Below are 72,089 nucleotides of genomic sequence, written 5' to 3'. Positions count from 1 at the left end.
ATTGCAGGAAGTAGGTCAGGTGAGGTAGATGCTCTTTTTTGTTTTACCTGATCCTCACTCTTTCCCTAACCATAAAAGAATTATTCAACATTTTAGGAAATATACTTATTCACCTTTTTGCCAAGAGTTATATGAGACAATTGATTCCACTCTCATGTGTGGAGAATGAGGCTTGAGCTTGGAAACGGTTAGCTTAGCTTAGCATAAACACTGGAAGCAGGAGGAAACAACTAGCCTGGTTCTCTCCAGAGTTCAAAAAAGTGCCCGCCAGCACCTTTAAAGCTCACTAATGAACATTCATTCTTGTTTGTTTAATCTGTACACAAACAGAAATATACAAACAATCATTTGTGATTATGTGTATGTATGTGTTAATCGAACACTGAACATAATTCTTGACAGAATTGTCCAGTATCAGTGTTCTTCCTGGACAGGGTTGACTGATAACAAATCAATTTTGCTAGCCTGCTGTTCAGAATGAATCTAATACAAGTTAATGTCGACAGCTACATTAACTTCATGGGTTTATGCAAATTAAACTACCTCAAACAAAGTAAATTGTATGGATAATAGTGACATACAACTATTGCAATAATTGATCATGGTGATTTTATTTCTTTTGGGTCTGTCTTTCCATCCATCAGCTGATTGTAGTATCAGCTGGACAAAGTAGTACCCAACAAAAAACTTATTGTAACCAAACTGTAATCAATCCTACACAAAAAAGCATGAGAAAATGATATTTTTACATGTGATATGTAATATTATATTTCCCATGGGATTATATTTTGCATCAAATATTATATTTCACATGTGAAAATATCCTAAAACTACATGTGCCTATAACATGATTTTTTTCACATTAAATAATTATTACATGTACATGTTTAACATGTATTATTACAAATGAACGTGACAATTTCACACTGAGTTTGTTTGTTTGAATGTGTAACTACAAAGATATTTGTGTTACAACAGATATTCAGTGAGTCCATCTGAGATCCTGGACCTGGAAAACCAACTTAAATTTCAGACTCATTAGCTGTTGCCTCTGCAGATCAGGAGACGCTTCCTGCAGGTTAAGAAAAGGTGCAAGATGATCCATGAGCAAACAGCTCAAAGCAAACAGAGGCTGTCCATTAATACCTGAACAATCTGAGTCGAGCTGAAACAGAGACAGACAGAGCAAACATCTGGTCATTGTTTAAAACTGTCCCTTTAGGAAGTGTTTGAGTCACTTAGGAAGCCAGTTAAGACCTCATTCTCTTTTCTATTATCTGCTTTGTCTTGCTCAATGATTCAGCAGTTTTCTGTCTGACAGACATCCAGCTTTAGTCACTTCTGCCTCAACCTTTTACTCCGTTTTGTCATAATGTAGAATATTTTCTGTCTTACTAGACTAACCTTCCATTCGAAGTCACCTCTGACGCACTGCTCTTTCTGTCCTGCAGGAACATGAGAGAACATAAATAATGAGATGATGTGGTCGACTGAAGATCAAAAGATTATCATCGGTGGCGTTTGACACATATCTTAAAAACTTCAAACACTTAGAGTCTGTATAGAGTCAGACAGGGTTACAAGTATGCTGTGAGGATAAGATCTGCGTCCGTGTTTTGCTATTTTTGTGACAACCATTTGAAGGACAGTTAATTTTAAGCCAAACATCTCCCGTGAAAGATGTACTAACCTCTTTGGTCCAATGACAAAACAAACACACCCTACCAATCAGTGAAATTTTTTACTTAAAAAAAAATTGTCTGAATCTGGCCAACTGCACCCTAACACTTATTGTGTAGTGGGGCCTGAAGCCAACATAACACTAGCAGGACTAAGTTACCAACAATTCAATAACTGCTAACAAGGCCAATCTAATGTCAAATTAGCTAACAAGTCACAAAGATAACATTAGTGAGACTAAATTGCTAACAATCCAGCACCTGGCTAAAACAAAACTAACACAGGGCTAAACTGTTGGACATTCAACATCAGCTAACAGGCAACCAGTACTAAACCGGTAATAACAGTATGGTAAATTCTTGGTTATCCAGCATGACAGGAGGCTAACGTAACATTAGCAGGACAAAGCTACAAGTAATCAATCAATCAATCAATCAATCAATTTTATTTGTCACATGTAATCATATAAGGCACAATCACAGTGAAATGTGCATTGAAAAGAGTTTAAATAAAATAGAAATAGTAATAAATATATGTGCATGATTGGAGGGAAAACAACAAAAACAAAACTCTTCTTCTTCAAGCCATCTTCTCATTTCTTACTTGATGTACTGTATCCATATCAGCTATAGGATTACATGCTGGATTGAGAGAAATATTTAGCCATATTTTGGTGGAAACATGAGTGTTTCAACATACTTAACTGAGCACACAGATAGACAGCAGTTTGATAGATTCATATGGACCAATTTGTTTCTTTTTCCACTGTGAAAACTAGTTACCATTGGAATCAATTGTAACTGACATAAAATAAAAAACTACTAACTAAATTTAGAAAGGTAAGTAAGCAAATAAAACTTTATTTATAAAGCACCTTTTTAAACACAGATTACAAAGTGCTTCACATCAATATTGGCACAGAAAGAAAAAGAGAACAAGAAACAATAAAGTAAGTGTTCACACAAAAGATAGATTTAGGGTGGATCACTTACAGGAATAAAGTCAGTGGAAGATCTTCAAAAGACAGGCACATGATGTGTGCCTAAGTATGATATATCGTTCATGATCACTGACATCATGTCTATAGCTATTAATTACAGTTGAATCTTGTATTGTTAACACCTGACACAGATTCGTGACTAAACGCTGTGTGGTTCTGTCTGACGCCTAGCTGCAGTCTTTGCCAGTGTACCATAACCTTGCACAAAGCCCATCCCTGGCTAATTACTGCACAATAACAACTGTCGTGTTGCAACCCTTTGAGCATCAGGTATCAATTATGACGGCTTAACTTGTCAAACAGAGACTATGCTTTTCTGAGTGCATGGAAGATGCGTTTGTCTTACAAACAAGAGCACTGCACTACTGCATTGCACCATGGTTGTGCTCTGTGGAAACTTTGACTTGTTGTAAATGCCAATAACACTACAGGGTTTCTACTTTTTAAAATCATTTTAAAGGACATTTTTAATGGTCTAGACACTGATACGTTTTATAGTTAAAGCTTTAATTTTTAGTGGGCATTCAGAGCGTTACAAATAGAGATGGGAAGGTCTATGGGGCTTTTTTCCTATCTTTATTCAAGAGCGTGGTCTTTCAAGTTGAGAGCATGATTTATTCACGTTCAGATTTTGTAATTCTTTCCCTCAAACCCTGCCCTTGCACTCAAATAGTCTCTGCTTGCACTTAGATTTGCTCTGCTTCTGCTCAAACTGTATGCTTGTACTCAGATATATTGTTGCTTGAACAGATTTCCTGCTCCAGCTTCAACCCTTCTCCTCGCACTCAGGCTGCTTGTAAAACGTCTGCTCTCAGATTTCTGCTCTGCTCTCAGATTATTTGTGCAACAACCCTGTCAAAATTCCCCAACCAATTGAAGGCCAGGCGCAGTGTTGACCAATGAAATGATCCCTGCTGCCTTGCCGGTATGTTCGCTTTACTTATTAGAGCGTCCCGTACAGGCGGTTACCCTTTATCATCCACTCACACCCTCCAGGGCTTTATTAAATGTCCTTCCCTTGCTTCCTTTACAACTTTTGGAATAAAAGGCCAGTTAAGATATATATCAATGTCGGTACATTTTCTTTTATTATAATATCTATATATAATAGTAGCCACATAGCACACTGATGGGAGGCCGGTGTAAAAGCTGTTACAAAACATTAGATCATTTTAAGGTAATTCAAAAATGAAAGGTAAATTTGATTACAGTACCTTGTTTGAGTTTTACTACTGTCACAGTGGAGAGCAACAGAATGAAAATGGCGTGACAAAGTTTAAAGGGCCAGAAAGACTTGGCAAGACATGCATAAACAGACATGTAATGTTCGTCTGATAACGGTGACGTTCTTACTCTGTACAAAAACACGAACACACAGAGTCAGATTAGAGATGGTTCCCACCGATCTCATCTCTTTATCTGAAAAAACCCAGCGCCTTTCGCCATCTGATAGCATCTCTAATGAATAGCTGCTTGTTCAGCAGGGCGCTGACAGACAGACGTAACAAAGCTGAGAGGGAGGATAGAGCTGGTTCACGTTGTATGAGCAATCACAAATACCATCTTAACTATCTGAATGTCTTCCACGCTGCCACACACCCTTTCAGCCATTCCATCTTTAACCACAAACACTCCCACAACATAGTTTACCGCTACCACCCAGGTTTTTGCCCGATAACACTTTCCTCTTGTCACACTCATCTTTGTGTTTTTGTGTTGCTGATGGCGGCTGGTGATAGCGCAACTTGAGATCACCATCAGAGGTTTGCCTGATGTCATGAAATTTTGTTAAGTGAGCATGATGGCTTTAGAATGAAAATAATCACATCCATGCACGGAAAGTGAGTAAAATATTTTTCTGCAGCAGGTAGGCAAAGACTGTTGTGACGTAAATCGAGAAATGAGTTTCTTCTTGCTAGCTTTTGTTCCACTAGCTTCTGCATGTTAGTATATTTTCTCAAAGAGCGTTTTCTTCCATCAGTCTTTCTGAAATTATTAAACATACTTTTGTTTTTCTGCTCATATTTTAATTAATAATTAATTAGAGAAAAGTGTGCAACATTTTAAGGGATACCTGCATACAGGACGACAAGTCTAGGCATCAGTACGTTTCAATCAAATGCTTGTCGGATCGTTGAAGAGTGTTTGAAAACCCCGAAGTTGGAACTGGGGCACTGAGTTCGGCAATTTTTGTAACTCTCCAAAACCAACAATCCAACAGGCATGCCCACTTCATGCAGAGATTGGTTTTAAATTCTCTTTTAAACTCTTTTCTCATTTTCTACACAATTACTTCTGCCATTTTTTGTGTGAACAACAAAAATTAAGAATGTCTTTTGAGGAGAGAATGTCTAAAAGTGTACACAGTTCTTCTGGTGTCAGGGTTTTTGCTCCATGTCGAGTGTATTGTAGACAGTGTCGCCTTACTTGCAAATTTGTGTATAACACCATAATGTATACAAAAGGTGTTCACTTTTGAAATCAAAGCGCTTTTGCCAAGAAATTTGTCCAGGGGATCCTGATGTGAGCACACCAAAGCAAAATCCTATAAACTATGATGAGATGGCATTGAGGTGTTGAAACTTGAATAGAGCAGAAAAAAATGTCAATTAATCGATTAGTTGATTGACAGAAAATGAATCACCAACTATTTTGATAATCAATGAATCATTTTGAGTCTTTTTTATTTAATACACAAATTCTCTTGTTCCACCTTTTAAAATGTGAATATTTTGTGGTTTATAATTTGTTGGTTTCGGGACAAAACAAGATGTTTTAGGTTCCTTGTTGGGCTTTGAGAAATAGTGATCATTTTTCACATTTTTTTGAAATTTTAAAGACCAAACCATTAATCAAATAATCAAGAAGATAATCAACAGATAAATAATAGTTGGTTGCAGCCCTAATCTTGAACCTGTTGAACCACTTATGTTAAAAATATACTCACGTGACTTTTAAAAATATACTCGACTACGACGACTTTTGAATGACATTTTGTTCAGTCTTAACAGATGCCTATACATGTTTTCTAGGCTGTGCTACACCTTTTGGTGTATGTGTTGGGTAGGAATGAATGGGTTCCATGTCTAGTTCCCATAATACATCCATCGTGTGTACATGCACAATTAATAAAATGTAATGGATGTTTACAAAGGACAGTTGGATAATAATTTTGAGAAAGCAATGAAATGGACACTTTGACATCCCAGGAAACTGTCACTTTCAGGTAAACTGTGAATCTTAAATGGTGACCTCAACCTGCTCTAGAAAGTGCAAACATACAATCTAATCAGTAAATCGGTCTTTTCAGTAATCCCATACTCTCTCTCCCCTTAAATTCTTGAATAATATTAAAGTTGTTTACTTTAAGGGTGTAAAGATGCCATTTTATTGAACCTTATACAGTAAGTTTTGTTAAATTAGGTGCTTGTTGACAACCTGTCTGAGCACATATTGGTGCCTTTTTGTTGTAGATGTTCGGCAGAGAACCAATCAAACATCCACAAAGCTCAGCAGTGAGCAATAGGTGTGTAAAATATTCTCATAACAGACAGTAATTATATACAAAACCAGGATGCAAAAAAAAGTTTTCCTGTAAAATGAACTTCGTGTCAAGACAGTGTTAAAAGAACCTGGACTGCCTATCATCAGATCTTTTACCTGTGCTGTTGATCTGTTAATCCCCCCTTTAGATCCACAGGAGGATCTGGGCTTAGACACATAAACAGAAACTCTCACAATATTTGACCTGAGCATTAACATCGAAAGGCTTTTAAAATAGTTGAGCAGAGGAGAGATGAAGGGGGAGGTGATGCCATTCTTCCGGCTAAGTGAAGGTCTCAGGTTTCACGGTAAAAAAGGTGACAGGCCTTTTCTCCCCGGCCCTGAAGGTACCACACTGCTGATATGTGATAAACTGTGACCTGTGGCCCTTCGAGCCTTCAGCATCTCACCTCATCATACAGTTACCAGGTATATAAAAAATATATCGAAAGAAATGTTGTTTCGCAAAAAAAAGTCCATTTGTAGCCATTGTCCCAGACTTTCAGTTGTTTCAACACAAGCAAAGACTTGAAAACTTTTTTCACCTGCACATCTTTCCTCTTTAAAGGCCCAGTGAAGCGTGCTGAGCCGCCGCTGTGCTCCGCTTCTCATCAGGCATGTTGCATCTGGTCAGGACAACATGACAAAGAGTGAAAGTAACTAATTCTTTTTACTCCTGTATGTATGCTTACTTGAAGCCTGTGGGCTTATTTTTATGTATTTACTTATTTTAGTGTTTTTATTTAAATGTGTTTTTTTTTTAAGCAGGGCACCTCAGTACAGTTGAAATCACAAACATTTCAAAGTTCAGTTGTTGTCAGCCTTTTGTAAGTGTCACAAATATATTTCGACTGTGAGTATGATCACAGCAAACAGTTAATAAGCAAAGAAGAGAGAGTTTCTTTGTGCATTAAAATATCTTCTATAATTTCTGATTTTCACACTTAAACCTATGGTATAGCTTAAAGGGCAACTCCAATATGACACAATAAAGTGTGTTTCCAGATGTTGGAGAGTACCTCTGCATATGTAAAAAAAAGAAAGCATAAAGCCTTTTGTGTCTCCAGAGGGAGCTGTGTGAAATCTGATAAATTGAATTGAGTGTGCTGGTGGTCATTTGACAGTTGGCTCTCCTGCTGCTCTCCCTGGCTCCAGGACTCCTACTGAGTTGGACAACTGTTACAACATTTCACTAAGTTTAATGTTATTTGATTACAATACCTGCCCTCTTAGTACAAGTTGGCTAAAGTAGCTAACGTTAACTCAAGTGTGCAGCACTCGGTATTCCCAGTAAGTAAGCCTTAGCTTTGGTCCAACACTTGGTGTGGTCCCACACTCCTTATTTGGAAGGTCCTGGCTTCAAAGGAGATCTTTATATATAGTCTATGAGTGAGATGCACACTTTTGCCTTCTGCATCAAGACAAATTACCAGAACATTGGATGGTTTTACCAACAATGTGGTGTGAGGCAAGAAGACATTTTTTCTCCATCATTGTTTTCCATTTATGTTAATGATTTAGCTCTTCAAATTAAGGCTTCTAGCTTGAGAGTTAAAGTTGATCAGATTGTAGGCATATTATTATACGCAGATGACATATGTAGTCTAACTGTCAAACATGAAAGAAATCTGCAGATTATGCTGAACATTGTTGCGGAATCGTGCTGGAAATGGAGACTAGTGGTAAATCAAGACAAAACACAAATAGTATATTTTAGACAAAAATAACTGGAGAGAAGTTCAGTTGTTTTGTTTTGTTTTTTAAATTTGAGTCCCATAGTGCTAGTCATATACTGATCAGTATATCTTGGCTTGACAGTGGATGAGCAGATGACATTTAAAGAAGCTGTCATTATTCTAGCTTAGTCAGCGGGTAGAGCACTGGGATCTGTACTGAACAAAATTAAACAATGTGGTAATATGGGACTCCATTCTTATACACAACTCTATGATTCATGTGTGTGTCCTGTGTCTGACTCTGCTTCTAGAGTTTGGAGTTTCTGTGAACATACAAATTGCAACACTGTGCATCACAGAGCTATTTGAACTGTATTTGGGAGTCTGTAAATGTACTTCAGTTTTGGCCATTAGTGGAGATATGGGATGAGAATCTCCAAACATCAGACATAAATGTCAAATGCTTCGGCTTTGGAAATGACTTATGGAGATGTCTGATCAGACTTACTAAAAAAGATATTTAATTGGGACATTTTGCATCGTCACCCCTAGGCTAATGAGTTGAAATCCTTATTTTATTTAACCAATTCGTCATTCATCATCCAGAACAGGTCATTTTGTGATATTTAGGAGATTTGGAGTAAAATGGTCTGTTGATATATGGTATAGACAAAAATTACGAACTTATTGTCTATATAGCTACAGTGTAGAACCTTATGTGAAGTATAATTTAAACAAAAGACAAAGATCCATATGTGCACAGTTACATTCAGGAACATTACCATTAGCCCTAGAGATCGGCAGGTTTAATGTCACCCCAGAGGAGGACAGACTCTATTTGTCGTGTGAGCAAGGTGAAATTGAGAATGAGGTTAATTTTTTGTTTTATTGTCCTGTCTACGAGGACGAAAGAGATGTACATTTTAGTAAAATGTTCTCCATTTATGTTGATTTCTTCTGGCTGGATGATTCTGAAAAACTTGAGTTGTACTTCAGGAACCTTTTTTGTAGCAGATTTTATTTGCCAAGCTTGGGAGAGAAGGCATAATATTTTGTTTGAGACCGAGCTGTATAATAATCTGTAATTTTGTAATGAACTGAAATGTTTGACCACTGCAACTGTACTTTTGGTGTCTTGTAAACGCATGAGGGTTGGGCACTTTGTGTGCATGACATGAAAATAAAAGAAAATCACAAATCACATTCAATGACTGTAGCTGAAAAACTGGCCAAAGATAGCATCAAAAATGGGGTTTAGTGCATTTAAAATCATAAAACTTGAAAAACGAATATACAAACATTGTCAAACCCCGCTTACTTCTGTCCTTTCCATCATTCTGATGTTGTGAGAAGAGAAAGCTGTCAGATGGCTGCTGACAGATCTGTGGTCAGATTGTGGTGGACTACAGATGTGGAGCTTCCTCCCGTCTCCACAGGACTGAAGGGACTGTTTGTATAAACCATGGGATCAAACTACAGTTATCAGAATGAGGGTCCATTGAAAACCTGCAGGGACTCAACACTTGGGTGGTGCAGAGAGAGAAAGCCAAAGCGCCACAGAATGAGCTGAAGAAGCAGCAGCCCGAGGAGCTTAAAGATGATATCATTTATTGATGCAGGCAGAGATTTGAGCTGAGCGTACAGATAATGTGGGCAGAGATATCCTGGCATCCTTAACAGTATTTCTGACACTTAATTCTCTGTTCAAACCTCATTTAAACTGACCTTGTTACGTGGGGGCGGAGCAAGTGAACCCAAGTGCAGACACACAGAGGCACAAAAAAAGTGACACGATAGGACAAGGTATTTATTAAAGCAGACCAGGAGAAAGTAGTAAAGTAGTATTAAAGTAGTAGTAGTGTTAGTTGGATACTGAGGTTCGGGTTGGTGACTGGGAGCCTGGGGCTGAGGCAGACTGGAGCAAGGGGAGCATGTCCTGAGTAGAATCCATGGAAGCTGGGTAGAGCAGGGTTCCAGGACAGGGAAGCAGGGCTGACAAGTTGAGGGACAGGAGACTGAGCAGACAGGACTGAGGGGAACAGGAGACCGTGTCAGGCTAGGGAAAACAGGCAACAACAAGATAACTGGTAAATGCAAGCAAAAATGGCTTGAAGCATAGACTGACTGATGCAGAGGACACGATCTAGCAGGGCTGAATATAAGCGGAGGTCTTGATTATGGAACAGGTTGCAGCTGGAGGGGCTTTGCTCTGACTCCAGCACACCTGTCTCCACTCACACAATCACACACACAGGGAGAGAGAGGGAGACAGACCCTGAGGAAGTGGCAACAGGTAGGGAGACAAAGAACTGAGGCAGAAATCGTGACAGACCTATTCAACAAGGAAATACGGCAGTTTAAAACTTTGGTGTAGTTTAAAAGTTTGAGGTCATAAGGTAGCTTTAAAACATTTTTCCAGCATTTGAAAAAGAAATTTCTCAACTTGTTTGTACAGATGTGGGACATTATTTCGTCAGTGTGTAGAGAGGCTCAAGGGGCTGATCATTCAGCAGAAACTGTAAACTTAATGATTTGTGTAAAGAGAGTTTCTTCTACCTCCAATGTTTGTTGCTCTGGAAGACGTTTCTTCTCTCAATCAATCAATCAATCAGTCTTTATTTGTATAGCACTTTTCATACAAATAATATGTGTTTTACTCAATAAAAACAATAGCCCCCCTCACCATCACCATACCTCAACCCCCATCCCATCCACACACAAAACAATAAATGACTATGTTATAAATAAAGGACTCAATAAAATCAGGAACTGAGGGAAAAAAATATCCAACATCCGACATCATAGCAGTATGTGAATAACAGAAAACCAGAAAAAGCATAATATGTCTCCTTTAATAGGAAAAACACTGACTACATATCTGCTGACTCTTTCTCAGTTTCTCGTGATAAGCTGGTGGTCAGAAATCCACAATATGAAGACACCAGGAGAACCCTCAACCTTTCACCCACATCTCCGCTCACACATCACATGTACGGACCACACAGGCAAGGGCATAAACATGGTATAGACATTATTACTATACATATGTGGGTGAATGATAAATCAGCTTCCCAGACCAACAGAGCAAAAACCAGCTGATTTAGTGGTCATTAAATGCAAATAATGAAAATGAAAAAATGGGCGTAATAAACAATATGTATATACACTGACTGACAGGTGATCTCTAGGGATGAAGAGCAGAAACAACTGAGCAACAGAGACAAAACAAAACAGATTACCACTTCAACAATTGAAATAAAGTCATTTTAAAAAGTAATAAAACATTTACAAACCTGTAAAAAGTAAATAAAAGATAAATTGCAGGTCTTTGTCCTCTGGTAGGTGGTAGTTAGTCTGCCATTGACCACTATTGGCAGGAACCCTCTGTATGACCTCTGCTGGTGTCCGTGACGCCGCTGTGACCTCCCAGAGGTCACCAGGGGAAGAAAACAGATGTCACAGGCCTTCTTTATGAGTTTCTTCATGTGCCGAGTCCCTCAGCTCCCGTTTAACATAGGCTGTTTGTTTTTGGAAGCTTTTTCAGAGCCGTTAAGACGTCAGCTGTGGAGAACTGGTGTGTTTGGGAGAGAAGTACAACATCCACAACATCTCAGTAAATCTGACCAAGACACTGAAAGTGATGAAAAGCCTCATCATCAGTCTGCTGTGTTAAAGTCTGACGTTTTATTGACTTTGTTGCTCTCTAACGTCACATGACTTCCTCCTTTGCCTCCAACTACAGTCATAATTTCTACAGTCACTAGAGGGCTTCTTTTGAAGGTAAACATGTAATTTTTGAGACATTTGCTGTTTTAATGACATTTGTTTTTCTTGAGAGAACAGTCTCACTCAGTGACATAGCTGCCCCTGTACTAAGCAAAAGTTTTCAGACCAAAACATCTCTCATTCCAACCACTTAAATGTGAATATTTTCTGTGTTCTTTCGTCTTCTATGATAGTAAACTGAATATATTTGACATTTTAGGTTGAATCTTTGGCTTTGGGAAACAGTGATTGACATTTTTCACCATTTTCTTTTTTTCTTTGTGAACAAATCTTTATTTGCGAATGACACAGAAGTGACATACAAATAATTAAAGCATTTTGCATACACATAAATCCCTGCCCCCCTTCCCTCGTCATCCCTCCCCATGGCAGCATCCTTCTTAATAGCCCCCCTCACAACCGACCCTGGGCTCTCCCACGGACTGCTCAACCGAGAGAGATGTAACATATAGTGTTCCTCTGTTCATGACCCAAAGAGCTTACTGTTATTTGCACTGCTGCATGTGCCCACATCTCCAAATTGGCGAATTTTGCTTTATTAATTCGGGCAGTAGACAGCTCAAGTAACACAATGCCATGAAAATATGTCAGCCATTTCCTGGTGCTAAGTGATGCGGCAGACATCTTTGGACTATAAATTTTTTGGCACCTGTTAGACTTCACAGCAACAACTTGTGCTGTCTTTTACTAAGTCCTAACTGTGAATCATTGCTGAGGAGCAGTAAAGTTGGATTGTGTATTATGGCCTTACCTATCAATTCAGACAGAACTTTGGATACCTGGTCCCAAAAGTCTTGAACAGAGGGACACTCCCACATCATGTGTTTATAGCATCCTAATGAGTTAGGTTGGCACATATTACAGTCTAGACTTTGTGCTTGTCTCATGCAAAACCTGCTGACAGACATATAATAAACTCAGTGACAGAACTTAGAGTGGATAAGTTGGTTGGGATTCTTAGAAGTGCAGAAGGTATTTTTCCACACATTGTCCCAAGATTTGTCTTCACCCTTTATCAAAGTCACTCCTCCATGCTCTGAGCATCGACAGGTCCTTCTGTTGTCCAGGTAGTTTTGAGTATATTACTGATACAAATTTGATAGTGGGGAGAAAGTTTATCCAGTTGATGAAAGGGTGAATGGGAAGCTGTGCCCCCAACGGCACACCATATGACTTAAGCGCTGACCTTACTCATAAGTAGAGAAAAAACATGAGCCAGACAAGCCAAAGAGGTGGCACAATTCTTGAAAACTGAGCATATCTTTGTCATTGTATCAATCACCAATTGTATTAATACCTTTTGAGGACCATGGTTTTAATTCCAGTGGGCCTATTTGCAATTGATATATTTATGTTATGTCATAGGGGGGTGTCATAGTGTCCTTTCAGGTTCCTCTCCAAGTTTTTCTCTACAACTCTGAAACTTCTAATTGTATGTTGGCAATAATAGGTCTATAATGTAGCATACAGTGTTTCTCCTTGATGAAATTGAGATTATTATCTAAATTACACTAAAGAGCATTTGTCAAGCCAAGCCATGACAGGACATAGTTGAAAGAATTGATGTTGATGAATTGAACTTGATGTTAAAGTTAGGGAGGGAAAGCCCACCCTGATCTTAAAATCTCTGCAGTACTGATAATTTCTGTTTAGGATGGCTGTTATTTCAAATATATTTACCTACTAGTTTATCAATCCTGTCCCACTAGTCCACTAGGGGAGAGAGCAGAATCATCATAATTAGAAAGTTAATGCGAGGCAGAACATTCATTTTTATTGCAGATATGCAAGTCTGTAAAGAAACAGGCAGCTTGTTCCAACTTGCAAGGTCATGTTCAACTTCCTTAAATTTTTTTTCATAATTACCCTTCACTTAATCTCTATAAACAGAAATCTGCATATGAATGCAGAATCTGTAGGCAACGGGACAAGATTTTGGTACCGGAAGCATTTTGGTTTCCTTTTGTAGTCCGAGTAGTATTGATCAATCACATTTGAGGGGGCTTTGGTTGCATGCAAGTAAACAGTCCATGTGGAGAGCAGAAGAGGTGGCAATCACAGAACCCATCAGCTATCGACTGATGATGATTTAGCTTTTTATTAGCTTTTTTTATTCATCTGCATTCATATGCATATATATCTGTTTACAGAGATTGGCTGAAATGTTTCCTGGACTGTCTCAAGTTGCTTATCGGACTGTAAACAATGACTGGCGCACAGAAGAGGAAGTCTTGGCCTGGATATCTGTTATCGGGATATCCACTTGCTATGCTGGAACCCCCAAAATATTGGCCATTGCCCCCAAAGGCTAAATCATCGTCAAACAGATAGCCGATAGGTTCCGAGATTGCCCCTTACTATGTTCTGGTGAGATGTGTGTGTGCGTGATTCCTAGGTATGTAATTTTGGTAATATGGGAATTGGGCTTGATATTTGAATATTTTTAGCTGCCTCATTTAACAGCTTCAGAGCATATCTGATGCTGAATATCATAATGTGATTCCTCAGAAAATCAGTAAACAATAACATTAAAATGTCGTAACTTTTGTGAGATTTGAGGTACTACTGTGTTGCTGACAGTACAGTTAATCTCCCTCTCAGGTGATCACTATTGTATTTTAACCACAATGAGAAAACCTCTCCTGTTCTCCTCTGTCTCTCCTCTGAAAATATTGTCACCTTGATCTAAAGTCTGGAAACACAATAAAAATTCCTCACCTGCAGCAAAGCGGTACATTGGCACTCATTAGCAGAAATAAAACAGATTCACGTGAGACTGTCACTTTAACATACAACTCTTTGTTCTCTACTACATTAACACTATTTCTGCTGATAGAAATCTACCTTTAGTCACCATAACAAGTGGAAATTGTGCTTGTTTAAAGAATATCCTGATGGTGAAGTGTCTTCATGGCTTTACAGGGTTAAATATTCTACTAATAGGACAAATGGTGTCTGTCATTTTATAAAATTACTCCTGGAAAGCATAAATGACTTGTAAACTGCTACGAATAACTGTAATCTAGAATATATTCAAGAAAATGGATGGAAACAGATTCTATACAGTACTTAGATATTTTACTTAAGTAAAAGTAGCAATGCCACAATCTAAATAAACTCAATTACAAGTAAAAGTCTTGCATTCAAAATACTTACTTTAGTAAAAGTTCTAAGTAAAAATACTAAAAGTACATAAGTATTGGCAGCAAAATGTACTTTAAGTAACCACTCATTATGCAAAATGGCCCCAATTAGTGTTATACTCATTAACCGATGATGTACATGTAAGCATCATTTTAATGTTGTCAAGTAAAAGCTAATTTTAACAACATATATTGTTTTTTAATCTTATCTATAACAATGCATATTTTATAAACTGATCATATGTTTCACATATAAAATATTCATCTGTGATATAAACTATTGCTGTGATATAAATGTAGTGGAGTAGAAGTACAAGGTAGCAAAAAATGGAAATATTCAAGTTAAGTACAATTAAAATTGTACTTAAGTACAGTACTTAAAGTAAAGTCTCAGAAATTGTACTTAGTTTCATTCCATCACTGCAATAAACTGATTAACATTTTGTTTTGAACACATTTCAAAGGTCAAAGACCATGATTTGAATTAACATTATATTATACATAAGTTTAGTCTCAGTTTAAATATAAATGTATAATTTGATTATAATATAATAATAATAATATATGTGATCATTTCACTGACATTATAGTTTAGTTTGAACCTGTTTACGACCAGCGTCCTGGTAAACCTGACCCCTCGAGGCTCTGCAGAGTGGAGAGCTGCAGTAAAAAGCAGCAGTAAAACTTTTGGTTCGACATTAAAAGAGCCGACTGATCAACAGCAGATGAGGATGGTGACACTCTGATCCGACGTTGCATGTCACTGGTTTTAAAAAGGCAAGTGAAGCCCAGAAATACGGCGCCGTTGATCTCATAAATCAGCAGGACAGTAACTAAACACTGGACCCAGGGTTTGATGTAATGGCCGTCTAATGTAATGTTTGTGCTGTAACCAGGAGGGGAACGTACAGAAAAATGGTCCCGTAACAAGAATCATGAAGCGTTCAAAGTTGTGGTGCAGTACATCAACCAAAACATCAAGAGCCAAGCATTGGCCGGTTTTCTAACAAAACAGGACGTTTAAAAATCATGCTGTGTTCAGGTGATGCTGGTTGATCATCGATATGAGGCTACAGCTTGGAAAGAAACATTCACGTCACAATCCATGTCGAATGTGGGTTTTACATTCTAGCTCTCATATTTTCCATTAATTTCCAAGTCAACTAGGGCTGAAAAATCTAATTCCTCACATTATGAATGTCATACTCACCCATCACAAATTTTTCACTATATTTTCTGAAGCAGATCTGAACCAATCAATCAGCCTGTAAGTCTAGTCCAGAAGGTATAAAGGAATACTAAACTCCATCTATGATCTGCTCATTAGCACAGGTAGTCTTGCTTTTAATTTGACAAGTTTACATTATTAATTTCTAATTGACATTGTGGTTGTATGTGATGTGCTGTTGTGTGTAGCTTTGTATTTTGTATGGTCTTGTATGTTTTGATTGTGGGGGACTGCGGATGCAAATTAGCTTTGAGCTAACTCCGGTGCAGTGCATCTGTAATGTTTAAAAACTGCACACTGTCCCAATCAATAAATCAATATTCAACTTCAACATTTTGGGAAATCCACTCTTTCCCTTCCTTGACGAGTGTTAGACTAGAAGATTCATAACACCCTTATATTTGTATGATAAAAATGAAATTAACTAAGCCAAAGTGTAAAATTGTCAACTTGCTAAAACGTTAGCATCTGCACATCACCTTTTTTTGTACTTCAACTTCTAACATAACACAGCTCTGGTCTGTCATGGCACATCACTTAAGCCTGAATCAGTTATAGACTATTTTCCTAGATTACTGCATTGAAAATAATGGGATCATCAGGGACATGAAGTTGTGGATGTAAAACGTACGATGAAAGATTCCCTCAAAACTTTGAATCTCCTTCTAGACTTTATTAATAGCCTTACTATCACCAGTGAGATGGATGATGTTGCTTGACTAGAGTATACTGAAGTGAGAGAGAAACCTTTATAACTCATAGATTCTCAACCCACTATCGGTTCTGCAACTTAAACAACTTGAAAGCCTCCACAGCCACGTCCCATCTTCTGTGTTTAAAATGTGTAGACAAAGCAAAGGAGACGTAGTTTAACAAGCAACCAGCCTACAGGTTGGAGGTATTTACTGACCATCAACAGCTAACTTAACATTAGCCGCAATGATGACATGAAGTCCCATCCTCTCAGTGAAGCTGCGTTGTTCTCACAGCCTCTGACTCTGAACTAAACCAGCCGGTTGAGTTAGCCAGCCAGCAAACAACATGTAAATACTTTGGAGTGAGTCACATTTTTCCTCGTTTTTGTCCCCACAACAAGCTATCACATCGGACCAGTGAACACACAGATGCCAAAATGATATCAACTAGTGCGTTTTGTTTTAAGGACCAGTGTGTAGGATTTAGTGCCATCTAGTGGTGAGGTTGCAGATTGCAATCAACTGAATACCTCTTCCCCTTCCAATCGGTAGAAAAACTTATGGTGGCTGCGAAACTTGGGAAAAATGCAAAAAAGGCCCTCTCAAGAGCCAGTGTTTAGTTTGTCTGTTCTGGGCTACTGTAGAAACATGGCGGTACACCTATGTAGATATAAAGGGTTAATTCTAAGGTGACAACAACACAACGATTCTTATTTTCAGGTGATTATACACTAATTAAAACATATTTATGAATATTATATTCCATTTGTTCCAATATTTCTGCCATTTCACCCCTGCCAATAGACCCCCTTATATCTTACACACTGGTCCTTTAAATACCTTTATTGTCTCCAGGTTGTTTCTTATTTCTGCTACTGTCATGATACAACATACATACAAGTTGGGCAATTTTTCTTTAAATACTGTAAAAAATAATACACACATAGCATCAACACACAGTAAGAAAAGTAAAGTAAAAGTAGATTTTAGAAGTTATCAGCTTTATGTAGCCTACAGCCTAATATTTTGGCAGGATAATTAAGCATAATTGCTTTTCTTCTATTCAATACCCGCACATCTTCTACTCAAAACCCACACATCCTGTGAAACAACACAGAAACAAATACTCTAACTTCCCAGCACTAATATCAACACTCCATCAAACTATCAGTAAGACACCAAACAAGTCGACCTCAAAACTGTTGAAGAAATGGAGTGTTACTCAAATTAGTAATAGCAATGTAATTGCATAACATCAAATTGTAATCTCTTACACTACTTGTTACTGGAAAAAAATAATCACATTGCTGTAAACATTATAAAGTAATCACTGCCCAACACTGCTGAGTGCTAATTAAACCACCTTGATTGCGTTTTTGTGATGATGAGTGTATCATACTGTAAAAACAACTAATCGAGGAATGGGGATGGACCACCCACCCCGCTGTTGTTGAAACAGGGTCCACAGAGGGCAGTTAGTGTTTCCACAGGTCAGTCATGTCCAACTTGTTAAATCTGTGAACCAGCAGGAGGATGGTGTGTGTGTATGAGTGTGTGTGTGCACTCAAACTGTATGGTTTACAGACTGTATTTGCTGTACAGGAGAGAAAAAAGGGTTAAATTTGCTGCTGATGCTTTCACACCCTTGTTAATTGTATTTTCATTGTATTTTGTCATTAATTGTATTTATATTTTATATTGCTTGTATTTTTTACTTATATTGCTTAGATTCTGTACTTTTTATTGCTAATATTTTATATTTCTTATCTCATTCCTGTCTTATTTATTCTTTGTAAATATGTGTGAAGTCTTAAACACTGATGCACCATTTGAGGTTGACGCAATTGCGATTTCATTGTTATTGCACAATGACAATAAAGTTCTTGAGTCTTGAAAATTCAGAGCTGGAATCAAACAAGCATCTTCTTGCATGTTCTTATAAAGAATTGAAGTTACAGCATGATGGTTGAATCTCAAAACTGAAGACTTAAGAACCGACAGCAGAGGCTCATAAATCTCCTCTGAGATGAGTTACTGCAGCTCGGGGACGCTCGGGTGTTTTGGACAGGGGGCTGGCATGTGAAAATAGCCCAGATAATCACGCCATCGTTCATGGAAAATCTCCAACCACACAAGGAAATAGTCCCACTGAGGATTTTCTGACATTCGCAGCCATGTGACGAGAGATTGAATTCATCAAGGAAGCAGTTTTTGTCCTGCAGACTAAAGGCTGCAATCTGTAGACAAAAGCACCCGAATTCAGGGGCGTTTTGAACTAGTATTTGTATTACTTGCATTAGTTGTGCTTTGTGTCTGTGTCTGAAGATGCACAGAAATGTCTCTGTCAAAGCTATTATGTGGCATGCAGAGGAGCCGACAGGCACAACTTCCAAATGTCAACAACGAGTCATGCAGACCTGTGCATCAAGTAAGTTGATTGGTTGATTAAGTTCCTTTCCCAGAGACAAAAACAAACATAAACATAGAAGCATGAGCTCCTTCAGTTAGGACTGAAAGAATTAGCCAATTACATTAATCAATTAGTTGATTGACAGAAAGTTAGCTGTCAACAAATTTGACAATATATAAATATATAAACAAAAATATCAAACCTTTTGCTATTTTATATTATTGAAAACTAATTATCTTTGGCTTTTTGGACTGTTGGTGGGGCAACGCCAAAAAGACATCTGGTGTGATGGGTTTTTTCCACTTTTGTTTGACATTTCATAGACTAAATAATTGATTAATCTAACAGCAGTCTTTTCCATTAAACTCAAAAACATTACAAATTTTGTTGTCCATACATTTCCCACTTTCCCCTCTGTCCCCATTCACAGCTTTTTCTGCTACCTGGCATACATCTTGATGCAGTGGTGGAAAGTAACTGAGTACATTTACTCAAGTAGAGTATTTAAGTACAATTTTGAGTTACTTGTACTTTACTTGAGTATTTCCATTTGACACTACTTTATACTTCCACTCCACTGCATTTCAGAGGGAAATATTGTACTTTCTACTCCACTACATTTATTTGACAGCTTCAGTCACTTTTCAGATGAAGATTTGACACAATGGATAATATAACAAGCTTTTAAAATACAACACATTGTTAAAGATGAAACCAGTGGTTTCCAACCTTTTTGGCTTTTGACGTCTTACAAAAAGCAGTGTGCAGTCAGGGTCACATTTCACATGTCTATGAGTTGTTAACAGCTCCACCAAATAGTGATTTTTCCCTCTAAACTTCTCACATGCTTTTATTTCAATAAATGTTCAAATGATCCAATATTTCAGCAAAAATCAAAGATTAGAGAAAAAGTCCAAAAACTGAAAACAGATTTGTGTATCAGAACTTTGTTTTTTCTTCTTTCCTCTCCCATTAATCATCTCACGACCCCTCAGATTTATGTGGTGTCCCTTTGGAGGGGCCCCACCCCTAGGTTGGGAACCACTGGACTAAACTAGCTAACTGTATATAAAGTAGTGTAAACTAGCTCCACCTCCAGCAGCTACAACAGTAACATGCTGCTCTAACACTGATGCTTCAGTATCAATAATATAATGATGTCATATATAATAATATAATAAATAAGGGACCAAACCACTACTTTTACTACAATACTTTAACTAAACCAAGCTCATAATACTTATGTTCTTTTACTTATGTAAGATTTTTTCATGCAGGACTTTCTTGTAATGGAGTATTTTTACATCGCTGTATTGGTTTCTGGGTAAAGATCTGAGTACTTCTTCCAACGTTGTCTTGATGCCATAAAGCTGCCCTGCTGTACATTTTTCCTCTGCATTGTGTTCTGAAGAATCATGTGTAGGCAGCCTAAAACAGACTGTGTGTCCAGTATACGTGCAGCCACTCAGCTGTACCGCCTTCATCACAGAGCAGATGGAGACAGAGAGGCTGTAAAAACAAGATGGCTGCCAAACTCGCCTTGAGCTCATTGCATCAGCGGTTGCGGTCCAGAGGTGAGGTGGGGGGGGTGGGTCAGATCAGAGACAGACAGAGTCAGATCTGAAGGAATGGGACTTCTTACCCTTCTGTTTTGTCTGCGGTCCTCTTCGTGTACAGTCACAGCGGACCGGACAGTCAGCGTTGACGTCGGGGGCGAGGGTGCGGTTACAGGCCTCAGAGACCGACGGTACGTTGTGTTGCAGAGATCAAAGGCGGCCGGTCGCCGGCTGCGCTGCTTTCATATACACAACAGACAGAAGTAATAACACACATGGGTGGAACTGACTTCATGACATCATGGTGGAATAACAGTGATGTGAGTTTCTTCTCTGCTGAAAAAACAATATACAGGCTTATAAAGAGGAGAGCAGAGTGGTGTTTGAATTTCACAGAGGCAGAAATAAGAGTTTAATCTTAAAACATAATACATTTTATGTAATTTTTTGTAAGGGCAGGGTTATACAACAAAGAACAAGTCCTCCAAATCAAATGGTTTGACTATGTGACTCCAGAACAACACATAAGAGTCTGGCGCCCCTATAGGCAGTAATCAGTAGGACAACATCATTTGTCTGTGCTTTCCAAAAAAGATGTTGTGATGTGGTTAAGGTCTGGTTAGGTTTAGGCACAAAAACCACTTGGTTAGGTTTAGGGAAAGATCATGGTTTGGGTTAAAACAATCACTTTGTTAAGGTAAGAGAAACATGTGGTGTGGGTTACAGTTACTACTTCCTTAAAGTTAGACCACATTCATTGTCATGGCTACAATAATAACCACAGGATTAAGGTTAGGGGACAATCGTAGTTACATTTTTTAAAAAACTGTCCCGACTCATGGTTGGAAATGTGACACTCACAGTCTCCTGTGGCAAATCCACTGTTGGATTAACGCCTCCATCCACCCCTCCTCCCCTGAATGAGGAAAGCTGTTCACATATATATACGTCATCTGAACTGCACCACTGCTCTGAGTCACAATTACTACGGCTGCTATATGGCATCTGTCACTCAAACATAATTATAGCTTGTTTTTGGACGACTGACATTACGACCTATTGTGTTGCTTTTCTTGGGTGGACAGTCTCACTGGAAAGGAACTGGTTCATACCACGTCAGAAATAAAATGCATTACTGTTCCAAACAGCCACACTCAAAGACGATGTGAAATGTTGTTGTAAAGGGGGGGGGGGGGGGCACGCGATATTGTTTAAATATCGAGATGATCATAGTGTTGCACTCAGTTGTTCACGTGAAAAGTGATGATTTGGACATTGGAAGAGTGAGGGGGGAGGTTTCCAAAGCTTTTCCACCTTTTCCATCTGAGAAGCAGTACTGATGTACTAGCAGCTTAAAGGAAAGGTTCACAATTTTTGAAGTGTGTCTTAAAACAGCAGTCAGGTGTCCATATGAACAATGAAAGAGGTTTTCCTTGCTGTAATCATTCCTCCTGTTCATACTGACCATAAAAGATCCCCTTCAAATGTGCTTTCAGTGTAAGTGATGGAGGCCAAAATCCACAGTGTGTCCACACAGTCATTTTGCACAAAAATGCATTTAAAAGTTGATGGGAAGTTTATGTGAGGCTTCAGCAGTCTGAGTTAGTCATATCAAGTGGATATCTGCCACATTTAGAGTCTTTTTAGTATCAAATTCCCTCTTTGTGTTTCCTCAGACAGTGTTTCCCTGTTGAGCTGTGGTGGAAGTATAGTAACAAAAAGAGGAACTTAAGAACTAAAAAGACTGTAACGTTGAAAGATATCTACTTGATTTGAGTCATTTGGATGACTGAAACTTCATATTAGCTTCAGATAAACTTTTAAATACATTTTTGCACAGAAGGAGGACTGTGGATTTTGTCCCCCACCACTTACATTGTAAGTGCATTATGAGGGGATCTTCTAATGGTCAGTATGAACAGAAGGAATAATTACAGCAAGAAAAACATGTTTCCATATTCATTTGGGCTCCTGACTGTTGTTTTAAGCAGACTTGAAAAATTGTGAACCTGTCCATTAATGTCACAACCTGTCAAATACTTCCTGATACTTGTTTTCTTCACTGTACGTCCATCATGTTAGTTAGGAACTTTATTGTGCACATTGTGGAAAATTATCTTTGATTTAACCACATAGTGTAAAAAAAGTCAATACAAACAAGACAGTTAGTGTTTCCCAATAGCCTGAATATTATTTCAAGAGGTGTCTTGCAAGACTAAACATCCCTGTTAGCAGCACCTACAGGCTGCCAATGTTAAATACATGAACAATGTTCTAATGAGCTCACTATTCATATCAGTAATGGGGTAAAAAGTTGACAGGAAAGGTCAAGGGGTCAGTAGAATCTAAAGGAGGGGACTCCAGGAACCCGCTCAGATGTGTTTCAACACAGCTCTGGGGTCTGATAAAACTACATACATTTTTATACAGTTTATTTCAAAATAGAGAACCATGTTATTACTTCAGAGGCATTTCTTTTAGTTCAACCTGATTTAACTTATCTGGTACTTACTTTTCTTGTGTGTGTGTGTGTGTGTGTGTGTGTGTGTGTTTTAATTGAGACAAAAATTACGAGGTAAACCCACTAAAAACACAATGGTTAGATAAAGAAAAGAAAGGAGGAAGGAAAAGTACAGATGGGTGACATATTACAGGATCAACCTGAATAAATGAGGGGAGAGTCATAATGAATGTGCAGTGCACGGCACAATTAAGCAATCAACATCCAGTCATGCTCTGAGACACGTATAAAAAATGCAGTAAATAGGGTCAAAAATTGGGGTCGACAGCGCACATTTGGTGAGGCCATGACGCTCGTGCATTAGTGCGATATGTAAAGAAACACAGAAAAGCAACTCTTCCTCAGGTGACTGAGAATGTCAATGCAGGACATGATCAAACTGTCAGCAAGAACAGTCCATCGACAATTACATAGAAAGGGATATTATAGCAGGGATGCAGTGCATAAACCCCTCATTACAAAGATGAATGCACATTTGAGAGTTCAGCGGTGCAAAAACCATAGGCACTGGTCTACAGAGATGTGGAAAAAAGTGATATGGTCAGATGAGTCATCCTTCAACATATTCTTGACAAGTGGGCAAGTGCATGTGTGGCGTACACCAAGAGAGCAGTACAGGTCTGAATGCCTTACCCCTACAGTGAGGGTATCTGGTGACTCTGTTATGCTGTGGGGGGCATTTTGCTGGTTTGGGTCCACTTGTCCCCTTAGAGGGAAGGGTCATTGCAAATCAATACAAAGTTTCTCTGAGTGGTCACCTTCATCCTATGATGAAACATTTCTATCCTGATGGGAGTGGTCTCTTCCAGGATGACAATGCCCTAATTCATAGGGCACGAGGGGTCACTGAATGGTTTGATGAATATGAAAATGATGTGAATCATATACTATGGCCTTCACAGTCACCAAATCTCACACCAATTGAACACCTATGGGAGATTTTGGACCGAAGTGTTAGCGTTCTCCACCACCATCATCAAAACACCAAATGAGGGAATATCTTTTGGAAGAATGGTGTTCATCTCTCCAGAAGAGTTCAGAGACTTGTAGAATCAATGCCAAGGTCCACAGAAGCTGTTCTGGTGACACGTGGTGGCCCAACACCTTACTAAGACACTTTATGCTGGTTCTCTCTTTAATTTGTCACCCGTCTGTATATTTATACACACAGAACCACAGTATTTAAAAGTGCATGATGTGAAAAATATTAAAGGGTGTATAATTACACACAGCAGGGGTGAAACTCTGTGGGGTTTTCCTCAGTATTTCCTGTGGAGTCACACAGTGTGAGGATCAGCTGCAGAGTGCTGCCCTCTAGTGACAAAACACACATTTACATGTGGTAAGAGCAACAAAGATGGAATTTCTGATAGTGTTTCTGAGAGAAATTACAGTGAAAATTAACAATATGGAAATTTCCATTCCTGAAATCCAGACTAAAAGAGAAATGGTGTCAAAATGTAAGTGCAGTAGCCCAGGTGAACAACCCACTGGCCTTTTTTTCTATACAACAAAATGCCAAATGCAATTAGGATGCTGAATGTATAGTCTGCCTGGGATTTCACAAAACCTCTCTTGCCCCTCTCCCAATGTTTTAACTGTAGTGTATTTTCTATGATGTCGTTTGTTGTTGCGGTGTCCCTGTCACCTGTCCTCCATCATTATCCTATATTGTCACTTAAACTGTATTGTATTGACTTTTTTTACACTGTGTGGTTAAATCAAAGATAATTTTCCACAATGTGCACAATAAAGTTCCTAACTAACATGATGGACGTACAGTGAAGAAAACGAGTATCAGGAAGTATTTGACAGGTTGTGACATTAATGGACAGGTTCACAATTTTTCAAGTCTGTCTTAAGATAACAGTCAGGAGCCCAAATGAACATTGAAACATGTTTTTCTTGCTGTAATTATTCCTCCTGTTCATACTGACCATTAGAAGATCCCTTCATAATGCACTTACAATGTAAGTGATGGAGGACAAAATCCACTGTCTGAGGAAACACAAAGAGGGAATTTGATACTAAAAAGACTCTAAATGTGGCAGATATCCACTTGATATGACTAACTCAGACTGCTGAAGCCTCACATAAACTTCCCATCAACTTTTAAATGCATTTTTGTGCAAAATGACTGTATGGACACACTGTGGATTTTGGCCTCCATCACTTACATTGAAAAAAATCTTTTATGAACAGGAGGAAACTGAAGATTATAACTGTCCAGTGAAAGTGAAGGTTGAAAGTAATGACAAATGAATAAGTGAAAAAGTGATTTCTTAACACAGAGCTATACTCAGCTGTCACACATAGCTTCACTAATTTTACTACACGTCTATTATAGTAATAATAATACAACTTTATTTATTAAGCACATTAAGCTCATTTTCATCATTTTTGTTTCTCATGTGCATTAGTAACAAATTGTTTGTACTCTGTATATTTGTACTGTTGTACTTATTATTGTCAGAATTATATTACACCACCCTGTACAAAAGGTGCTATGCAAATAACTATTTGATGATTGATTGGAAATGTCCAGAAACAACCCTGTGCAACTATTTTATGTGCATCATCAATATCTGCACATGAACAGTATGTGATCGTGTAAATCAGTTTGTACACTGAAGTGTTTAAATAGAAGTGTATGTTGGTCAGTGACAAGTAAGGAGGCAAACAGATTTCAAATGTAATTTTGAGTTGAACAGTATTTATTTTTTTGCTTCGTGAGTAGCAGCTGAGAACTGCAATATTGGTCCTTTGGTCAGTCTAACACTGCTGTTCAGAGCAAAATATCTCAACAACTACTCAGCAAGCTACTATGGGACACATAAAGTTATTTAAGTTATTTGGATAACTAAAAAAAAGGCCAAGTGGCTTGAAGAGAAGAAACAGTTTTACACAACTGATACTTTTTTCTTTTTTAAATATTTTTATTTGAATTTTGTTTTTACAGTAGAAATCAAATTAAAATTCAAAATGAATGAAAAAGGAGCATTTTAACTGTTCCATTTCTTCACAGTGAGACATTTCTCTCTCATTTCTTGGTATAATTAAAAAGAATATGATACGAAACATTTAACTTTGGTCTACTCACATTTAAGCCAAATTTAGCAAAAGCACCTGCAGGAGAAGTGAGCAAACATCTTGTGAGGGCCGAGCTTTGGATTTCCTTCACATTCAGCCGAAATGAGCCAATTGGGAGTCACATGAACGTCTTAAAAATAGTTGAAAAGTTCCCTCTGCAGTGGTCTTTGCTCCTCCTGGCTGGATCGTTCACAGCTGAAAACACTGACTGTGTTTATGTTCAGAGGTAATCTGTTTGACACACTTTGAGCCTGTTGTCGGGCTGATGGACCAAAGATAGACAGGGAGAGTCACTTTGGAAGCTTCTAATTTGACAATTCAGGCGTGTCTCCACACAGAAAGGTTATACTTTATATTCACTAGAAGCTGTAATGGACTCAAAATAAGGTGGAGGAAAGATAGAAGTGAGACAAAATGTTGTAGTTAAAGGGAAACTTTGGTATTTTTTAACCTTGACCCTGTTTTCCCATCTTTTTGTGTCTAAGTGACTAATGGGGACAACAGTTTTTGAAATTGGTCCAGTATTGAGCAGGAGTGCTGCAGCCAGCAGCTGTGAAACAGGCTGCAATGTAATCCTTTGGGGCAATTGCGCACCATCAAACTACATCCGCAACAGATGCACCAAGAGTGTCTGTGGGAGTGTGACTGTGTTTGGGTCGTGCCACATCTAAAAGTTGCTTCACATTCGGTCTGAACACATAGTTATGGAATAAATTCAGCTAATTTAAAGGTAGTATACATTATTAGTTTGTATGTGGTTTCTCTGGTTAGCAAACTGTTATAAGCAGGGTCTCATTTTATCATACAGGGTAAATAAGAGCTGTACCCTAACAGGACCTGTTAGTTCCTCATTGTATCTTTGAAGTCAATGTTTCTGAGAACTGAAGGGGAAGTGTTTTGGTGAGAATGTGGCTACAACAACAACAGAGCTCTGGAGGTTTTAGCCTCAACACACCACAACCACAAGAGGCTCACAGTAATAGACAGGCCAAACTTTATCAAGGCACCAGACAAAGAGTCTACTTTCATCTCTGAAAATTACTACTGACACCCCAGCAGTATGTTTCTGATGATTTTCCTCACAGCGTTAAAGTGTCTGAATTAACAAACAGTCAAATGTTCAGTGCCGGAAATAGACTTCTGCAGAATACTCTGCTTTAGTATCAGTTTTAGTCAGACTTTGGGTGGAATTATATTTAAATATGATGACGCATCACTCTGTGTAATGACCTCTCATCCAGCTGCTTTGCACTGTGCTTTCATTATTATGATTATTCTCTCATTTTCTCATATAGGGTAAATGATAGCTGCAAGTTTACTCTAAGGGTATGTAAGGTCTAGTCCTCAACTAAAATGGCCTTTTAAAATCTTGAGGAGCAAAAATCATCTTCTGAGTTGTGCATTAAAATAGTCCTTGACTTGAGATAATGTAGGTTAAAATAATCTGCTTTTAAAATGTGAAAACATTGTTTTCTCACGTACCGTGCACAGTTCCAGTATTTGCATTTAAAGACAAATGATTTCCCTTTAAATATTAGCCTATATTTTCTGTGCCACCCCATTGTTGGCCAAGAACATACCACATAACTGCAGTGTCCCATAAGTAAAAAGTAGTTTAAATGATCTTTTCAAACAGAATTAGGATTCTGTCATGACAGGATTCATGTTGATGTTTGACAGCACGCATGAACAGACAGGTGAAGAGTCAAACTTTGACTCTTGATGCTCATGATGCAACATGGTGATATTGCAGCAGCTGGGAAAGAACAGAGGAGATGATGTTTTAGTGGTCTGAGACCTGTTAGTTCCTCATTGTATATTTAAGGTCAGTTTTTCTGAGAACTGAACAGGACGTGTTTTGGTGAGAATGTGAGTACAACAGCAGCAGAGCTCTGGTGGTTTTAGCCTCTAATGATGACGCGATAAACACCACAACCACATGAAGCTCACAGTGACAGACAGGCCAAACTTTATCAAGGCCGCAGACAAAGAGACTACTTTCATCTCTGAAAATCATCACTGAGACCCCAGCAGTATGTTTCTGATGATTTTCCTCACAGCGTTAAAGTGTCTGAATTAACAAACAGTCAAATGTTCAGTGCCGGAAATAGACTTCTGCAGAATACTCTGCTTTAGTATCAGTTTTAGTCAGACTTTGGGTGGAATTATATTTAAATATGATGACGCATCACTCTGTGTAATGACCTCTCATCCAGCTGCTTTGCACTGTGCTTTCATTATTATGATTATTCTCTCATTTTCTCATATAGGGTAAATGATAGCTGCAAGTTTACTCTAAGGGTATGTAAGGTCTAGTCCTCAACTAAAATGGCCTTTTAAAATCTTGAGGAGCAAAAATCATCTTCTGAGTTGTGCATTAAAATAGTCCTTGACTTGAGATAATGTAGGTTAAAATAATCTGTTTTTAAAATGTGAAAACATTGTTTTCTCACGTACCGTGCACAGTTCCAGTACTTGCATTTAAAGACAAATGATTTCCCTTTAAATATTAGCCTATATTTTCTGTGCCACCCCATTGTTGGCCAAGAACATACCACATAACTGCAGTGTCCCATTAGTAAAAAGTAGTTTAAATGATCTTTTCAAACAGAATTAGGATTCTGTCATGACAGGATTCATGTTGATGTTTGACAGCACACATGAACAGACAGGTGAAGAGTCAAACTTTGACTCTTGATGCTCATGATGCAACATGGTGATATTGCAGCAGCTGGGAAAGAACAGAGGAGATGATGTTTTAGTGGTCTGAGACCTGTTAGTTCCTCATTGTATATTTAAGGTCAGTTTTTCTGAGAACTGAACAAGAAGTGTTTTGGTGAGAATGTGGGTACAACAGCAGCAGAGCTCTGGTGGTTTTAGCCTCTAATGATGACGTGATAAACACCACAACCACATAAAGCTCACAGTAACAGACAGGCCAAACTTTATCAAGACACCAGACAAAGAGACTACTTTCATCTCTGAAAATCATCACTGAGACCCCAACAGTACGTTTCTGATGATAACTGGTGTGCTTGCTGGTTTGTGCTTGTCCCAGAAGTGTATTCCTGAAGTGGTTACTTATTTTGTTTCCAGTAGGAGAGTAGTTCTGTGTAAGGCAGACGCCACTGAGCATGTGCAAGAACATGGTTTTGTTTACAAAGCTTCACTAGCTTGTTGTGCAACATATACTTGACTTTATACTAAAGTTATTTACATGTCAAGAGGTTGTGATATTCTAGCAAAGCACTGCAAACAGAACCTCGTTCCTGCACATGCTCAGTGGCCTTACACACATAACAAACAGCAACAAGAGTGTGTGATGTATGTGTATGTGCTTTAATCTTTAACTCCTTTTACTAGATCTACAACCTCTTTAGATTTCTAACAGTTTTCACTCATTCAGCTCTTTAAAATATGACTCTCAAGGGTGACATTTATTCAGTCCAAGTAAGGGATGTCACATGATCACATCCCACTTCTACTCAGTTTGACTTTTGACAGTTATGTTGAAGGTCTCAGGTCGTGACAAATGAAGGGAAATACACAAGGTTGTACTGAAAAAATCAATAATTTTATTAATTTTACTAATTTATTTTTAAGATATTGCAACAAAATATATTAATCAAATACTTGAAATGTTCAGTCAGTAGATCAGTGATGTTGGTGAGTGGATGTGTGAATGTGTAGTCTTGTATGGTGTGAACTAAAGAGAAGTGCAACAAAACCAAACAAGCAAAAGAAAACATGAAATGACAGAAGGAAGGAGTGAGGATGGCTGATCCTAAATACATCCTGGATGGACTGGTCAGGTGCACCCAGTTGCACAAATACAGTCTCTGACACACAGCAGCCGCAGGGCAAAACACAAACCTCAGGGCCATGGCAAAGCCAGAGAGCTGTCACAACACTGTTTTACTATAACAAGATAAACTGAACAGAGACATAAATTGTAACACTCTAAACATTATCAGATAAATGGTTAAAGAGAAAAAAATGATAAGAAGAAATAAAATAGCAGTGAGAATTAAGATTTTAACTTTCACTCAGCACTAGTACAACCATCAATAAGCTCAATAAAGAGCCTGATAGTGAGTTCATTAAGGATATCTGGACTTACTACATCCCTTTCTGGACAAAAAACTATTTACAGAAATACAACATAGAAGAGAAAAACTGTTAAAAATGATATCCAACAGGGAACCATAATACTGAAAAAAAAAAAGCAAAATGCTTTTTATGTTATTCCCCTCATGTGTCAAGCACAGTCTGTTCTGCACACTGTAAATAACTGATTACTAGGATAAAATCTCTATAAGGTTTGGACAGCATAGACAAAATCCTAACAGAAATACAGTCTCTATTATGAAGTAAAGGGTAATTGACTGATATTCTGGGAATAAAAACTGTTTTTCTAATCAGAACGCTTTAACTAATCAGTTATAAATTAAATGTAATGACATGAACACTGTGATCTGTTATTTGTTGGGTTAGTTGACAGTAGCATAGAGGTTGCTGGGATCAGTGGAGGCTCCAGCAGAGTGCTGTAGGTCACTGCATCACCTTCATCATCACCATCACCACCAACCTGGGAAACAAAAGGGAAACAGCATCACATATAAATTACACACAATGACATGAAAAAGCATAACAACATAACTCAACAGGAGCTGAGAGATCTGAAAGTCATCATTTTGCTTCTATTTAATAACTGAAATAAAATAAATATTCTTTTCTTTTCTCCTTCCTGACAAAACTTTTTCCTTCATTCAGCAACAACACCAGTGTAACCAAACACTCAGCTTACCCGCGCTTTACTGTTGGTCTTCTTGGTGAAGCTGATGGAGACGTAGGAAACACCATCTTCAGGATCAACCTACACAGTGAAGACAACATGATGGCTGCTCAGTAACATGTGGATTTATACTCACTCTCTCTTCTAATCTTATTTTATTCTCTCTCAAAGAAGGAAATTAGGCTAAAAGTCACCATGTCATATTTTGCAGAACAAATACGTACAAAACTGAGTATATACTGTTATAATGTCAGACGTCTATGTTAATATGTTAAACATAATCAAAATTCCAAAGCATGAGGTGAACGTATGTAGAAATACTCCCTAAAAGTCAAAAGTCAGCCTCAGTAACTCAGTCAGAGTTACTTCTACTTCCCCATCAAACTGACGTCACATCGTTTGAAAAATTGTACTTGAAAAGTTCACATTTTAAGTAAAAAACAAGAAAAAGATATGAAATCTGACCACTACTGTTTGTTTACATAGTGGAGCTGGAGGAGCTTTCCTGAAGCTGACCAATCAGAACAGAGTGGGCTCATCAAGAGGCGGGCCTTAAAGAGACAGGAGCTAAAACTGCCTGTTTCAGACAGAGGCTGAACTGAGGGGCTGCATAAAGATAAATAAGGAGTTTTTAACAGTAAATCATGCAAAGATATTCCAGTAGAGCCCCAGAATATAAATATAGACCTGAAAATGTGCTGACTATGTCTCCTTTAAAACAAAATACTACAACCACTGTTTTTCTCTGAAAAGTCATAACTGTATAAACATTTAATAATTCAGTTTGTGAAATTTTCATCCATCTGTGTTTTCTTCCCTGAAAAGACAAAAGAATCGACTTTAGCTTCCACAGTGAAAATCCAGGTTTATCAAAACATCTTGTTTATGAAAGTTTCATCTGTCAGTGTTCTCACCTTTAGTTTTCTTCCATCTGATGATCACCAAAACAATTATTAAGAGTGATGCTAAACCCACAGCCACAATGATGAACTTTGCCCAATCTGGAAAATCTGAAAATATTAAAATCATTTTGACTGCATAGTTCAGTTCTGATCAAAATCCTGATCAGAAGAGAGAAAGAGAGAGATACAAGTTATTAAGTCTCTACCTTGTTGTCTTGTTGAAGTATCATTGGTTGTCGGAGCTGTTTGGTTCATCGTTGCCTTTGTGCTCTTTTCCATTGTTGCTGTTGTTGATTTCATTGTTTGTGTTGGTGTAGTTGTTGGTGATTTTGTTATTGGTGTTGATTTCCTTGTTGGTGTTGATGTAGTTTTTGGTAAATTTGTTGTTGTTGATTTTATTGATGTTGATTTTGTTTTTGTTAATTTTGTTGTTGTTGTTGATGATGATGATGATGATGTTTTCATTGGTGTTGATTTTGTTGCTGCGGCTCTTTTAGTGTCCTCACCTGGACATATGAAAAAAGAACAAGAGACAGAGAGATGAACTGGAAGACAAAAGAAGTGTGTTGTATTTTCATGCAGCTGCTGTTGCTTTTCTCATTTATTCTTATTGGTGTTGATGTTGTGTATTTTGCTGCTGTTTTTGCATTCTCAACTGGACAAATGAAATCCCAAAAACCCAACAAAATGTGGTGATAAAATACCCCATAATAACCATCTACAAACAAAAAAGAGAAACTAAATGAGGAAGATTTCTCACCTGAAGACTGAGGGCTGAAGGCAAACAGCTGCACTTTTCTAGGGTTTTTATCTGTCACGCTACACTTGAATAACTCAGGATACTTTGACGTCTCAGCAAGATGGGAAGTTGTAAAGTTCACAGTGGCAAAGCAAGAAGACTGTGACTCCTTCATGTGATGAGTGTTCACATCCCAATCATTACCCTCATACACCCACTTCACTGTCTGTCTACTCTCTCCATATGTCGACACAGAGCAGTTTAACGTCACCTTATCAGTGTCCTTATATTCAGTCACTGGTGAAGATGGAGATATTGTGAGAGAAAGACAACAAGAGTAAAATTAACTTCATCACTGTAATCATAATTATTGTAATGTTTCAGTATATCAGTTTGAGCTGAAAACATTATGATGTAAATACTCACTGGTAACAACAGACAGATAAACCTTAGAGTCTTGACCTTGTTGTTTGTCTGATTTGAACTTTCTGCAGGTGTAATAACCAACATCCTTGACTGTGACCTTCTTTATAACCAGAGAACAGTTCGCTGTAACACTCAGTCTGTCTGATTTAGCTTTGACATTTTTACCAATCTGCCCAAGTTTAATGGGCTTTACTTTTGCTCTCCTTGTATGACTAAAGAACCAGGTACTGTCACATTTATCCTGATCAGTCATCACATTTCCACAAGACAAAGTGACTTCATCTCCATCTCTGACAGTGATGTAGAGGGAAGTTTGTCCAGTTACTGCTGTTGAGAATTTGAGAGAGAAATGTGATAAATGAACTGAAATAAGAATATGACTGTAGTGTGAATGTTAAAAACAAACAGCATATTTGACTGTCTCAGTAAAATGAAAGTGATTCAATAAAGTACAATTGGTAATAATGCAGATTTTTGTATCTTACCTGTAAACTGAAGCCCCAGTATCAGAAATAAAGACATTTTAATCCATCTGAGTTCAACCATCGTGCTTCTCTGTCTTTCTCTCTGTCTTCTTCTCTCGCTCTTAGCTCTCAAAATGTCTCATACAGAGAAATACACTGTCTACTTCCTGTCATGAGTAAAGTGTCTCTTCCTCATTGTTGTGGTTTCAGTCTATTTTTCTCACTCACAACTTTTTGTAGGCAGAGCATATTAGCCTCTCTTATCTTTAAATTTGAAAGTTTTTGCATTTTATGAGCAAGCTGGCGTTCACATCTGCAGTATCTTATATAATTAGAAATCTATAAAATATCTTATATTATAAACAGCCAAGAGTAAATACATAAAGGATTAGATATTGTAGGAGTTAAGGCTGAACTTCTCCACCCAGCACTAAGACCACAACACACTTCCTGTATTTCAAAGTTTATAATCATGACCTCATCATATAATGCTTTTAAAATGTAAAGACATTGTTTTCTCACATCCTGTGCACAGGACCAGTATTTGCATTCAAAGACAAATGATTTCCCTTTAATAATTAGCCAACAGCACCCCAATAGTGGTTAAGAACATACCACATAACTGCAATGTCCAATACGTAAAAAGTTGTATAAAGGATGTTTTCAAACTGAATTAGGATTCTGTCGTGACAGGATTCATGTTGAAGATTGACAGCACACATGAACAGACAGGTAAAGAGTCAAACTTTGACTCTTGATGCTCAACATGGCGCAACATGGTGATACTGCAGCAGCTGGGAAAGAACAGATAAGATGATGTTAAGATAGTGGTCTGAGACCTGTTAGTTCCTCTTTGTATCTTTGAAGTAAATGTTCGTGAGAACTGAGGGGGAAGTGTTTTGGTGAGAATGTGGCTACAACAGCAGCAGAGCTCTGGAGGTTTTAGCCTCAACACACCACAACCACACGAGTTTCACAGTAACAGACAGGCCAAACTTTATCAAGGCACCAGACAAAGAGACTACTTTCATCTCTGAACATCATCACTGAGACCCCAGCAGTACATTTCTGATGATAACTGGTGTGCTTGCTGGTTTGTGCTTGTCCCAGAAGTGTGTATGTAAATCAGTCGTCACTAATAACCTACTTAGTGGTTACTTATTTTGTTTCCAGTAGGAGAGGTCTGTGTAAGGCCGATGCCACTGAGCATGTGCAGGAACATTGTTTTGTTTACAGAGCTTCACTAGCTTGTTGTGCAACATATACTTGACTTTATACTAAAGTTATTTACATTTCAAGACGTTGTGATATTCTAGCAAAGCACTGCAAACAGAATCGCATTCCCACACATGCTCAGTGGCCTTACACACATAAACAGCAACAAGAAGAGTGTGTGATGTATGTATGTATAATCTTTAACTCTAAAATCATGCACCAAACTAAAAATATTAACTTTTACTAGATCTACAACGTATTTAAATTTCTTACAGATTTCACTCATTCAGCTCTTTAAAATAAGACTCAAGGGTAACGCTATTTATTCAGTCCAAGTAAGGGATGTCACATGATCACATCCCACCTCTGCTCAGTTTGCCTTTTGACAGTTATGTTGAGGGTCTCAGGCTGTGACAAATGAAGAGAAATACACAAGGTTGTACAGAAAAAATCAATCAGTTACATTTATTTTAAGAAATATATATCAAATATATGAAATGTTCAGTCAGTAGATCAGTGATGTTGGTGAGTGGATATGTGAATGTGTAGTCTTGATTGGTGTGAACTAAAGAGAAGTGCAACAAAACCAAACAAGCAAAAGAAAACATGAAATGACAGAAGGAAGGAGTGAGGATGGCTGATCCTAAATACATCCTGGATGGACTGGTCAGGTGCACCTAATTGCACTAATACAGTCTCTGACACACAGCAGCCGCAGGGTAAAACACAAACCTCAGGGCCATAGCAAAGCCAGAGGGCCGTCACAACACAAGGCAAACTGAACAGAGACATAAATCATAACACTCTAAACATTATCAGATACATTCGTAAAGAGAAGAAATGATAAGACGAAATAAAAAAGCAGTGAGAACTAAGATTTTAACATTCACTCAATGCTAGCACAACCATCAATGAGCTTAATAAAGTGCCTGATAGTGAGTTCATTAAGGATATTCACTTATAACAGGTGTTTTCCCTACCGCATTTTAGGAAGCCCGAGTCACCCCGCTGCTCAAAAAACCTACACTCAATCCCGCCCAGGTTGAAAACTACAGGCGGGTTTGACTCCTGCCCTTTCTGTCAAAAATACTTGAGCACACAGTCTTTAACCAATTCTCTGAATTCCTTTCTGAGAACAACCTGTATGACCCGAATCAGTCCAGCTTTAAGCAGGGTCACTCTACTGAGACTGTGCTTCTGTCAGTTATGGAATCACTACGCTCAGCTAGAGCTGCAGGTCAGGCCTTTTGCTGCTGGACCTGTCAGCTACCTTTGATACAGTTAACCACCACATCCCCCTCTTCACACTCACTGAGCTTGGTATCTCAGGATCTGTCCTCCACTGGTTCATGTCCTACCTGTCAGGGAGATATTTTAGAATATCTTGGAGGGGAGAAGTGTCCAAACTGCAACCCACCGGGGTTCTTCAAGGATCAGTGCTCGGTCCACTTCTTTTCTAATTATACACAACCTCACTTGGCGCAATCATCCACTCCCATGGTTTCTCATACCATTGCTATGCTGACGACACCCAGCTCTTCCTGTCATTCTCGCCAGAAGACCACACAGTCTTGGCTAGGATCTCGTTATGCCTTGCCAGTATATCAGCATGGATGAAGGAACGCCACCTTCAAGTCAACCTCTCTAAGACCGAGATCTTTGTCAACCCAGCCAGTCCCTCCATACAACAAAACATCAGCATCCAGCTCGAATCAACCCAACTCATGCCCACAAAGTCTGCCCAGAACTTGGGTGTCATGATCGATGACCAGCTAACCTTTAAGGTTCACATGGCCTCAGTCGCTCAGTCATGTCCATTTGCCCTGTACAACATCAGGAAGATCAGACCCTACCTGTCTGAGCATGCAGCACAAGTCCTGGTACAGGCTCTCTTAATATCATGCACTGACTACTGCAACTCCTTACTGGCAGGCCTCCCTGCTTGCACATTCAAACCTCTGCAGATAATCCAGAACATGGCGGCTTCTTCAACCAGCCCAAAACAGCACGTCACCCCGCTATTCAGATCCCTCCGCTGGATCCAGGTTGCTGTCCGCATCAAATTCAAAACCCTGACATCCGCTTACAAAACAGCAACTAAAATGGGTCCTGCCTACCTGAACTCCATCATTCAGGTCTACACTCCCTCCCACTCTGCCTAATGAAAGGCGCCTGGTACCACCACTACAACAGGGCCCTAAGTCGCTAGCTAGACTCTTCTCCTCTGTAATTCCCCAGTGGTGGAAAGAGTTACCTAACTCTGTTCGATCTGAAGAGTCCCTCTCAATTTTAAAGAAAAGACTAAAGACCCAGCTTGCCTTGCTGCACTGCCTGTGGGCATCTACGTCCAATCAGACTCTATCTTAAGCTTTATGGCACTTACTCATGTTGTTGTCTCCTGACTAGATCCCTGCTTGTGTTTGGATAAAAGCGTCTGCTAAATGAAAAATGTAGATGTAAATATATAAACTTGTCCCTCTCTCAACAAAAAGTCCAGAACGACAGTCAAACAGTGAATCATTATAATACTGAAAAAACCTAAAATGCTTTTTTGTCTTTCCCTTCATGTGTCAAGCACAGTCACTTCTGCACACTGTAAAAAACTTATTATTAGTATAAAATCTCTATGAGGTTTGGACAGCATAGACAAATTCCCCACAGAGATACAGTATCTATTATGAAGTAAAGGTTAATTGGCTGGGATGCTGGGAATAAAAACTGGTTTTCTCATCAGAAAGCTTCAACTCATCAGTTATAAATTAAATGTAATGATATTAACACTGTGGTCTGTTATTTGTTGGGTTAGTTGATGGTAGCGTAGACGTTGTTGGGATCAGTGGAGGCTCCAGCAGAAGAGGAGGAAGCTTTCACAGTGCTATAGATCACTGCATCACCTTCATCATCACCATCACCACAAATCTGGGAAATGAAAAGGAAACAGCATCACTCATAAATTACATAGGAAAAATCGTGCTTCTCTGTCTGTCTCTCTAGCTGTGTCTCAAATCACATACTTCTGCTGGTACACTTTCATGTAGTACACTGTGTACAGGGTAGCGTTGTCTCAAATCAAACACAGCCGTTGTGCACTTACTAGAAATGACGATCAGAAATTAGCATTAGCTAGCGTTAGCATTCGCGTTAGCGTTCGCTCTACCAAATCATTACAGACTGCTACATTAACCCAATAAACATACTGATGGCTTATATCCGAAAACAGTATAGTGGTGCTTAATGCTAAAAAACACATGTATAACTTACATTTGTATAATGTGGCGATGTTTACTGTTGTTACAATGTACCCGCCACCATTTCCAGTTTGAAAAGTGGTCCCTCCTCTTACACTACTTAGCCGAGATGGCGACCATTGTGGGCAAGAAGTGTCCATAGTTCCACACTCAACTTTTAGACCATTTTGAGTGTACCATCTGGGTACTCACAGTGCACTGCATTTTTCCATACTTCTCAGTGTGAACACACTCAAAATGTTAAGTGTAAGTACAGAAGTATGCGATTTGAGACACAGCATCTGTCTTCTTCTCTTGCTCTTAGCTCTCAAAATATCCTTATTAGTGCTTCATACAGAGAAATGTCTACTTCCTGTCATGAGTAAAGTGTCTCTTCCTCATTGAAGCTTCAATCTAATTTTCTCACTCGTAAGTTGTCAACTTTTTGTAGATGGAGCATATTAGCTTCTCTTCTCTTTAATTAGAACGTTTTTGCATTTTATGAGCAAGTTGGTGCTCACATCTGCAGTATCTTATGTAATCCAATAAATCTATAAAATATCTTATATTATAGGAAGACAAGAGTAAATACTTAAAGGATTAGATATTGGAGGAGTTAAGGGTGAATGTCTCCATGTTTGTGATAAATAAATATTAAAAAGTTCCATTTTCAGGAGACCAGCTTGAGTCGAGTTTTTGGGAGGAGCAATAATTAAACAAAAACCCAAAATTGAGGCTCACAGTAACAGACAGGCCATATATATATATATATATATATATATATATACACATACATATATATATATATACACACACACACATATATACATATACACATATACATATATGTATATATACATATATGTGTATATATATATATATATAAGCAAACATATTAAAAACAATTGAAAATGAAAGTTACTGAAAAATGACTTTGTATGTACAAATAATGACAACAAAGACAAAGAACAAAGAACTCCTGCAGACTTTCTTCTGTGCTTGCAATTAGAGGAGGATTATTGGGAACAATGTTTCTGTACACAGACCTTCATCAGGTTATATCACAAGACAAAAGGAGAGACCATCTTAAATAGGTTGGTTGACCCACATGGACCAATCAGGTCACACAACAGAATATCACTCATTTAATCAAGCATCATACAAAATCACATCATGGCTCTCTATGCTGACAGTATAAATAGACAAAGAAATACAAAATGCACATTACACATAGCTTAAAATGTACACAGTCACGACAAAAAAGCTACCTTTTAAAAGACAAACATACACAGTATTTTCAATTTCTAATTCAAATCTGGTTGGAGCTTGAAAAAACTGTCACCTAGAATCTGTCCCTGGACAAGAAAGGTGAAGAGACAGAATTAGAGAAAAAAAAAAATTATATATATATATATTTATGAGGACACCAATACGGAAATGAAGACAAAAATGTCTAATAATAAATAATTCATTCAAGATGAGTCTAAAATAGATGGTATATCAAAAAATCCCCTGTCATAACATCACACTAAGAAGTAGCTCATCTTTCAAACCCTTGGGTGACAAGGTCTGTACAATAAAGATCCAAAAAGCTTCATGTTCTTTTAACAAGTCATGATCACCCCTCTACACAGTAGGCTGACTTTTTCAATGCCACAAAAACGTAAAATTGAAATGTCATGTTTTGCATCATTGATATGTACAACTACAGGATAATCTCTGTCATTCCTACGTTTAGCACTTTTATGTTCGCTTATACCTTGTTTCAGCTTTCTGGTTGTTTTGCCTACATACACTAGACCACATGGACAACATAGCATGTATTCAACATGTGTGGAAGCACAAATAATGAAACTTTTTATTGGAAATACTTTGTTCGTGTGAGGACGACAAAAACTGTTAATTTTGTAACCATCTGGTAGGGAGCATAAAAGCTTCTGTTGTGTAGGTTGCGTAGTCTTGTGATGTGCAAAATCAGCATGGACCAGTAGGTCTCTCAAGTTTTCCCCCCATTTGTACACAAAAAGTGGCAGATCTTTAAAAGATTGGGGATTGTTCAGGGTCCGATTTTAAAATATGCCTATGTTTTCTAAAAACTGATTTTATGGCATGTGAGTGGGGAGAATAGAAGGTAATACAAGTTACAACACATCTCTTTTCTTTTTTCTCACTTTTTCTCAACAGTTGCCAGCAGGGTTTTCTCAATGCCGTTTCATAAGCCTTATTATCCATTCAGTAGGATACCCACGCTGGACAAATCTAGCTCTCATATCATCAGCTTGTTGTTTGCTGTTGGAAATCTTCGGTAGTATTGCATATTCTTCAGAGTCTAAAATATTGACTTTTGGAACAACCTCTCTTGAGTGAGGTGGGATGAAAACTGCTTGCTAACAAAAGAGTATTCTTGTCTGTTTCCTTACGCTATAAGGTAGTGGATACTGTGCCCTTGTTTTTTATGACCTACATATCCAAAAATGAACCTTTTCCACACTGTAATCCATTGTCAATTTCAAGTTGCTATTAAAGCTATTCAATAAGGTGAAAAAATTAATGCAATTCATGATTTCTCTTAAAAAAACCAACAAACAGATTGGCATAATTAGGCAAACAAATAGACCCCATGCTCATCCCAGACACTTGTAAATAGAAATCTCCATTAAAGTAAAAATAATTGTTCTTCATGACAAGAGTAGCTAAATCAATGATTAACTAATTAGGCGGAACGACGTATTGTCCCAGTTCTGAAGATAAAAGTGTAAAGCCTCCAAAATACCGTCATGTGATATATTTGTGTAAAGGCTTGCAATATCCAACATCACTAAGAGAGTATCATCAGATAAGTCAGTAAGACATGAAATGTTGTTAATATAATCAGTGGAATGTCTAATATATGCTGGTAAAGTGACAACTTATGGCTTAATAAAGAAATCAACAACATCTTACAGAAAGGCCAATAATTAATTAGTCTGAGCTACTAAATACTGATAAAACGGAAACAAACAAACATGTAAAAAGCAATAAGTAAGAATTACACATTTTTTTTAAAGATGAAAAGTTTGACAAGTGTTGTAGTTTAAAAAAGAATCACTCACCTAAACCCATCACAACACAAAATGATCTTTTTTGTCTAAACTACTCGGTAAAATCTGATGAAATGTTATTTAACTGCGGTGGACTCTGGTGAGTTGATGTTGGTGTGAAAGTTGTTGATCAGTGAAGTCTGAGAGAAGCAGAAGGTTCTCCAACGTTTTCATACTTCACCGTACCTTCATCTCCATCTTCATCATTATGCACCTGTGAAAAACAACACAACACACCTGAGATTCTGAGATAAAACAGAACAAATAAACAACTTTTGTTTCAGACTAATACAGTCAACACTGTTTATTCTTATTGTATTTACAGAATCACAGTAAATAGTGAACTACCACAAACATAAACATTTGAATATTCAGTTTTAAAACTCACAGCATTGTCATCCATCTGTGTTTTGTTCCCTGAAAACACAAAAACAGAGTCGAGTTTAACTTCATCAGTAAAAATCCAGATTCATCAAAACTTCTTGTTTATAAAAGTTCTGTGAATGTTCTCACCTTTAGCTCTGGTCCATATGTTGACTGACACAACAGTTATTGAGAGAGCTGCTAAACCCACAGACACGATGATGAACCTCAACCGAACTGCAAAGTCTAAAACATTAAAAATATTTGTCACTGTTCAAACTCCTGCAGTTAAAAGATGAGAGAAATACAGTATATACAGCACTTGTGCTTTTTATAACCTGAAAAATGTTGCATTAATCACTGCTTCATTACAATATTAGTACAATATAGTTCAATATCTGAACTGAACTGTGAACTTTGGTGCTAAGTGTATGTTGCTACAGGAAGCACCAAAAATACAAATCTACAAATGACATTTAGAAATATTTCTCTTCTATCTTTTTTGTACTTTAAACGTCAAAGGCTGAGAGACAGAAAGAGAGAGAACAGTGAGCAACAACAAGGTTTGAGACTCAGACATGTGTGTGAACACACTGACTGAGATTAAGTGAATAAGAGAATATCTCCACCCACAGCCAAGACTCAGTCTGACATTCATACTTTACACTCAGAGATACAAGTTGTTAAATCACTACCTTGTTGTTTTGTTGATTTCATTGTTGGTGTTGATTTTGTTGTTGGTGTTGATTTTGTTGTTGCAGCTCTTTTAGTGTCCTCACCTGAACATATGAAAAAAGAACAACAGACCGAGAGATGAACTGGAACAAAAGAACGTTGTTTGTATTTTCATGCAGCTGCTGTTGCGTTTGGCTCAATTTATTTGCTTTTTTCCTTTATTCCTATTGGTGTTGATGTTTTGGGTTTTGTCTCTTTTCTTGCATCCTCAGCTGGACAAATTAAGTCTCAAAAACCCAACAAACTGTGGTGAGAAAATGCCACATAATTATCATCTACACACAAAAAAGAGAAACTAAATGAGGCAGATTTCTCACCTGAAGACTGAGGGCTGAAGGCAAACAGCTGCACTTTTCCAGTGTTTTTATCTGTCACGTTACACTTGAATGACTCAGAATACTTTGACATCTCAGCAAGATGGGAAGTTGTAAACATCACAGTGACAAAGCAAGAAGACTGTGACTTCTTCATGTGCTGAGTGTTAACATCCAAATAATTACCCTCATACACCCACTTCACTGTCTGTCTACACTGTCCATATGTCAACACAGAGCAGTTTAACGTCACCTTATCAGTGTTCTTGTGTTCAGTCACTGGTGAAGATGGAGATATTGTGAGAGAAAGACAACAAAAGTAAAATTAACTTCATCACTGTAATCATAATTATTGTAATGTTTCAGTATATTGTTCTAACAAGACAGTTTGAGCTGAAAACATTATGATGTAAATACTCACTGGTAACAACAGACAGATAAACATGAGAGTCTTGACCTTGTTGTTGTCCTGATTTGAACTGTCTGCAGGTGTAATAACCAACATCATCAAATGTGACCTTCTTTATAACCAGAGAACAGTTCACTGTAACACTCAGTCTGTCTGATTTAGCTTTAGCATTTTCACCAATCTGCCCAAGGTTAATCAGCTCTATTGTTGCTGTGTTTCTTGAAGCACTGAAGATCCAGGTAGTACTGTCACATTTATCCTGATCAGTCATCACATTTTCACAAGATAAAGTGACTTCATCTCCATCTCTGACAGTGATGTAGAGGGAAGTTTGTCCAGTTACTGCTGTTGAGAATTTGAGAGAGAAATGTGATAAATGAACTGAAATAAGAATATGACTGTCAAGTCAAAATGGAGTTTCCATTAAGAAAAAAAAAGGAAGTGTCGGGACTAGAGGGGTAAAAAATTACATAAATAAATAATAAGGAAAATAATGGAAAAAATCCACAGACGAACAGAACATTCAAAAGCAAAACGGACAGTAACATTCTGTGGAGTGCCGCCTAGAGCTTTAAAAGTGTAACACGCAGAGTTACATGAAAAAGGGGCAGAGCAGTCCGGAAGAGAACAAATGGCACGCTAAAAACTCAAAGCTAGAAGATGCCATCAAAGGTCTCAACGGTGTTGTGAGGAACAGAAAGACTGTTCGGGGCTAATATGTCTGCAAAGTCCGGAGAGGCAGCCGGTAAGATGCAGAACTTTAAAGCGACTTGAGATAGTTTCCCTGGTGGAGACCGCTGCTGCTGCAGAGCTAAATTGGACTCATGCTAGTTTAATAGCACGGGCAATAATTTAACTCTTTAGTGTCCAAAAGTGCAAAATGGGTTGTTTGTTTCAGAGTGTTTAGTGTTTGTTAGTTGAAAATCTATTCGTGAACCTGTTAATGCTGGAAACGTGGATGATAAAAAGTATTAATTGCTGTTTTTTAATGCATTTGAAGTATTATGGTTGCTTAAAGGACTGCATAATTTGATATTATTCTAAATGAATATAAGTATAAAGTACTTTGTGCTAAACACTTGTGTTGAAATGCAGTAAAATGCATGCAGGATCTGCTATTGAGCCAAGAGTGAGCATTGGGCTTTAATTTTATCCACATTTAATGTGAAAAAATGTGTTTACAAGTGCATATATAATTGTTTTTTTTTTTTTTTCTGTTTGGTTTCTAAATTCAGGTTTTTCACCTAATGCAATGACAAGCTAAATTGCTTAGCCTGCCAAAATAAAAGGAGGAAAAAAGAAGCAGCTGTTTGGTCATTGAGTGCAATCCAGCTAAGATCTCCAAGTAGATACATCAATCCCTTTCAAGTGGGGAAGCCGCACAGAAACTAAGAACATAACTTGACAATGACTGTAGTGTGAATGTTAAAAACAAACAGCATAATTGATTGTCTCAGTAAAATAAAAGGTTATTCAATAAAGTACCATTGGTAATAATGCAGATTTTTGTATTTTACCTGTAATCTGAAGCCCCAGAATCAGAAATAAAGACATTTTAATCCGTCTGAGTCATAGACTGTATAAAAATATGGATGTAGTTACCGTGATGTCACCCGTTGGTTTCTGAAGAGCGGTTTTAAGCTCAAAGTGAGCCTCTCCGGCCATCACCATCTTGGCTGTGTGTGACTCTGCCTAACTCCCAGCCAATCAAAAATGGGCAAAGAGGCGGACCGAATGGCTGAAACAAGCCACTTAGCGGCTGGCGGACCTGTCACTCAAAGCAGCCATGTCCTTCATTATGCATAACTTTACGGCTTAATAAAATTTAAACGGGTGAGTTATAAAAAAATTCACCCCCCGCACAGTTGTCATGAAAGGGGAAATTAGCTATAGAGACCTAAATCGTGTTTTGTACCAGGCTGTAAACATGTTTATTTCTGCTGTAAAGTTGGGCGTTTTAACATGGGGGTCTGTGGGGAATGACTCACTTTTGGAGCCTCAAGTGGCCATTCAAGGAACTTCAGTTTTTGGCACTTCCGCATTGGCTTCATTTTTCAGCCCTGGAGGTTGCCGCTTGGTCTGATTTCAACCATCGTGCTTCTCTGTCTTTCTCTCTGTCTTCTTCTCTCACTCTTAGCTCTCAAAATGTACTTATTAGTGCTTCATACAGAGAAATTCACTGTCTACTTCCTGTCATGAATAAAATATCTTCCCCCCATTGTTGTGGCTTCAATTTATTTTTCTCACTTGTAAAGGACCAAGATTTTTGTAGGCGGAGCATATTCTTATCATTATATAGGGGTTAGACATTGTAGGAGTTAACAGTGAATGTCTCAAACCACTCACCACTAAGACCACTTCCTTTCCACTGCTGTATTTCAAACTACATCATGTTTATGATCATGATCTCATCATGTAAAGCTTTTAATATGTGAAAACATGGATGTAAGATGGTACAAATTTCACACTAACCTGCTGTGGGGCAAAGACATCTGCCTGGTTAAAAAGAAGAAGTACTTTATTGATCTCTGTGGGAATAATGATCTTCTGCATTTGACCCATCCTATACAGTGTTGAAAGTTCCACTATATGTGGCCGAGACAAACTCTATTCAAGCCTACTTTAAACTATTTTATTTAATTAAAGTTGGGGACAAAATTAACATAACTTAATGTCTTGCACCAGTTTCTGTACTAAATTAGAACTGAACCTTCAAGAATGACTACAATACAAATACAAACAAACATCACAAAACATAGGCAACCACCTGAAATTCTGAGGTAATACAGGAGCTGTGTTCATGCATCTTGTAGAAATCCTTCGATAACAATCTCAGAAAGTGAATAAGAAGAAGTTCAAAAGTTCCACGTACTCTGATGTAAGTGAGAGATAAAGAAAAGGTCACTATTTTGTGTAAAGTCATGTAACATCAGCATGAAGTTGTTGGATGTTTTGTAGATAGACAATATGTGGTAATACAAGGAAGAAGAGGTTGTAGAGATATCAAAAGTAAAGCCTAGAGACGTGCAGGAGGGGAGGCGATCCTGGATTCCTTGGGAGAGGAGGACGAGGCTTTTTCCTCGTGAGAGATCTCTTAGAGACTCTTTAATTTTTGTTTTTGTATTTTACTATTTTTGTAGTTTTAAATCGCTTGCTTTTTAAAACCAAATAAAACTGGTTTGTAATTTTATACACTCCAACCAAAGTTCCTGACTCGTGCTCATCTCTGAGATTCTCTGGTGTTTCTTTAAGGTAAGAAAAGACGCCTCCCTTTGGATAAGCTAACAGTAGTTTTGAAAATTGATTAGATTAAAAATTTATTGACTCTTGTTAAGTTAAAAATTAGTGCTGTTTACTAAATAATAGAGTAGTAATGGTTCAGGTTCAGTGCTAATATGCAGTTGTACATGTGTTAAAGGTAGGATTTCAATACAATATTAGGTTGAGGGTTTATAATTAGGAGTCTAATTGGCTAAACTGTTAGGGCTAGGGCTCTGAGGCTGCCCTATAAAACTGGGCAAGTGCCCTCGACCGACAGAGTGAGCCTCCTCCAGTGATGTCCTGTTAGTAGGCCATCCTGGAGTACTTTCAAACCTCCAACACCTATTGCACCTACACGTTTCATTGTGACCCAGGCTGTCAGGACTTAGGTTCCCTAAGCAAGGCTAGGATGGTCATGCGTGTAGATTTTGGGAACTACGTTCGATACCTAGGTCAGAGGTAGAGGGCAGCTGTCAGTCAGTGCCTTATCCACACCGGCAGGGGGTATCGGTTATCTGTAGGACAGAAACCACTTCATGGCGCCCGAACAGGGACCTCTGAAGAGTTAAAAGAGGACCTGAAGACCTCCAGATGTTAAAAAACTGAACTCTACCTTGTTAGACATGTCACTCAAACGGTTACCTACGAAAGTAGCGGCACTAATATAGGGGAGGCCCTTAAACAACTTTAAACGGGAGTGAAACGCCCCGCAGTGATTCAGAGCAGAGTAACAACTGGCGGCAAAAGTTTCTAAGCCTGAAAGGTACCTGGTGAAGGAAAGGTACCACGGTGAAGGAAGGAAAAGAGTCTGAAATTTATACACTAAATGATCATTTTTATTTTTCCTCTACACCCCCAGATGTAAACTTAAGTTCCAATATTCAGGACAATTACACCCTCAGCTGGGTGGATGCAAATGTGTTCTGCCAAGCCCCGTTCAGTACTCAGGTTAGACAAACACCAGGAATAACGAGCTCATGGAAGGGAAGTTACATTGATGCAGGTTATGATTGCATGAAAAGCAGCATTGAGACACTGTCTAGACAGATGGCAACTAATCATGTAACTGCAGATCACCAAATTCATCACACTCAGCCACAACAAAGGCAGATGCCAACAGCTATACCTGTGTCCGCCACAAGCATAATACCACCCATTGACTACGGTGCGCGAGCTCAGAGAACTCTATTGCAAAACGTACACACACCAGCGCCTGTCCCACAAAGACCTACATTGCTGCAGTCTAATCTTGTAGGATTAACATATCCAGGCCCATTATTAGACATGAGTTTGACAGGAAATTCAACTCTAAATAATCTATCAAATCTAGGTGTTCCTAGAATTGATTGTAGGGAGGTTTTTGATTTGATGACTAATCTTTGCCCTGTTTGAGAGAAAAATGAGCCAGAACAGGAATATTTAAGACGAGTGATTGAACGCGTTCCAGCAGAAATTTTAAATACACCACATGCAACTTTGCATCTAAACACAAAACATGGGATTACAATCCCACCAGATATGACCATTTTCATCGACACAAATTCGGTGTTAGAAAAAAGGTTGATTCAGGACCTGCAGACAGGGTCTACTACGCTAAATTGGCTTTCCTCCAGAGCCAAGTTAGTCCTGCAGCACAGACAACCATGTTAGAATTTGTAAAGCAATACCAGGAGGATATCAATTAGCTGCAAAGGTGGCTGTTCTAACCCCTGTACAACTAGCTCAGGAAGCATAGCATTATGATGCTCTTAAAGCTATTATGGATGAAAAGAGAGTTAAAGAGAGAACCCCACAGCCGCAAAAAAGACCACAAACTGAAATGCGCTCCCAGCCGCCTCACAACTACCATCTCAGAGAGAGAACAGATAAACGACCGTATAATGAGAGATATCAATACCCAGGACAGAGAAGACTGGATCCATCAAAAGCAGCATATCCAATCAGGCAGGATATATATCGCCAGGGCAGGGATCAGCCTAGAGCATCCAAGCAGAGAGAGTTCCCACAAAGAACTGATGAGAAATCTCAAAAAAACCCGCAAACTCTGCAAGTCAGAATGGGCAAATCTCCCACTAGATCAGAAAAAAAGCCATTCAGGAAGCGCGGAAGAACGCTAGAGCTGCACAAGAGGCACAATCTTCAAAAGACCCATCCTGTGCAAAAGAGCTACTAAAACTTTTGAGGCAGAGTCACAATTAAAAACTAACATTAACCCTCCTGTTATGTTCCGGTTCAAATTGACCCGTTTTAAAGTTTGAAGATCTAGGAAAACCACCCCCTGCATGTTTATATCACATAGATACTGTTCGGGTCAATTTGACCCAGCAGTCAAACTGGAGGTAAAAGGGTGTCAGAAATGTCAGACTATTTTTTTCTTTGCAATTGTGAGACATATTTCATTCCAATCACTCTCACACACACACACAGCACACACACACACACACATACACACACACACACACACACACACACACACACACACACACACAGATGCAGGTGTTATGATATTTGACGAGAACCATTTATGTTCTCGCGGGAAAACTCCACCCACATTCAGTGGACACTCAACAGGGGAGGGGCAAAACATATAAAAGATTCTCTGCATGGGAGTCCTACCAACATTACACTCTGTCACACCTTTACAAAATGAGCAGCAGAAGCAAAAGGATGACAGTCCAGGAGGCTCTGGAAGTCATCATTGATCATGACAGTGAAATGGAAGAGGATGTGTCTGAAGATGAAGACCATCTTGAGCTAAATTCTGATTCTAATGATTCTGATTTTGAACCAGATGAGGGAATAGCTATTCCTATTCTTCCAAGCAAGACATTCATGTCAAAAAATGGTGAAATACAGCTGACGATGTCAAGACAAGCATGACCTGTGTGAAATGTGCAAAATTCATTTGCACAAAGCTCAGTGTGATGACATGTCACTTGTGTGCTGTGTAGATGTACACACACACACACACACACACACACACACACACACACACACACACACACACACACGTTCATATTGCGATTGCTTGTTTGTTGTATTGCGATTTTGTTCATTTCTGGTTCACAAACAGTGCATGTATGTAAAACAAAATTTAAATGTTATGTTTCAATGTTATGTAAAACTATTGTGTTTCATATGTTGGTCTTTCAAAAGCAATAAAGTGGTGAAACATTTAAAAAAAAGTTTGAACATGCATTTTTTTAGTGAAAAACGAGTTAATTTTCCTAATTGAACCATTACCTGTTAGAGGTAAGGAACACCATTGCACTAAATATTGATAGAATAGTTAGTAATGGAGTTAGTAATGAAATATTCACACTGCTTGTTAGGATTTTTTTGGTTTCGGACATCTTTTGGATAATTAAAAATGCACTGGGTCAAATTGACCCGGGAACACCATTGCTGTTCCTGACAAATGAACATAACAGGAGGGTTAATGGTGAGGAATTTGTTTTGGACACAGGTGCTCATATCAGTTGTTTTTCTGAAGGAGAGTTAACTGGTAGACAAAAAGTCATAGGATTAAGAAATGATCTAATTGTTCAAATGGATTAAATACAACGCGGAATACTTACAGCATTTCAAGCAGAAAAAGCTTTAGTTTCCTTAAAAGATCTAGATCATGGCAAGCCTATTCCAGTTAAGTGGATGAAAGAAATTGATTATAATGCATTAAAACACAAATTAGTGGAAGAAAATGACACCCAATTCAAAGATAAATTAAAAGAAACTTTAGAGTTAACAAATCCCTCTTGTTTTAAAAATGACTGTGGCTTAGTGCATGAAAAATACACACACAAACACACACACACACACATTCAAAGAGGCATCCCCCCCTCGACAACCACAACATCCGCTTCCTCCTGAGTGCATAGAAGAGTTGAGCAAGACAATTGAGGAACTAGAGAAATTAGGAGTAATAACCTGCCTTGACAATGCTGTCACAAACACACCTATTATGGGAGTGAAAGAACCAGATGAAACATGGAGATTGGTTCATAGTTTGATTGCTTTAAACACCAGGTCTTGCTCAGACACCAGATCAATAAACCCCTCACAGACAGTCAGAACATTAGAAAATAAAAAGTGGAAAACTACTCTTGATTTGGCAAATGGTTTTTGGTCCATTCCAATGTGTCCAGCTTCAACAGCAAAAACTGCATTTACTTGGAAAAGGCAGTGCTATGGATGGAAGAGACTAGTGCAAGGTTTGTCTTCTGCGCCAAATGTGTTTCAATCTGTGGTTGAAGATATCTTGGAGGGAATCATGCCTAATGAGTGGAAAGATGGTAACACAGGAATAACCACAGTACCACCCCCTGACCAGTTAAATGTGTTAAAGCACATACACGAAGGGTTAGGACACGTCGGAGGAGACAGGGTCGTACAGTGGCTGAAAGCTTCAGGGCTGGATATACCTGGAGCTAGGGAGAAAGTGATCAACTTTAGGAAAAGTTGTCCCGAGTGTGCATGGGCAGGAGGGTTTAAGAAGACAGAAACTCATCCGAATCACATTATCACATGCACCCCACATACTCATTTCAGTGCAGATGTGGCAGGGCCTTTTTCATGCAGATCAACATTGGGTAATAAATATTTCCTTAACTGTGCAGATAACGGTTCCAGTGTAAGGCGGCTCTTCCCCTTGAGAGTAGCAACAGGAAGGACAGTTTCAGCCAGATTAGCAGAGCTGTTGATTCAATATCCAACCATTGAAACATTGAGAATGGATAATGGAAAACATTTTAAAATTCTGAAGTATCTGAGAGAGCTGCAAAAGATTGGATTATAAAAAATGCACCAACTGATTGGGATACACGTGAAAAGTTAGTTCTTCTGCATGAACACATTCAGGCTCCAAAGCTTAAAAAAGTCATAGTTGACAGTCAACGTAACCCAGGCCCTTTTGCTTTTCAGGTTGGTGATAAAGTCTGGGTGAGCAAAAAAGAAGTAAATCCTAATAAGGAAGCTATTAAATCCAAAACAGAAGGGGACGACACCGTAGTAGAGGTAGAATCAAATAATACGGCTAAATTTGGTCCAGTACATTTTTCACAAATTAGGAAAAAAGAATAAATTAATATGGCCCTGCCTCAGACCGCATGAGGTCATACATTCAAAGGTTTGTTAGTCCTGGCCCAAGGGAAAGGCAAGGCATCACATATGGTAGCCAGAGCCCTCCACGGAGAGGCTATGGCAAAACAGGGATACCTCAGAGAGGATCATTGGGAACCTTTGGAGTGTCACAGCAATCTTGATTGCCTTATGGTTTCCAGCCCATGTTGGGTTGGTGGGATGTTGCAGATTATGGAATAATGACCCGAAAAGCCTCACTCGGTACCAGAGTGAGTGCGTATCAAAGACATCTGGGCAAGCTGATCGTCCCCATAACCTTGGGTTATGGGTGATCCAACAGATATACAGGTGACTTATCAAAAATTGAACATGACTACCTTATCTTTGAAATTGGAATATGTCTGTTATGCAATGATTCCTGTTAAAACTACATGTTGGCAATTTAAAGCCCGACGAGTCTTGAGTGACACATGGCTGCAATTTTCCAACTGTATCTTTTTGAATGATTCTGGTAAAATTAAATCCTTCCCCACAGAGGAAACAGGAAAGCCATTGACTTTGACAAATCTGACTAAACCAAAGCTGTTAACTAGATTTAGGTTACTATCTCAAGTGCCTATTCAGCCTAGATATGTGTGGTCCACACTTCTTAATCTGATTCAAGGATACTTTCCTAGAAAAAAAGTGATTACAGATACTCCAGATGATCTAACTGAAACTGTTCAAGATCCCATCCCAAACCGTTATAAGAGGACAGTTAAAACTACTCCTAAAAGGAAATGGTACTACAAGGTGGGTGATAAAAATCCTGTTATTTCAGATTTGACTCGAGAATTTTGTGCATGTAGTTATGACCTCATTGATAAGCAGTGGTGGAAATGGCCTCTGCTCAGTTTTACAGCGGCTCATAGAGAGGGGAAAAGATGGCATACTACAAGACCTTACAGATCTCCATCTTTAGTCTCCTAAAGTCAAAATTTACCTTGGGTAAAAAATGAGAGAATTAGAAATTCTGACAGTGTCTTGGTAAATGTTAGTTATATTGAACTACCAGTGCCGGGTTCAGATGCTTGGAAGGCTATTTATGGAAATTATGAAAACACTTGGAAAATTTGGCATGTCTTGCAAAATTGTGTTTTAGAAAAATACAACACATGGGGAAAAAGGAAGTGGTCTAATCCAGCTTCTTTTACAGAAATTGGCTCAAAAGATTTCCAGGTTTATCCTTTATGTTACATAAGTGAGAAAAGTGAGAAAAAACAACTAATTGAATGCAACCTAGACACTTTTATAAGGGTAACAAAGAGATTGAGTGTAAAAACTAAAAAAGTTCTAGCCTATGGGTTTCTTCTGGGTGATCTTAATCTTGTAAAACAATGTTTTCAATCCACTGATCAAGTGACAACATTTATAATAATGCAATGGCTATCCCTCTATACAGGGGGAAATGTAGGTTATGCTAGAGACACTACTAACTACCTAGCTCAAAGAACAAAAGTACGTTATGCATATGGTACAACTCCAGCATATTTCTTGCAGAACTTTTGCCTGAATGCTAGTCTTACACCTCCTACAATTCTGACTCAACAGGAAAAAGGCTTATTCAAATTTATATGGAGAATTAGGAATATGATGAGAAATGATTTTAGCTATTATGGGGCCTATACTTACCCTCTCAGTTGGAGAGGAGAATGTCACTCTTCTTGTGAAATCTCCTCATAAATCCCATGACTTTGACCAAATCTTACATTCAAAATCACATTTCAGTAGGAATTTTCGTCGTGAATCCATTGATATAGGTTTGAAAGTGGTCTGACTTATAGTTTAGACGTCAGACGCCTCAGTTTGGCACAAAGTCCATGCCCAGAGATTGCCTCCCCATTGGTTTACATTGTAAGATGCGATGTGGCACTCCAACTTTCGGGGCTTATTAAACCTAAACCGTTTGAGTTATTACAAAGTTTTTAATAACTTTTGTTCAGCACAGTGTGATAAGTCATGTATTAAAGTTTGAAGCCGATACTATTAACGCCCTAGGAGGAGATAGTTTCTTGGGGGTCCAAAATTGGTGCAAAGTCGTACTTTGATGGGCATATTGCGGACTTCCTGTTGGATTTAGGTCAGGGGTGTCAGCATATGATTTGTAGGTCTTGATGAGACGAATAATCGAGTTTTGGTTCGATCTCTCTACGACATTCCTACGGGCCGTGGTGGCCATATTAGATACATAGGTGGTGCTCTCGAGCACATTTTGTCACTTTGAGGGATAATTTTTACATTTTATAAAATTTTTCACCAGACCTGATGTGTGTGCCAAATTTGGTGAGTTTTTGAGCATGTTTAGGGGGTCAAATTTAGGGTTGAAGTGGCGTAATAAGAAAGAAACAAACACAACAGATACAATAGGGTCTTCGCCCCTTTGGGGCTCAGGCCCTAATTAGGAAAATTGGCCAGAAGTGGCTTCTGTTTTCAGGAATTCCAGGAGAGCAACCTAGCCAAGATAGAGAAGAATGTATGTTAAAAAAGGTCTTATATGAAAAGAATTTATCAAGCAACAATGCACACTGATCCATCTTTAAATGATGCTTGGAATTATTAAGGCCTGAGCCCCAAAGGGGTGAAGACCCTCTTGTATCTGTTCTGTTTCTTTCTTTCTTTCTTTCTTTCTTTCTTAAATTTGACCCCCTAAACATTTTCAAAAACTCACCAAATTTGGCATAACAGGTCTGATGAAAAATTTGATAAAATGTAAAAATTATCCCCCAAAGTGCTAAAATGTGCTCTATAGCGCCACCTATGTATAATACATGACTTATCACACTGTGCTGAACAAAAGTTATTAAAAACTTTGTAATAATTCTAACGGTTTAGATTTTGTAAGCCCCGAAAGTTGGAGTGCCACATCGCACCTTACAATGTAAACCAATGGGGAGGCAATGTCTGGGCATGGACTTTGTGCCAAACTAAGGTCGCTGACATCTAAACTATAAGTCAGACCACTTTCAAACCTGTATTAATGGATTCGTGACGAAAATTCCTACAAAAATATAATTTTTAATGTAAGATTTGGCCATAGTCATGGGATTTATGAGGATATTTCACAAGAAGAGTACTCTGAAATCCTTCTCTCCAGCTGAGAGGGAGAAGGAGGGAAGAAAGTGGGGGGATGGGTTTCACGGTTAAATGCAGCTAATTTTTGAAGGATACAGCAGAAAGGTCTATATACATACAGTACATCATACACAAACTTTGCATGAAGTTTGGTGTTATTATCCTTTATTTTACAATAATTATGAGTCTTATATGTATAATTCAGTAGTGGGGATGACCTATGAGGGGAAGGGAAAAAATGGAATGAGGGTGACAGTTTAGTGATAAAGTGCTGCAGAAAAATAAAAACTAAAATTTGTAGCTCTGTACTGCAGTTTTTCTTTTATTAGGGCCTAAGCACCGAGCGGTTCGCTCACACTCTCCATTCAAACATATGAGTATTCTTCTGTGTCCAGCTGCAGTTACTTATTGTCTCTACACATCTGACAGCAGTGTTCAATGCTTACTTTTTTGTTGAGGAGTACATGTGTTCCTAAATGAAAAAAGTTAGGGGTATACAGAAATTTAGGTGCACACTGAAAAATGTTCAAGTAACTGTTTATTAAAGACAACACTTTATCACATACATATTTAAATGCTTTGTGTGTGTGTGTAAGTAAATCATAATTTATGTTCTCTATAGGGGTGCTTGATTATGGCAAAAAGCATAATCACAATTATTTTTGCTCAATATTGACATCACAGTTATTTAACACGATTACTTTTTGGCGATTGCCGATATATGCACATATTTTTTCCCACTTGGCTGAGGAAACTATTACACATGCAAGCATAGATTGTACTAAATATGATCAAAAAAGACAATATATGAGGGAAGAACTCAGGAAGACTAGAGTTCTGGAACTCACCATTAAAACTTTAATGAACCTGCCAAGTGGGCGGAGTAGCAGTTTGGGTTTTTTTTTTTGAGTTTATTAGACAGACAGGATTGATGTGTAGGATTTAATATTTGGTCTACAGTCCGAAGCGGAGGGTGGCGGTAAGGTGCCTAATATGCTATAATTTAGCTATCATTGAAGCGTGTGGTGTTGAGTTTTCATGTTTCGCCATGACAGAGGAAATTGCTATAACTTTAGTGCAAATGCTCCAGTCTGCCCCAAACTTTGCATGTTTGATAAGAGACCCGGCCTGAACACGTCCTCATGACAATATTCAGTCAGTGATGCAAACTGGCTGAATAGTGCTTCCTACGAAATTGCAGCAAAGCAGCCCCAGCAGCAGGTAAAATAGTGGACAAAGTTAGTGATGTTTATCTCCTTCTTGCACTGTCTGAAAACAGCGCGGGTCTGAAGACATCTACATGCCCATGACAGAAGCCCTTCGACTGCGCCGCGACCCGATGTGTGCAAAGGCGCGAGGGCCCGTTCATCACTGCTTTAAGCTTTAATTCCTATTGGTGTTGATGTTTTGGGTTTTGTTTTGGTTCTGGCATCTTTACCTGAACAAATTAAAGCTAAAATAACCAACAAATTGTGGTGAAAAAATACCACATAATTATCATCTACACACAAAAAAAGAGAAACTAAATGAGGCAGATTTCTCACCTGAAGACTGAGGGCTGAAGGCAAACAACTGCACTTTTTCACTGTAAATATCTGTCACGTTACACTTGAATGACCCAGAATACTTTGATGTCTCAGCAAGACGGGAAGTTGTAAACATCACATTGTCAAAGCAAGAAGACTGTGACTCCTTCATGCGCTGAGTGTTCACATCCCAATAATTACCCTCATACACCCACTTCACTGTCTGTTCACACTGTCCATATGTCGACACAGAGCAGCTCAACATCACCTTATCAGTGTTCTTATGTTCAGTCACTGGTGAAGATGGAGATATTGTGAGAGAAAGACAACAAGAGTAAAATTAACTTCATCACTGTAATCATAATTATTGTAATGTTTCAGTATATTGTTCTAACAAGACAGTTTGAGCTGAAAACATTATGATGTAAATACTCACTGGTAACAACAGACAGATAAACCCGAGAGTCTTGACCTTGTTGTTGTCCTGATTTGAACTGTCTGCAGGTGTAATGACCAACATCCTCAACTGTGACTTTCTTTATAACCAGAGAACAGTTCGCTGTAACACTCAGTCTGTCTGATTTAGCTTCGGCATTTTCACCAATCTGCCCAAGTTTAATCAGCTCTACTGCTGCTGTGCTTCCTGAACCAACAAAGAGCCAGGTAGTACTGTCACATTTATCCTGATCAGTCATCACATTTTCACAAGACAAAGTGACTTCATATCCAACTCTGACAGTGATGCCGAGGGAAATTTGTCCAGTTACTGCTGTTGAGAATTTAAGAGAGAAATGTAATAAATGAACTGAAATAAGAATTTGACTGTAGTGTGAATGTTAAAAACAAATAGCTTAATTGATTGTCTCAGTAAAATAAAGGTTATTCAATAAAGTATCTTTGGTAATAATGCAGATTTTTATATCTTACCTGTAAACTGAAGCCCCAGTATCAGAAATAAAGACATTTTAATCCATCTGAGTTCAACCATTGTGCTTCTCTGTCTTTCTCTCTCGCTCTTAGCTCTCAAAATGTCCTTATAAGTGCTTCATACAGAGAAATACACTGTCTACTTCCTGTCATGATCTCCTCCCCATTGTTATGGCTTCAGTTTGTTTTTTGTAGGCGGAGCATATTCTTATCATTATATAGGGGTTAGACATTGTAGGAGTTAACAGTGAATGTCTCAAACCACTCACCACTAAGACCACTTCCTTTCCACTGCTGTATTTCAAACTACATCATGTTTATGATCATGATCTCATCATGTAAAGCTTTTAAAATGTGAAAACATGGATGTAAGATGGTACAAATTTCACACTAACCTGTTGTGGGGCAAAGACATCTGCCTGGTTAAAAAGAAGAAGTACTTTATTGATCCCTGTGGGAATAATGATCTTCTGCATTTGACCCATCCTATACAGTGTTGAAAGTTCCACTATATGTGGCCGAGACAAACTCTATTCAAGCCTACTTTAAACTATTTTATTTAATTAAAGTTGGGGACAAAATTAACATAACTTAATGTGTTGCACCAGTTTCTGAGGAATTTGCACAACTTGTGCAATGTGTACTAAACTAGAACTGAACCTTCAAGAATGATTACAATACAAATACAAACAAACATCACAAAACATAGGCAACCACCTGAAATTCTCAAGCAATACAGGAGCTGTGTTCATGCATCTTGCAGAAATCCTTCGATAACAATCTCAAAAAGTGAATAAGAAGAAGTTCAAAAGTTCCATGCAGTTCCGTACTCTGATGTAAGTGAGAAATAAAGAAAAGCTCACTATTTTGTGTTAGGTCATGTAACATCAGCATGAAATTGTTGGATGTTTTGTAGATAGACAATATGTGGTAATACAAGGAAGAGGAGGTTGTAGAGATATAAAAAGTAAAGCCTAGAGACGTGCAGGGGGGGAGGTGATCCTGGATTCCTTGGGAGAAGAGGACAAGGCTTTTTCCTTGTGAGAGATCTCTTAGAGACTCTCTTTAATTTTTGTTTTTGTATTTTACTATTTTTGTAGTTTTAGATTGCTTGCTTTTTAAAACCAAATAAAACTGGTTTGTAATTTTATACACTCCAACCAAAGTTCCTGACTTGTGCTCATCTCTGAGATTCTCTGGTGTTCCTTTAAGGTAAGAAGAGACGCCTCCCTTTGGATAAGCTAACAGTAGTTTTGAAAATTGATTAGATTAAAACTTTATTGACTCTTGTTAAGTTAAAAATTAGTGTTGTTTACTAAATAATAGAGTAGTAATGGTTCAGGTTCAGTGCTAATATGCAGTTGTACATGTGTTAAAGGTAGGATTTCAATACAATATTAGGTTGAGGGTTTATAATTAGGAGTCTAATTAGCTAAACTGTTAGGGCTAGGGCTCAGAGGCTGCCCTACAAAACTGACAGAGTGGGCCTCCTCCACTGCTGTCCTGTTAGTAGGCCATCCCGGAGTACTTTCAACACCTATTGCATCTACACATTTCATTGTGACCCAGGCTGTCAGGACATACTTGACCATATAGGCCCATTGGTAGTGGTTCAACGACAGCTGGTGATTATAGAAGCCAGGCTGAATTCTGGTTCCCTAAGCAAGGCTAGGATGGTCGTGCATGTAGATTTTGGAAACTATGTTCGATACCTAGGTCAGAGGTAGAGGAAAGCCATCAGTCGGTGCCTTATCCACACCGGCAGGGGGTATCAGTTATCTGTAGGACAGAAACCACTTCATGGTATAATATTGGGGAAGCCCTTAAACAACTTTAAACGGGAGTGAAGCGCCCCGCAGTGACTCAGAGCAGAGTAACGACTGGCGGCAAAAGTTTTATTTTTCCTCTACACCCCCATATGTAAACTTAAGTTCTAATATTCAGGATAATTACACCCTCAGCTGGGAGGACGCAAATGTGTTCTGCCAAGCCCCGTTGAGTACTCAGGTTAGACAAACACCAGGAATAACGAGCTCATGGAAGGGAAGTTACACTGATGCACGTTATGATTGCATGAAAAGCAGCATTGAGACACTGTCTAGACAGATGGCAACTAATCATGTAACCGCAGATCAGCAAATTCATCACACTCAGCCACAACAAAGGCAGATGCCAACAGCAATCTAGGTGTTCCTAGAATTGATTGTAGGGAGGTTTTTGATTTGATGACTAATCTTTGCCCTGTTAGAGAGAAAAATGAGCCAGTGCAGGAATATTTAAGACGAGTGATTGAACGCGTTCCAGCAGAAATTTTAAATACACCACATGCAACTTTGCATCTAAACACAAAACATGGGATTACAATCCCACCAGCACTATCGGCCGCACCCCTGGCATCGACACAAATTTGGTGTTAGAAAAAAGGTTGATTCAGGACCTGCAGACAGGGTCTACTACGCTAAATTGGCTTTCCTCCAGAGCCAAGTTAGTCCTGCAGCACAGACAACCATGTTAGAATTTGTAAAGCAATACCAGGAGGATATCAATTAGCTGCAAAGGTGGCTGTTCTAACCCCTGTACAACTAGCTCAGGAAACACAGCATTATGATGCTCTTAAAGCTATTATGGATGAAAAGAGAGTTAAAGAGAGAACCCCACAGCCGCAAAAAAGACCACAAACTGAAATGCGCTCCCAGCCACCTCACAACTACCATCTCAGAGAGAACAGATAAACGACCACATAATGAGAGATAAATACCCAAGACAGAGAAGACAGGATCCGTCAAAAGCAGCCTATCCAATCAGGCAGGATGTATATCGCCAGGGCAGGGATCAGCCTAGAGCATCCAAGCAGAGAAAGTTCCCACAAAGAACTGATGAGAAATCTCAAAAAACCCTGCAAACTCCACAAGTCAGAATGGGCAAATCTCCCACCAGATCAGAAAAAAAGCCATTCAGGAAGTGTGGAAGATCGCTAGAGCTGCACAAGAGGCACAATCTTCAAAAAACTAGAAATGGTGAGCATCTCTAAAGAGGAAAGACACATCCTGTGCAAAAGAGCAACTAAAACTTTTGAGGCAGAGTCACAATTAAAAACTAACATTAACGGTGAGGAATTTGTTTTGGACACAGGTGCTCATATCAGTTGTTTTTCTGAAGGAGAGTTAACTGGTAGACAAAAACTTATAAAATTAAGAAATGATCAAATTGTTCAAATGGATTAAATACAACGTGGAATACTTACAGCATTTCAAGCAGAAAAAGCTTTAGTTTCCTTAAAAGATCTAGATCATGGCAAGCCTACTCCAGTTAAGTGGATGAAAGAAATTGATAATGCATTAAAACATAAATTAGTGGAAGAAAGTGACACCCAATTCAAAGATAAATTAAAAGAAACTTTAGAGTTAACAAATCCCTCTTGTTTTAAAAATGACTGTGGCTTAGTGCATGAAATACATACACACACACACACACACACACACACACACACATTCAAGGAGGCATCCCCCCCTCGACAACCACAACATCCGCTTCCTCCTGAGTGCATAGAAGAGTTGAGCAAGACAATTGAGGAACTAGAGAAATTAGGAGTAATAACCCGCCTTGACAATGCTGTCACAAACACACCTATTATGGGAGTGAAAGAACCAGATGAAACATGGAGATTGGTTCATAGTTTGATTGCTTTAAACACCAGGTCTTGCTCAGACACCAGATCAATAAACCCCTCACAGACAGTCAGAACATTAGAAAATAAAAAGTGGAAAACTACTCTTGATTTGGCAAATGGTTTTTGGTCCATTCCAATGTGTCCAGCTTCAACAGCAAAAACTGCATTTACTTGGAAAAGGCAGCGCTATGGATGGAAGAGACTAGTGCAAGGTTTGTCTTCTGCGCCAAATGTCTTTCAATCTGTAGTTGAAGATATCTTGGAGGAACTCCCCATTAAAATCTACATTGATGATGTATATTTTACAAATGACAGTGAAGAAGAACATTTAGATCTGTTGAGATAGGTTATCATCCACCTCACTGAAGCAGGTTTCAAAATTGGACTCAAAAAATGTGAGATAGCAAAACATTCACTGAAATTTCTAGGATTTGGTATAACAGAAACCGGAAAAGCAGTCACACCAGAGTACAAAGAGAGCATCAACCAGCTAAAAGATCCATCTACCTAAAAAGAAACAGAAGTCTGCCTAGGAAAGGAGAATATGCAGCAAATCATGTGAGGGCCTTCTCTCAATATGCTGCACCATTACACAGGCTAAAAGGAGCATTGCAAACAGGAAAAGGGGTGCTCACCAAACAACATGTTACCGCCTGGCACAAACTTAAAGATGCAATACTAAATGCTGTTGATCTTGAAAAAAGAAGCCCAGAGAAAAATCTGATTGTAAACACCTACTTAGAGATGGAGGGAATATATTTGATATGTAAAAACCAAGGTTCAGAGCAAGCATGCATTATGCTCAGCTACACATTTAAACCTGCAGAACAGAAGTTTACACCTCATGAAAAAACCTTGACAGGAGTATACAGATACTATGGAGCTTTAAAAGAATTAGCACAGGGAGCAACAATATTCATCTTTTCTCCATTTCTCTCTCTCGGAACAGCTTCCAAATCCAAACTTGTGGACGCAGAGACTCTGAACTCAAAGTGGGAGAAATGGGATTTAATGTTAATTGACAATCAAATTAAGTTTTTGTGTGATGGACAGCCAATACCAAAAATAATTAACCCTAAACCAGGGCAAGAAATTGAACCAGATTGGTATGTATTTACAGATGGAAGCAGACAAAACGCAGACAGAGAAATGTTTCAATGGGCTTATGTGATCAAAAAAGGAGACCGAACAGTTTGGACAAAAAGTGGTAGAGTGAACGGGTCAGCACAAACAGCTGAAGTAACAGCAATTCTTGAGGCATTGCTATTTTGTAAAAAGAAAAGTGTGAAAAGCATTGCGATTGTAACAGATTCTGATTATTGTTATAAAGCAGGAAGAGAAGAGTTGGATTTGTGGGAACAGAGGGAGTTTGAAAACACTAAAGGAATGCCCCTGACTCATGCAGAGCAGTGGGGCATCATTGCAGAGGCTAGAAGAGGCCTAAAAGTAAAATGGATCAAAGTTGAGAGCCACACTGGAGCCACTGACTACCTATCTCGAAGAAATAGGGAGGCTGATTTGTTAGCTCCGGAGCGGCCAGCAAGACTGGGGCCTTTGTGATTAATCATGCCTAATGAGTGGAAAGATGGTAACACAGGAATAACCACAGTACCACCCCCTGACCAGTTAAATGTGTTAAAGCACATACACAAAGGGTTAGGACACGTCGGAGGAGACAGGGTCGTACAGTGGTTGAAAGCTTCAGGGCTGGATATACCTGGAGCTAGGGAGAAAGTGATCAACATTAGGAAAAGTTGTCCCGAGTGTGCATGGGCAGGAGGGTTTAAGAAGACAGAAACTCATCCGCATCACATTATCACATGCACCCCACACACTCATTTCAGTGCAGATGTGGCAGGGCCTTTTTCATGCAGATCAACATTGGGTCATAAATATTTCCTTATCTGTGCAGATAACGGTTCCAGTGTAAGGCGGCTCTTCCCCTTGAGAGTAGCAACAGGAAGGACAGTTTCAGCCAGATTAGCAGAGCTGTTGATTCAATATCCAACCATTGAAACATTGTGAATGGATAATGGAAAACATTTTAAAATTCTGATGTATCACGACTCTTAGAGTCTCATGGTGTACAACAAATTTGGTCTATTCCCTATAAACCTGAAACAAATGGTGTAGCTGAGAGAGCTGCAAAAGATTCGATTATAAAAAATGCACTAACTGATTGGGATACACGTGGAAAGTTAGTTCCTCTGCATGAACACATTCAGGCTCCGAAGATTAAAAAAGTCATAGTTGACAGTCAACGTAACCCAGGTCCTTTTGCTTTTCAGGTTGGTGATAAAGTCTGGGTGAGCAGAAAAGTAGTAAATCCTAATAAGGAAGCTATTAAATCCAAAACAGAAGGGGACGACACTGTAGTAGAGGTAGAATCAAATAATACAGCAGTACTGAAGAGATTTGGTCCAGTTCATTTTTCACAAATTAGAGAGAAAGACTAAATTAATATGGTCCTGCCTCAGACCGCACAAGCTCATACATTCAGAGGTTTGTTAGTCCTGGCCCAAGGGAAAGGCAAGATGTCACATATGGTTGGCAGAGCCCTCCACAGAGAGGCTACGGCAAAACAGGGATACCTAAGAGAGGAGCATTGGGAACCTTTGGAGTGGTCACCATATACACCTGGTGAATGCCTGATTTGTAAAGGAGAGTGTGCAATAGTTAAGTGGCATGGACCTAACCATGAGAAACCTGCACGACTTCCTGATGGGAATTCAGTGCATACACCACAAGATAATATGATGTGGGGTAGAGAAGGAGAAAGAGTGCTGCAGTTTAGAACACCAACCCAGATTACCCTCAGGAGAGGGGAACCACCTCACAATGCTGCTGCATGTGGGATGGATCAACGCTGAGAACATGTCCAAATCATGAGGGTCTCCCACTGTTTAAAGGGTTACTGCTTTGTAGAGGATCTGGCTTTTTGGCAAAAGAGCACAGAGTTAGAGAGGGAGCTCTTCAGGAAGGAGGTTGTATTCAATGGAAAAGCAGCACTCTTAGTTTAGACTCAGCTCGTTTCTCTGAGCTTTCTGACTCAATGGAGAAAGCTATACCTGTGTTCAGTGTATCTAGACTACAGAGACTAAGTGCAGATAGAGTTCTGCTCTACCCTTCGGTTGGAAGGAGAGCACTTTTTCCTCTGGTGCAGGATGAGACTCTGCCTTTGGCAGTTACTTTTCAGACTGTGATTCGAGCATTGTAAAATGCATCTGACATTCTGACTGAGACACACAAGCCTCAACTGCCACAACACTTAAAACTGCCACATTATGATTGGATGACAGAATTCACAAACTTGGGTTATGAGGACATGGCTACACACAGAAAAGAGGTCACTCTTGAAGTAGCAGAAATTGAACAGCTGAAAAATTGCAAAGTTTTGACTGATGGCAGTTTGACTTCAAACATTGGCATTGGCCCAAAAATGGACGTTGCAGTGTCTTTGACACTGTTCGTGCAACCAGGGCTAGAGAGGGAGCAATGGAGAGCCTTGAACCGGTGCCTATATCCGGTGAGACCAGACCAGAACCTGAGGACAAGAAACAACAAAACCCAATAACTCGGCACTTAAAAGTTAGACTCAAAATTATGATAATTGGATTTGTGTTTTGGTGTGTCACCGCAATCTTGATTGCCTCATGGTTTCCACCCATGTTGAAAGGTGGGATATTTCAGATTATGGAATAATTACCCGAAAAGCCTCATTCGGTACCAGAGTGAGTTTAGAGACATTTTTGACAAATGACAGCTATTTTGAAGAGTGTAACAGAACAGGCCGTGACTCTGACAGCTTATGCAGACTGAAGCATGAGGAAGTTGACAGGCTGTTAAAACAATGCATATCAAAGACATCTAGGCAAGCTGATCATCATCTCTCTCCTTCATGGCTCACACCCATGACTTGGACAGATGCAAGAGCTGTGTGCATGGACATGACTGATGTGTGTGACATTTCTTGGTCTATGCTCTCTGACTGTGAAAGATGAACTTGCGTTATGGGTGATCCAACAGATTTACAGGTGACTTATCAAAAATTGAACATGACTACCTTATCTTTGACATTGGAATATGTCCATTACGCAATGATTCCTGTTAAAACTACATGTTGGCAATTTAAAGCCCGACAAGTCTTGAGTGACACATGGCTGCAATTTTCTAGCTGTATATTTTTGAATGATTCTGAGAGCAGATGTAACCAGAGACGATGGCAGAGCAGGAATCGGAACGTCTCTCAACCACAAGCAGACAAAGACCAGGGAACAGGCAGGCAGAACTCAGAGTCAGGGACAGAAGGCTGGTGGGTTTACTGGGGCAGAGACGAGGGGCGATGGTCGGAGACAAGCTGATCAGGAACCAGGAAGGCAGTCCGGAGATGAAGGCAAGACGACTTAGCATAGTAGCATAGACAATCTGACAAAGAGGGACAACTTCACTGTCTTCACTGTCTATATTGATGATGTAATAACTTCCTCTTTAGACCTAGCAACGGTTGTCATGCAGTTTTGTGGTTTGGCTCAAGGCTTCACACACACAATCAGGGTGTTCCTCCTTGGAGGTGTGTCTGACAGCTGTTAAATTTTAAGAATGGACAGATACACTTGATGTTAAGAACTATTTGTAACTTATTATTTGTGATATTTTCCACAGTTGACGATGGAATCGCAACCAGGGACTCCGTATACATCAAGCGAAGTTAATCAAACCATGACAACATTTTTGCTTGGGAACGTGCAGGCCGATGAAATCGTGAGCTAAGTCTTATTTGCTATCCTACAATATGTCATAGTAGCACAGAGCTACCTTAGACACTTAGTGTTTCTTGCAATTTGATTATGAAGTTACTAGATGGACATGTTGATATTTGTGGATTTTTTTTTTGTTGATTCATTCAGCATTTGTTACATTTTTGTTTTACACTTACAATATCATTCTTGTTATCATCATTGATATTAAGTTTATTTTTTTGAGTTCTGATGATTTTTGTTGACTGTTTTCCCTATTAGGGCAGTTAATTTTGTGATTAGTGTTAAGGGGAAAAAAAAGTTTTACTCTGCTTATGAAGCTTTTATGGTTGGAGTTGATTTTGTTTGATTCAGATTTTACCATTTTTCATTTTTACATTTTAGATTTCAATTATATAATGTTAAAATGTTTGAAGATTTTCTCTGTTGATTGTTTTACTTATTCATTTACTTTTTTCTATTATTGATGTCTTAAAGTAAGGAAGGCGCAAGCTGCACAAATCCAGCTGATGCCTCTATGTAGACAATTGATTGGGTCATAGTAGGAGAGGTCTTGTCTCGACCAAGGAACTATGCTAACGCGTGATCACAGTCACGCAGGTGGTAGCTGCAAAGAGGCCGCCAGTCGGAAGGACCGGGTGGTGGGCAAGAGGTATAATAATCCTCTATTGGGTTTTCCCAACATCTTTGTGGCACATATATGCTACCTATCACTCTGACCAGTGCCACCACTAACCACAAACTTCCACTCTCTGATTTTCGAGTATGCCTCGGCCAAAAGAGGGTGTTGAAAGTTCCACTACATGTGGCCGAGACAAACTCTATTCAAGCCTACTTTAAACTATTTTATTTAATTAAAGTTGGGGACAAAATTAACATAACTTAATGTGTTGCACCAGTTTCTGAGGAATTTGCACAACTTGTGCAACGTGTACTAAACTAGAACTGAACCTTCAAGAATGATTACAATACAAATAAAAACAAACATCATAAAACTTAGGCAACCACCTGAAATTCTGAGGCAATACAGGAGCTGTGTTCATGCATCTTGCAGAAATCCTTCGATAACAATCTCAAAAAGTGAATAAGAAGAAGTTCAAAAGTTCCATGCAGTTCCGTACTCTGATGTAAGTGAGAAATAAAGAAAAGCTCACTATTTTGTGTTAGGTCATGTAACATCAGCATGAAATTGTTGGATGTTTTGTAGATAGACAATATGTGGTAATACAAGTAAGAGGAGGTTGTAGAGATATCAAAAGTAAAGCCTAGAGACGTGCAGGGGGGGAGGCTATCCTGGATTCCTTGGGAGAAGAGGACAAGGCTTTTTCCTTGTGAGAGATCTCTTAGAGACTCTCTTTAATTTTTGTTTTTGTATTTTACTATTTTTGTAGTTTTAGATTGCTTGCTTTTTAAAACCAAATAAAACCGGTTTGTAATTTTATACACTCCAATCAAAGTTCCTGACTCGTGCTCATCTCTGAGATTCTCTGGCGCTCCTTTAAGGTAAGAAGAGACGCCTCCCTTTGGATAGGCTGACAATAGTTTTGAAAATTGATTAGATTAAAACTTTATTGAGACTTTTGTTAAGTTAAAAAATAGTGTTGTTTACTAAATAATAGAGTAGTAATGGTTCAGGTTCAGTGCTAATATGCAGTTGTACATGTGTTAAAGGTAGGATTTCAATACAATATTAGGTTGAGGGTTTATAATTAGGAGTCTAATTGGCTAAACTGTTAGGGCTAGGGCTTTGAGGCTGCCCTATAAAACCGGGCGAGTGCCCTCGACCTACAGAGTGGGCCTCCTCCACTGATGTCCTGTTAGTAGGCCATCCTGGAGTACTTTCAAACCTCCAACACTTATTGCACCTACACATTTTGTTTCGACCCAGGCTGTCAGGACATACTTGACTATATAGGCCCATTGGAAGTGGTTCAACGACAGCTGGTGATTATAGAAGCCAGGCTGAATTCTGGTTCCCTAAGCAAGGCTAGGATGGTCATGCATGTATAATTTTGGGAACTACGTTTGATACCTAGGTCAGAGGTAGAGGATAGCCATCAGTCGGTGCCTTATCCACACTGGGGGTATCGGTTATCTGTAGGACAGAAACCACTTCAACACACACACTAGGATCAGTGGGCAGCTGCAGTGCTGCACCCGGGGACCAACTGCAGTTCTTTTACCAGAGGCTTGATCAGGAGCATTAACCCTAATATACATGTTGATGATGGAGGAAAACTGTAGCACACAGCAGAAACCCACACAAACACAGGGAGAACATGCAAACTCCACACAGAAAGGACCTTTAATGGCCGTGGTTCGAACCCAGGACCTTTTTGCTGTGAGGCAACAGTGCTAACCACCGAGCCACCGTACTGCCTAAATAAATAACAGTTCTATGCTAAGATGAAGCAAAGTAATGAAGCAGAGGTGCGTTTCTGCTTTAAAACAGAATTAAATTTCTATCATGTTTAAGAACAAAGAGGATTCATGTTGATGTTTGACAGCACACATGAACAGACAGGTGAAGAGTCAAACTTTGACTCTTGATGCTACACATGGTGCAACATGGTGATACTGCAGCAGCTGGGAAAGAACAGATAAGATGATGTTTTAGTGGTCTGAGACCTGTTAGTTCCTCTATATGTCTGTGAAGTAAATGTTTCTGAGAATTGAACACGAAGTGACTTGGTGAGAATGTGGGTACAACAGCAGCAGAGGTCTGGAGGTTTTAGCCTCTAATGACGACCAGATAAACACCACAACCACACGAGTTTCACAGTAACAGACAGGCCAAACTTTATCAAGTAACCAGACAAAGAGACTACTTTCATCTCTGAAAATCATCACTGAGACCCCAGCAGTACATTTCTGATGATAACTGGTGTGCTTGCTGGTTTGTGCTTGTCCCAGAAGTGTGTATGTGAATCAGTCATCACTAATAACCTACTTAGTGGTTACTTATTTTGTTTCCAGTAGGAGAGCTCTGTGTAAGGCAGATGCCACTGAGCATGTGCAGGAACATGGTTCTGTTTACAGAGCTTCACTAGTTTGTTGTGCAATATATACTTGACTTTATGCTAAAGTTATTTACATGTCAAGAGGTTGTGATATTCTAGCAAAGCACTGCAAACAGAATCACATTCCCACACATGCTCAGTGGCCTTACACACATAACAAACAGCAACAAGAAGAGTGTGTGATGTATAAACTCTAAAATAATTCACCAAACTAAAAATGTTAATTTTTACTAGATCTACAACCTCTTTGGATTTACAAACAGTTTTCACTCATTCAGCTCTTTAAAATAAGACTCTCAAGGGTGACATCATTTATTCAGTCCAAGTAAGGGATGTCACATGATCACATCCCACTTCTACTCAGTTTGCCTTCTGACAGTTATGTTGAGGGTCTCAGGCTGTGACAAATGAAGGGAAATACACAAGGTTGCACTGAAAAAATCAATCAGTTATATTTATTTTTAAGAAATTGCAACAAAATATATTAATCAAATATATGAAATGTTCAGTCAGTAGATCAGTGATGTTGGTGAGTGGATGTGTGAATGTGTAGTCTTGTATGGTGTGAACTAAAGAGAAGTGTAACAAAACCAAACAAGCAAAAGAAAACATGAAGTGACAGAAGGAAAGAGCGAGGATGGCTGATCCTAAATACATCCTGGATGGACTGGTCAGGTGTACCCAGTTGCACTAATACATTCTCTGACACACAGCAGCCGCAGGGCAAAACACAAACCTCAGGGCCATGGCAAAGCCAGAGGGCCGTACCAACACTGTTTTACTACAACAAGATAAACTGAACAGAGACATAAATTATAACACTCTAAACATTATCAGATACATGTTTAAAGAGAAGAAATGATAGTATCAGTTATAATAAAGAGAAGAGAGTTACTGACTCTATTAGAGCTCCCAGCTCAGTTAAGTCTATTCTACACAATTTTAAACATAGTAATTTTTTTCTAATTCAGCTTCGCTTTATTGCAATGAATGTCACAACAACAACATTGCCTTAATATTGCGTACTGTCTAAAATAAAAGTAACTTAAAAATTTTCTGTATGAATGATGATAAAACTGAGACAAAGCTAACACACAAAAAGCAATAGTAATAGCAAAAGCAATAGCAGTAACAATTAAAAATATGGTTACATTTTTTTAAATGGTTGAAAAGTTTGACAAGTTACTTGTCAAAAAAATGAACCTTTTCCGCACTGTAATCCATTGTCAATTTCAACTTGCTATTAAAGATATTCAGTAAGGTGAAAAAATTCATGCAATTCACGATTTCTCTTAAAAAAACCAACAAACAGATTGGCATAATTAGGCAAACAAATAGACCCCATGCTCATCCCAGACACTTGTAAATACAAATCTCCATTAAAGTAAAAATAATTGTTCTTCTTGACAAGAGTAGCTAAATCAATGATGAACTAATTAGGCAGAACAACGTATTGTCCCAGTTCTGAAGATAAAAGTGTAAAGCCTCCAAAATACCGTCATGTGATATATTCATGTAAAGGCTGGCAATATCCAACCTCACTAAGAGAGTATCATCAGATAAGACAGTAAGACATGAAATGTTGTTAATATAATCAGTGGAATGTCTAATATATGCTGATAAAGTGACAACATATGGCTTAATAAAGAAATCAACAAAATCTGACAGAGAGGCCAATAATGAATTAGTCAGAGCTAGTAAATAATGATAAAACTAAAACAAACAAACATGTAAAAAGCAATAAGTAAGAATTAAACATTTTTTTAAGAGATGAAAAGTTTGACAAGTGCTGTAGTTTAAAAAAGAATCACTCACCTAAACCCAACACAACACAAAATGATCTTTTTTGTCTAAACGACTGTAAAATCTGATGAAATGTTATTTAACTGCGGTGGACTCTGGTGAGTTGATGTTGGTGTGAAAGTTGTTGATCAGTGGAGTCTGACAGAAGCAGAAGGTTCTCCAACGTTTTCATAGTTCACCGTACCTTCATCTCCATCTTCATCATTATGCACCTGTGAAAAACAACACAACACACCTGAGATTCTGAGATTAAAATGTTTCAGACTAATACAGTCAACACTGTTTATTCTTATTCTCTTTATAGAATCACAGTAAATAGTGAACTACCACAAACATAAACATTTGAATATTCAGTTTTAAAACTCACAGCATTGTCATCCATCTGTGTTTTGTTCCCTGAAAACACAAAAACAGAGTTGAGTTTAGCTTCATCAGTAAAAATCCAGATTCATCAAGACTTGTTTATAAAAGTTCTGTGAATGTTCTCACCTTTAGTTCTGGTCCATATGTTGACTGACACAACAGTTATTGAGAGAGCTGCTAAACCCACAGACACGATGATGAACCTCAACCGAACTGCAAAGTCTAAAACATTAAAAATATTTGTCACTGTTCAAACTCCTGCAGTTAAAAGATGAGAGAAATACAGTATATACAGCACTTGTGCTTTTTATAACCTGAAAAATGTTGCATTTATCACTGCTTCATTACAATATTAGTACAATATAGTTCAATATTTTAACTGATCTGTGAACTCTGGTGCTAAGTGTATGTTGCTACAGGAAGCACCAAAAATACAAATCTACAAATGACATTTAGAAATATTACTCTTCTATCTGTTTTGTACTTTAAACGTCAAAGGCTGAAAGACAGAAAGAGAGAGAACAGTGAGCAACAACAAGGTTTGAGACTCAGACATGTATGTGAACACACTGACTGAGATTAACTGAATAAGAGAATATCTCCACCCACAGCCAAGACTCAGTCTGACATTCATACTTTACACTGAGAGATACAAGTTGTTAAATCACTACCTTGTTGTCTTGTTGATTTCATTGTTGATGTTGATTTCGCTGTTAATAATTTTGTTGTTTTTGTTGATTTTATTGGTGTTGATGTAGTTGTTGCAGCTCTTTTAGTGTCCTCACCTGAACATATGAAAAAAGAACAAGAGACAGAGAGATGAACTGGAACAAAAGAACATTGTTTGTGTGTTGTATTTTCATGCAGATGCTGTTGCGTTTGGCTCAACTTATTTGCTTTTTTCCTTTATTCCTACTGGTGTTGATGTTTTGGGTTTTGTTTATTTTCTTGCATCCTTAGCTGGACAAATTAAGTCTCAAAAACCCAACAGAGTGTGGTGAGAAAATAATCCATAATTATCATCTACACACAAAAAAAGAGAAACTAAATAAAGCAGATTTCTCACCTGAAGACTGAGGGCTGAAGGCAAACAGCTGCACTTTTCCAGTGTTTTTATCTGTCACGTTACACTTGAATAACTCAGAATACTTTGACGTCTCAGCAAGACGGGGAGTTGTAAACGTCACAGTGGCAAAGCAAGAAGACTGTGACTCCTTCATGTGCTGAGTGTTCACATCCCAATCATTACCCTCATACACCCACTTCACTGTCTGTCTACACTGTCCATATGTCGACACAGAGCAGTTTAACGTCACCTTATCAGTGTTCTTATGTTCAGTCACTGGTGAAGATGGAGATATTGTGAGAGAAAGACAACAAGAGTAAAATTAACTTCATCACTGTAATCATAATTATTGTAATGTTTCAGTATATTGTTCTAACAAGACAGTTTGAGCTGAAAACATTATTATGTAAATACTCACTGGTAACAACAGACAGATAAACCTGAGAGTCTTGACCTTGTTGTTTGTCTGATTTGATCTGTCTGCAGCTGTAACGACCAGCATCCTCAAC

At 38.5% G+C, this 72,089-nt stretch overlaps 1 protein-coding gene and 1 long non-coding RNA gene across 2 annotated transcripts; both read right to left on the bottom strand.

Moving 5' to 3' along the window:
* Positions 1 to 782: 782 nt before the first annotated feature.
* LOC121882187 lies at positions 783 to 1,428 on the bottom strand. The gene is made up of 3 exons (XR_006092040.1): positions 1,405 to 1,428; positions 1,147 to 1,165; positions 783 to 1,072 (listed from the first exon to the last, which is right to left on the bottom strand). It is a non-coding gene; the product is annotated as an uncharacterized LOC121882187 (long non-coding RNA).
* A 31,053-nt stretch (positions 1,429 to 32,481) lies between these two features.
* On the bottom strand, positions 32,482 to 57,118 carry LOC121882154 (the record flags this gene model as incomplete). Its single annotated transcript, XM_042390193.1, has 4 exons — positions 56,902 to 57,118; positions 43,010 to 43,342; positions 42,592 to 42,867; positions 32,482 to 32,531 (listed from the first exon to the last, which is right to left on the bottom strand). Coding segments are annotated over exons 1-4 (720 nt in total), but the record flags the coding sequence as incomplete, so codon positions are not given.
* Between the last annotated feature and the right edge of the window lie 14,971 nt (positions 57,119 to 72,089).

Source organism: Thunnus maccoyii, chromosome 17, assembly GCF_910596095.1.
Source record: "Thunnus maccoyii chromosome 17, fThuMac1.1, whole genome shotgun sequence".
NCBI classification, from domain to species: Eukaryota; Metazoa; Chordata; class Actinopteri; order Scombriformes; family Scombridae; genus Thunnus; species Thunnus maccoyii.
The sequence above is the reverse complement of the archived record's forward strand: the minus strand, read 5'-3'. Positions and strand labels throughout refer to the sequence as shown.